This window comes from Zingiber officinale, chromosome 9B, assembly GCF_018446385.1.
Source record: "Zingiber officinale cultivar Zhangliang chromosome 9B, Zo_v1.1, whole genome shotgun sequence".
In the NCBI taxonomy this organism is placed as follows: Eukaryota; Viridiplantae; Streptophyta; class Magnoliopsida; order Zingiberales; family Zingiberaceae; genus Zingiber; species Zingiber officinale.
Window position 1 is genome coordinate 11,508,209 of NC_056003.1, and position 72,089 is coordinate 11,580,297.

The window sequence follows — 72,089 nt, forward strand, 5'->3', positions numbered from 1 at the left end:
ATTCCAGGGCCTAGCGGATAGGCCACTCGACAGGTATATCACTTCTGCATCGGTCATATGCTCGGATGAGACTGCTCCTGCCTATGTTGCCTTGTGCACCGGCCGAACGGACAGTCCGCTCGACCCTTGAAGCCTTTTTACCTCGAGCATCGGAAACCCGACCCCTAGTCGGGTTGTCTTTCATTCGGTTCGGGGGGGATTCTTGGCCGGTCGGCCTGTGGTGACCGGTTGTCGGCCTGCTTCGTCCGGTCAGCGGGTTTCCTGGTTGAATCCCTTGACCTTTGACCTCCACGTGCCGCTGACCCTCCACCGACGAGGATCCCCCGTCCTTATCACCGGATCACATGCCTCCCCTTCAAGTTATCTAGTCGAAGGAGGCGTTAAGTCCGACTGACTGGACTGCCAGTCGGCTTGAATGACATCGCCCTGCCACTCTGGAATGTTCCTCAAGCGGTCGTTCGGCCCATTCCGAGCGCTGGCTTTGCTGCCGCGTCGACGGTCCTTGCTGACGCCTTCGGATCTTTTCGGGATTCGTGCAAATCTTCTCCATTAAGACCGAGCACGCGCGCTGCGTGCCGTAATGACGCTTATTAAATGCACCCTTATGACATGATGCCACGTGGCGCCTCTGCTGGCGTCATCGTACGGCTCGGCGGTGTGTCCGATGGGACATCGGCGGTTTGAAATGAACGGCCCGATAGGGACCTCGGTTCCTGTGACCTGCATCGGGCGGTCGAGGTCGATCGGGCCCGACCTTATAAAGCCGTCGCCTCCTTCCTCCGCCGCATTTCTGCCTTCGTGTTCCTCCGTCTCTCTTCGGTGCTTCGGTGTTCCGGCGACCCCGCTTCTCCATTTTCTGACGATTCTCCGCCGCCTTTCTCCGATCCCCAGCTTCTTCGTAAGGTTCCTCCTCTTCTCCTCTCTATTTTCCTCATCTTCTTTGTCAGGTTCCCGTCTTCTGGTCATTGTTTCTCCCATCTTCTCCCTGCCTTGTGTCATTTTCTATTCCCTTGGCTTTTGCTTTTTGCCCGATCGGATAATGGCCAGTTCATCCCGACCTGTAGAACCCACTTTAGGTCCCTGGTATACTACCATGGAATCTCGCTTCGATCGGCGTGACGCCGAAGCCTTACTTGACGGTTTTGACATTCCATTTGACTTCGAACTTCTTCTACCCTCTCTAATCGCTCGGCCTCACAAACCGCCGAGAGGAGCCGTTTGTTTTTTCCGCGACCAATTCACAGCCGGTCTGCGATTTCCTCTTCATCCCTTCTTCGCCGACGTTTGCAACTTCTTTGGTCTTCCGCTCGCCCAATTAGCTCCCAATACTTTTCGACTTTTGTGTGGAGTGGTGGTACTGTTCAAGATACACCGCATCCCTCTCCGACCGAAGATTTTTTACTATTTTTATTATCCCAAGCAGTCCGAGCTGGGCACCTATCTATTTCAGGCTTGGCCCGGCCTTATTTTTTTTGATAAACTCCCCTCCTCCAATAAACACTGGAAGGAGTATTACTTTTATCTTCGTTTCCCCGAGCGGGCTCCCTTCCAAACCAAGTGGCAGGTTGGATCGCCTACTTCTCCCGAGCTGAAAAGATTTAAGACCTGACCGGACTATCTCGAGGTCGCGAACCTGCTGGCCGGTCTGAAGTTAGATATCAACAAGCTTCTGCCCGAAGGCGTGTTGTACATATTCGGCCTGAGTCCGAGTCGCACTCCACTTCCGAGCAGCTTCGGTAAGAATTTCACTTGTACATGTGCTTTGAGTGCTAACTGATTTTCTTCTTTTTCCTTTGCAGCAAACATCGTCATGGAGTCCTTGATGCAAGGGATCTTGGAAAGGAAAGCCGAGGCACTCGAGGCAGCCGCCACCAAAGAGATGGAGCGACTGGGCATCGCTCCGGTCGGCTCTCACGAGGGTGAGAGCGACACACATGCAGAAGAGTCAGCCGCTCAGGCTTCCCCCGTGGAGGTGACGGGAGGCAACACTTCAAACAGGGAGCCAGCCATGCAAGAGGAAGGCTCCAGTCAGGAAGACGAGCAGCCACTCAGGCAAAAGAGGCGCCGGACGGATACACCGTTGCGATCGGCTACTTCTGCTGTTCGCGTGCCCGAGCGGGCGGGGTCCGATTCTCGTGGGAAGACTCCAATGGTGGAGGCATTATCCTCCGATCGGACTCCATCTCTACTAAACATGCCTGCCGTCCCTATTGAGGCTGTGTCGGTAAGCACTCTTCCACCTGCCCCCCGCCGGGTCCAGCGCTCGGCTATTTTGTCCAAGTCCACCGCCCCGGCTTCCGCTCCTTCCGCGTCAGCTCACACGTCTCCCGGCCAGAGCCGCACCATCAGGGCCACTTTGCACCTTCCTACCGAGGAGCTTTTGCCTGAGTCAGATCGGCTGACCGCACCAGAGCACATGATCACCATGAAGGGGCCCCTCGCCGAGATGTGGGCCGATGCTCGGGCTCGTGTCACGATGATTCTGCTCGGTAACCTGGCCAACAGTCATATGCAGCAGGCCACTGGGGTAAGTGTGTTTTCTTTGAAGTCCTCTACGCAATCTCTCCGATCGGCTATTAATAATCTTGTTTATGTCAGAGGTGGGTGGAGGAGATCGCTGTCTCCAATCGTCTGGTCATGGTGGACGCGGAGCTAAAGACGCTAAAGAGCTCGGGTGGCGCGCCCTCCCAGGGTCCCTCATACCCCGAACTGCAGAAGAGCTCAAGAAGACCCAAGACTTGTTGGAGGTTGAGCGAAAGAAGACGACCGACCAGACCCATACTTTAGCCGAACTCGAACGACAAGTCAAGTCACTGGACCGGAAAATCAGCATAGCCACCGATCGGAAGAAAACGGCTGTCGCCGATCTGGAGAAGAAAAACGTCGAGGCCTGGGGCCTAGAGCAACGGGTCAAAGAGCTGATGGAGGAGCTGGACGGCGAGAAGGCGAGCCGCTTGACCGAGGCGATTAAACATAAGGATGAACTAAAGACTTTGCAGGAGTCTCTCGAAGCTTCCCAAGCTGCCTTCAAGGAATATCAAGAGGCTGAGCGGAGCCGGTTCATCGTGCTGAGGCAAAATTACATCCGCTCAGACGAGTTCGCTGAGAAGGTTTGCAACCGGATGGCCAAGGCCTTTGAACTGGCCATCACTGCCACGTCGAATTACTTGAAGGCCAAGGGTCTCCTCCCAACTTCAGCGGAAATTCCCGCCCGGGAACATGCGGCGCTTCTTACAACCATTCCCAAGCATATCTTTAATTATTTGAGTGAATATGTTTTCAGGAATGCTTCCGATCGGCGTGTCTGTCACGTGGCATCTATAACCCTCAAACGCTAATATTAAATGAATGCCCACTCTTGCTGCGTTATCCTCTTATTTTGTGTTCTTTTTTATTATGCCGAGCGGTTACTAGACCTTTTACCCGCAGGGAATTTCTTAACCTCTTTGCTCTGTAGATCGATCAAACGCCCATCCATCTTGCCTGAGGTTTCTATGAGCTTTTCTCTCTAAGTGTTTTTCTTTGCCTCGCCGATCGGCCAAACGACCATCCACCCCACCGTGGACTTTCATGAGTTTTTCGGTGTTTTCCTTTACCGCGCCGATTGGTCGACGAATCTTCATTCTTTCATGGATTCTCTGCCAATGCGTCGTTGAAGTAATTCGACGCGACGCTGCCTCATCTGGGGAGTTTATAGTCGCTCGTCCGACTCTAGAGTTTAACGTCGCCGCTCGACAGTCTTCAAGCCGGGGGTTTATAGTCGCCGGTCCGACTCTAAAGTTTAACGTCGCCGCTCGACGGTCTTCAAGCCGGGGGTTTATAGTCGCCGGTCCGACTCTAGAGTTTAACGTCGCCGCTCGACGGTCTTCAAGCCGGGGGGTTTATAGTCGCCGGTCCAACTCTAGAGTTTAACGTCGCCGCTCGACGGTCTTCAGGAATGAGCTTTTAGTTCAGATAATATACGTCCGGCCGAACGGCACGGGGTCTTCGCCATCGAGCCTATGGCTCGGATAATATACCTCCGGCCGAACGACCCGGGGTCTTCACCATCGAGCACTGGGCTCGGGTAATATACCTCCGGCCGAACGGCACGGGGTCTCTGCCACGACATCATTCTGCTACCCGCTTTGTGCGCCCAAATCATGCCTTTGCTTTGTTCTCATAGATTTCATTCCTGCAACCAAATAATACATCCGAACAAAATATTCAAAATATATTACATCAGCGCACCTTTCATCCAGCCCGATAGGGCTGGAGGTGGTTTGCGCTCCACGGCCTCTCTAGCCTTCGTCCATCCTCATCTTCCAAGTAGTAGGCTCCCGATCGGAGCTTCTCGATGACTTTGAACGGTCCCGCCCAGGGAGCCTCCAACTTGCCTACGTCCCCGACCGACTTGACTTTCTTCCAGACCAAGTCGCCCACCTGGAATGCTCGAGGAACCATGCGGTGGTTGTAGTTCTGCTTCATTCTTTGCCTATAGGCCATTAGCCGAACGGACACTTTGGCTCGCTCCTCGTCGATCAAGTCCAATTCTAGCTGCCTCCGCTCGGTATTATCTTCGTCGTAGTTCTGGATCCGGACGGACTCTACGCCGACTTTGACTGGGACGACTGCCTCGCCTCCATACACCAGATGGAAAGGTATTACTCCCGTTCCTTCTTTAGGGGTCATGCGGATCGCCCATAAGACCCCCGGCAGCTCGTCCACCCAGCTTCCTCCCATGTGGTTGAGCAGAGCCCGAAGAATTCGGAGTATCTCCCGATTGGCTACTTCGGCTTGACCATTTCTTTGGGGATACGCCACGGACGTGAAGTGCTGCTCGATGCCATATCCCTTGCACCATTCCTCGAGCTGATTTCCGACGAACTGTCGTCCGTTGTCTGACACGAGCCGACGCGGAATGCCTAACTGACAGATGATGTTTTGCCAGATGAATTTCTTAACCATGTGCTCAGTTATCTTAGCCAATGGCTCACCCTCCACTCAATTGGAGAAGTAATCTACTGCCACCAATAGAAACTTCCGTTGTCCGGTCGCCATAGGGAAGGGTCCTACGATGTCCATGCCCCACTGGTCGAACGGGCAAGATACGGTGGACGCTTTCATTTCCTCCGTCGGCTTATGCGAGAAATTATGGTACTTCTGACAGAAGAGACACGTTGCGATGGTCCGAGCGGCGTCCTCATGTAACGTTGGCTAGAAGTATCCGGCTAGCAGGATCTTCCTAGCCAAAGATCGGCCGCCCGGATGACCTCTACAAGATCCTTGGTGTACCTCCTGGAGAATGTACCCTGCGTCTTCTAAGCTGACGCATTTTAGCAGCGGTCGGGAGAAAGCCTTTTTATAAAGCTGATCTCCGATGAGAGTGAACCGGCCGACCCTCCTCCTTAGTAGCTGAGCTTCATCCCGATCGGACGGTGAGGCCCCTGAGCGCAGAAACTCCATGATAGCTGCTCTCCAATTGCTTGGGAATGTGAGGCCTTCCATCCGGTCTATATGCGCTACCAAGGATACATGCTCAATTGGTTGCTGGATGAAGACCGGCGACATCGAGCTTGCGAGCTTGGCTAATTCATCTGCCGCCTGGTTCTTCGCTCGGGGTATCTTCTGGACCACTACCTCGGTGAAGCCGGTCTTGAGCTTCTCAAAGGCCTCCACGTACAATCTGAGTCTTGCGTTGTTTATCTCAAAAGCGCTCATGAGTTGTTGAGCGGCAAGCTGTGAATCCGAGTGGATCACGACCCGACTGGCTCCAACATGCCATGCGGCTTGCAATCCGGCTATGAGGGCTTCGTATTCCGTCTCATTATTGGTTGCTCGATAATCTAGCCGGACGGATAAATGCATCCGCTATCCCTGAGGCGACAGTAGCATGATCCCAATCTCACTTCCGAGCCGAGTGGACGATCCGTCCACATATATTTTCCATGTAGCATCGGGCTCGGGCTTTTGTACTTCGGTCACAAAATCTGCCAAGGACTGCGCTTTGATCGCCGAGCGGGGTTGGTATTAGATGTCAAATTCGCTCAGCTCCGTCGTCCACTTGATGAGTCGTCCGGATGCTTCAGGGTTCAGAAGTACCCTTGCGAGCGGGCTATTTGTCATCACAATAATGGTGTGCGCCAAAAAGTACGGACGTAACTTCCGAGCGACGAGTACCAAGGCGAAAGCCAACTTCTCAAGACCGGTGTAACGAGACTCAGCATCTTTTAAGATATGACTTAAAAAGTACACTGACTGTTCCTCACCGCTCGGTCTTACTAATGCTGAGCTCACAGCATGCTCAGTTGAAGATAAATATATGCGGAGCGGCTCACCTTCGGCTGGTTTCGCCAATACGGGTAAGGAATTCAGATAAGTCTTCAATTCCTCGAATGCCCGATCGCACTCCTCGTCCCATTGGAACTTGGTGGCTTTACGGAGAATCTTGAAAAATGGCAAGCTCCGGTCGGCGGTCTTAGAAATGAACCTTGACAGCGCCGTTATCCGACCGGTGAGACGCTGTACCTCTCGGAGATTCCTGGGAGGCGGCATGTCCTGCAATGCCTTTATCTTGCCGGGGTTCGCCTCTATACCCCACTCGGTCACAATGTAGCCCAGGAAGCGCCCACCTTTTGCCCCGAACAGGCACTTCTGAGGGTTAAGTTTGACGCCATACCTTCTCAACGTTTGGAAGGTCTCCTCCATGTCCGCGTAGAGATCGGCCTCCCGGAAGGACTTGATAAGTATGTCGTCCACGTACACTTCCAAGTTGTGTCCGATCTGCTCCCTGAAGACCTTGTTCATCAGACGCTGGTAGGTGGCTCCCGCGTTCTTCAGCCCGAACGACATTACATTGTAGCAGTAGGTGTCGTCCGCCGTGATGAAGCTGACCTTCTCTTGGTCTTCTCGGGCGAGCGGCACTTGATGGTAGCCTTGGTATGCATCCAGCATACATATCAGCTCGCACCCGACCGTAGAGTCCACCAGCTGATCGATCCGGGGAAGAGGGTAGAAGTCCTTCGGGCACGCCTTGTTCAAGTCCCGGAAGTCGATGCAGACTCTCCACTTGTTGCCCGGCTTGGAAACCAGGACCACATTTGCAAGTCAACTCGGGAATTGTACTTCCTTTATGTGGCCGGCCTCCAGGAGCTTTTCTACCTCCGCCCGGATGATTACATTTTGCTCCGCGCTGAAGTCCCTCTTCCTTTGCTTCACCAGACGAGCGTCCGGCCGGACATGAAGTTCATGTTGCGCTACGCTCGGCGAGACCCCAGGCAGCTCATGGGTCGACCAGGCGAAGACGTCGCAGTTTCGCCGCAAGCATTTGATCAACTTCTCCTTCTGCTTCTCCTCCAGATCGGATGCTATGAAGGTGGTGGCCTCCGGTCGGGAAGGTTCAATCTGCACTTCCTCCTTTTCTTCATAAATTAATGAAGGTGGCTTTTCAGTAATAGCATGTACCTCGACCCACGGCACTTTCCGAGCGGACTTTGCTTCGACTCGGACCATCTCCACGTAGCATCTTCGAGCGGCCAGCTGGTCTCCTCGCACCTCCCATACTTGATCCTCCACCGGGAATTTGATCTTCTGGCAGAAGGTAGAGACGACCGCCCGGAACTCGTTGAGAGCTGGACGCCCCAGGATGATGTTGTATGCAGAAGGAGTATCAACCACGATGAAGGTGGTGGTCCTCGTCCTTCTGAGCGGCTCCTCGCCCAACGAGATAGCTAGTCGGACTTGGCCGTCCGACAAGACTTCGTTCCCCGTGAATCCGTAGAGGGGGGTCGTCATTGGCAGTAATTCGGCTCGGTCAATTTGCAGTTGGTCGAAGGTCTTCTTGAAGATTATGTTGACCGAGCTGCCTGTGTCAATGAAAATGCAGTGAATAGTATAATTGGCTATTACCGCTCGGATGATCAGGGTGTCATCGTGAGGGACTTCGACTCCTTGAAGGTCCCTGGGCCCGAAGTTGATCTCGGGTCCGCTCGCCCTTTCCTGGCTGCAGCCGACCACGTGGATCCTCAGCTGCCTCACGTGCGCCTTTCTGGCTCTATTAGAATCTCCGCCGGTCGGGCCCCCGGCGATGATGTTGATCTCTCCCCGAGATGCGTTTCCCCTATTCTCCTCCTCCCGAGCGGAAGGTCGAGGCCGTTCATTTGACGCTCGGTGGTGGGCTCCGTGCTGCTGACGATGATGCCGCTCGGGGGATCTCCGTTCTATCCTTTGAACGGGGCTCCGCTGTCGATGTTGCCGGTCTTCCCCTTGTGCTTGGGCTGATCAGCCGCGACTTGCTGGACGGCGTGCGACCGAGTATGCTGATAAGGACGGGCGGCTTCGGCTCGCGGTCCTCTGGGTGGTTGGTGACTGATGGGCTGCTTCCGCTCGGCGGGAGCTGGTTGGTCGCTCTGGGCTTCTTTTCTTCTCGCCGCCTGAGCTTCCTCCACATTGATGTATTCGTTGGCTTTATGCAGCATGTGGTCATAGTCCCGGGGCGGCTTCCGGATGAGCGAGCGGAAGAAGTCACCGTCCACGAGCCCTTGCATGAACGCGTTCACCATTGTTTCCGAGGTGACCGATGGAATGTCCATGGCCACTTGGTTGAAGCACTGAATGTACGCTCGGAGCAGCTCCCTCGTGCCTTGCTTGATGGCAAACAAGCTGACGCTCGTCTTCTGGTGGCGCCTACTGCTTGCAAAATGATGGAGGAACGCCGTTCGGAATTCCTTGAAACTTGTGATGGAGCCGTTCGGCAGTCTTCGAAACCACCGATGCGCCGATCCCGAAAGCATGGTGAGGAATACTCGGCATTTCACACCATCTGTGTACTGATGCAGAGTGGCGGTGCTGTCGAATTTACCCAGGTGGTCGTCCGGGTCGGTTGTCCCGTTGTACTCCCCGATCGCAGGGGCACATAATGCCTTGGCAGTGGATCGCGAAGGATGACATCTGAGAACTGCCGGTTGGTCCGCTCGGGATACGCATCCGACCGGGGCGCCTTTCCTTTTCTGACATCCCGGATGGGTGCTTCGTCCGATGAAGATCTCTTGTCTTGGTTAGCCTGTGCTACCTCCGAGGGCGTCTGGAACAGAGCCCGATGAAAAGGTATTGGGGCGGGTGGCGCCCCCATCTGAGTGCCGGCCGGCCCCTTGTTCTGCCCCCATATTGAGAGATGTTCTTGCCTATCTTTGGGCGGCGCTCGGCCCCCCGAGGCTGATGTCGCCTGCTGCGCTGCCCGCTCGGCTTGAGCTTTCTGCTGCTGCTCCACGATTTTTGCTGCTCCCGCTTGGACTAGTACTTCGAGCTCCTCGGGCGAGAGCGTTACCAGAAGTTGGCGTCCAGCTTTTTCCATCTTCTAGGCTCGGATTCAGGTGTGTTCCCACAGACGGCGCCAATTTGATCCTGTCCGAGCGCTGAGTCGACGGACGCTGGGGACGTGACACGCTCCGCTATCTCCAACTGGTGGTGTAGCTCTCCGACGAACCTGCAAGGAAGCCGAGCCGGGAGGGGTTTCCCGGCGACGGCCCTCCGACGCTCAAGTCAGGCAACGAGAGAGGCAGCGTAACGAGGCTACAGTAGAGATGTGTGCATACTTTCGTCGACGTTTGGGGGTCTTTATATAGGACCCCGGGGGAACGCGGGCACGCTTCCCGATGCGTGCACGCTTTCCCAAACATGCCTTAACGAGCCTGTGTCAGAAAAGTATCTCTGGCGTCATTCCGCAATCGTCCGAGCATATCCCGGATGTGACGGTGGAAGCTTCCACCGTATGATTCTGTGTACGGCCCGGCCGCCAACTCTGCTGCTTGTCGGTGGCAGGCGTCTCGAGGATGATGTTATCCCCTGTCTCCTTTGTCCTCTTGCGTTCCCTGTCTGTTCCAGGGCCGAGTGGATAGGCCGCTCGGTAGGCATATCACTTCTGCATCGGTCATATGCTCGGATGAGACTGCTCCTGCCTGTGTTGCCTTGTGCACCGGCCGAATGGACAGCCCGCTCGACCCTTGAAGCCTTTTTACCTCAAGCATCGGAAACCCGACCCCTAGTCGGGTTGTCTTTCATTCGGTTCGGGGGGTATTCTTGGTCGGTCGGCCTGCGGTGACCGGTCGTCGGCCTGCTTCGTCCGGTTGGCGAGTTTCCTGGTTGAATCCCTTGGCCTTTGACCTCCACGTGTCGCTGACCCTCCACCGACGAGGATCCCCCGTCCTTATCACCGGATCAGATATAATTTTCATACTCAATAATATGGAATGAGAAAGATTACAATGAATAGTATAATTTATCTTCAATCATCCAATGAACTTATAGATGCAAGCAATGATTTTTATAGTTTGCTGGATAAAATTATAAAGGTAGAATATCTTGGCCCAGAATTGCGAGTGATTATATTTATGTGTCACTAGTTTAACCCTATTAGAGAGATGAAGGTGAATCCGTGGTATAATTTGGTTGAAATTAATCATAAGAGATTGTATAAGAGATATGAACTACTTGTATTAGCACAACAAGTAATTCAAGTATTCTATGCTTCATATTTTATTTTGAAACGTGACAAAATTGATTGATGGGTTGTTTGTAAAATGAAAGAACGGAAAAAATTGAGGAAAGTTGGGATGGCATTGCATATCAATAAGAAGAAGTTGCAAATACATTTTAGAACCGAGAAATATAATATTTCAATGTTACGAGATCCCAGCGGAGTAGTGATAAATGTAGATATAAGTGAAATTCATGAAAATGATGATGGTAATGATGATGATAAGGAGGAGGAGAAGGAGGAGGATGAGGATGAGGATGATGATGAGAATGAGAATGACAATGAGAACTTTAATTTTTGATGATAGGTAAGTTTTGTTATCTTAATATTATAAAAATTATGATATTTTATTTTCATATGGTAATGCTTTTTTTACAAGTAAATTTAGTTTTAATATGTAAAGTTACAAAACTCGTAACTCAATTAGTTGTCTATATACTGTCTCATTCTTAAATTTATATATTTTATTTGTTAATGCTCTATATTTTTTCTTATAGGTTATTAGAGATGATATCTTGTCATCGTAGGTTTCACACACCCTTTCATCTCTTAACAAATATGGTAAGTTTTCTCATGTTCTTCATCTCTTTACTTTATCTTATTTTTGAATTTTGGTTGACAGTTTCAATGGGGTGGTCATAGACGGAGTTCTTAGGCCATTCTGATATACCCCACTAATCAGGTAGGATTTTTCCATGCACATTTACCAATATCTCCCCATTCACCTTCGCCAGTACCTTCACCACTCTAGTCGCTAGTACCTATGCAAATTCCTTCTACCAAACACTCGGTTGCTGAGAAGCAAGACACTCAAGAATCTATAGTCCCTTACGGAGATTCGTTAGTGCTAAAAAATATTTTATTGTTCAACTATGTTAATTATTTAACATTGTTTGTTTGTAACTTTATGATATATTTGAAAATTCTGTACATGTTATTCATGAGAATAATAGAATCATGAATAATCATTAAAGAGAAGATTCAATGACATATACAAGCACTTATCACTCACAAAAGAGTTCTGGTGGAGCAAGTTTAAGTTATATCCCCTTCATTTTATATACGAAATAAAAGTGAATATATAATCAATTATTTTTTCCATTACAGTAGTCATTCATTTGTGACCCTAATGAAGAGTTGGAAACAAAGAGAGTTTTCAAGAAAAAAATGTGGAGATCACATCCGGCATGTACTTAATCATGCTAAGACTAGGGGAAAAAGTCATCTTGTATCACCAAGGAAAATTGGACTAGGTTCTTTAAATTTTGGAAAATCTAGGAGAGCAAATAAAGGAGTCAATAGAATAGAACAAATCAAACTTATAATTCTGGCGACTCGTTTGCGACATATGCAGGAGGCTCTATCAATATCGATGAGCATGCACACAGATTGATAATTTTTTAATTTTTCCTCTAATATTTTTATCTATTTCAGATAATTTCATTATTTCTAACAGTATTTTTTTAGACCAAGAAAATGAGGAATAAGTCAGCGTTCATAGACACTTTCACCTATACATTTAAAAAAAAAACAGGACTTGGAGCAGGGAGAGAGCTAAAGCAATTAAGGTTTCAATTAATCTTAGATCTTAATTTATTACTTAGATTATATTAGTTATGTATATATTCTAACTTTATATTATATGCATCTATATTATATCTAATTAAGATTATATGTGTTTCTAAAATATTATTATTGTAAATTTATTTTAATTTTTCTGATACACTACAAGAGAAATATAATGAGCTAGAGCTAGCACACACAAATTTAGGTGTTAGTGATGATAATAAGGCATCTGAGCCTTCTATTGATAATAATTTGGATTATGGCTAGAGGCAAGTAGAGGATCAAAAGGGAGAAGGATATTGAAAATGAGTTCCTTGAGCATAACTCATAGAGTTGCTCATACATCTTTTTCCACTCCACCACTAGTAATGGCACAAATACATAACTTGACTGAAGATGTTACCCATTTGAGGAGGATAATAGAACAAAACAAACATGAAATGAAGGAAAGAGATCAAATAATTTATTATTTGCACCTACAACAAAATTTCATAATGCAACATCTTCAATTAAATTCTACTCCAAGTCAGATTGCTTCTGATTTTGGTGTTGATGGTGATGACGACAATAATGATGGTTCTTTATGATTTTGTTGTGTGAATGCTATTTGTAATTAGTATTTTTGAAATTTATTATTTGATTAAATTTGTCAATCCTTCGTTTTCGTATTTTTGATTAATATTGTCATTTTTGTTTTAAACAAGGTTGGTGAGGCCAAGAAATATGTTGGTTGGAAATCCACGTGGAAAGAAGTGAGTCTTTACCTATTTATTTTTGTGTTAGTATATAGAATTTTCTTTTTGTTAAAAATAATACTTTTTGTTTGCTTATTTTTTGATACAGGAAAAGAAGTTTCGAAGGAGAATGAAGTGTTTGCAGAGGAATTTTTTTTTTGTTTTGTTTTGTATCTTTCCGACTTTTTGAGACATTTTGATATGAGATATTGACATTTCGATATTATGACTTAGAATAATGTTTAGAATGTTGGATATTATGACTTATTTGAAAAGATTTAAGTTGGTTTGTTTGGTATGTATTTGTATTTGTATTGTTACGTGCTGTGTGTTGTATGGATATGGATATGATGTGGCGAAAACTTATTTGTTGTATGAATATAATGTATTGTTGTATTCATTTGTGTATTTATCTAGAATAAATAGGTTGTGGTATATTTATATACACGATAAAATACATAAATGGATAGATTTTGTGAAAAATAATTTCGTTTTGTGACAGATAAATTTTCATCATAATCTTATCATAAATCACTGTTTATCACAAATCTGTGATGAAATCGGATATTCATCGTAGATTTGTGGTGAATCTGGCATTTGTCGTAATTTTACAACGAAACCAAGTATTCGTCACAGATTTGTGATGAATCTAGGTATTCGTCGCAGATTGGCCATGAATAATTCTTTGCAAATCGACGACAAATATAGTATTCATCATCAATCTGTGTTAAATCCTGATTCATCAAAAATACGCGACGAATATCAAAATTCCTCGTAGATTGGCGACAAATACCAAGATTCATCATAGATCGGCAATGAATACGAGGATTCATCGCAAATATGAGATTATTAAATTATGCGATGATGAATTTTATTTCGTCACAGATTTGCAACTATTTTGGTAACGAAAATCACATTCAACACAGATTTGGGGATGAATTTATAGTATTTCATCGTAGAATTTGACGACAGCTTATTCAGGTTGAAAAACTTTTTCGTCGTAGATTTCGTTGCAAATTCATTTTGTGACGAATTTGTTTTAAAAATTCATTGCAAAATTCGTCCCAAATTGCGCTTTTTTATAGTTTATCTGATCAATCTTGACCTATTTTAACTTCTTGTGTCAACTCTATGTTGGATTCTGACATCGTCAAGTATCCAATTAATCTCGACTTATTTGACTTCCTTACCATCAAGTATCTGGTCAACCTTAACTTACTCGATTCTTCTGGTGTCAATTCTCTATTGGACATCTGATATTGTTAAGTATCTGGTTAGGTCTATAAATGAGTCGAGTCGAGTCAAGCTCGAGCCAACCTAGGCTCGAGCTCGCTCAAGGTTGTAGAGTTGAGCTTGAGCTTGGTATTTAATTATGGGCTCAAGCTCGAGCGAGAATTTTATTATTTTTTAATAAATAAATTAATATATTATATATTATATATTATAAAAAAAATGTAGATCCGCTACATTAACGACCCCTAGTATCAGCCTCACGAATATGGAGGGAGATGCATGCAAGTACACAAGCATCAGAAGCATGGTGGGGTAAACCCCAGGTCGTCAGTTCCTGAGAATCGACCCCTGGTCATTACGCCGGAAATATCATGCATCCACCGTCTGTGCTATGGCCTGGGGGCATATTATTACTAGCTCGTTTGGATCAACGAGCAATCGAGCCCATAATAGTTAGGCTCAAGCTCGACTTGAGCTCGGTCAACTTTGAGCTTGAGTTGAGTTTTAACTGAGTCGTTTGCGAGTGGCTCACGAGCTGCTTGGGTCATTTACACACCTATATCCGATCAATCTTGATCTATATAACATCTTATTAATATATTGATCAAACACCGAAACTTAAACTGAGGCAACTGTAAGTACCCCGTGTAAGTTTCAATGTGATCAACCGAGTTAAATTAGGTCATGTGGTGTTCTGACCCTTGTGTCTAAGTGTTCAAGAACTTAGAAATACAAAAAGTCGAGCAAAAGATATGGTGGATGAGAAGGATGGCACGGGAATCAAGTCGACGAGCTTGGTGCATCCGAGGGATGAGAAGCTGCAGAAGAGTACATCGATGGAGTGAGAAGGATGCATGCGGTGCTTTCGACGGACTAGAAGCCGGAGCAGAAGACTGCTCGAGGAGAGAAGACCGGAGTTGGGTTTAGGTGAGCTCAACTCTGGATGGCCATGAATACCACCCAAGCGGCTGGAGCGGAAGACCGGACAAAGTCAACCTGAGTTGACTTTTTTGAGTGCCTGGACCAAGTCCAGGCGCCCGGAACTAGTCTGGGCGTCCAGACTACTTTGGTGCCAAAGAGGCGTCTGTTGTTGTAGATCATCGTTGGGTCCATGTCAGTAGCGGTTCGGGTGCCCGAAGCGTGTCCGGGTGCCTGGGAGTGGACAAATGCTTATCCCTTTACCGTTGCGAAGCACATCGAGGCAACTAGCTGGGGCGGTTAGATCGGATTCGAGCACCCGGAGCATGCCACATCATCAAACAGTCCTTCGACCAGTGAGTCTATAAAAGGAGGCATGGTGCTCGAGATTTAGAGCAACACTTTCTGTACTTTGATTTTCTACTCTGTTGTCAAGTTCTGTACTTTCAACATTTTGTACGAAGCTTCTCTGCCTCCGACCTGTGTAGAAGGAGTCTACTACTTGAGCTTAATTAGCCTTGGATTAGCAACCTCCTTGGTTGTAAACCAAGTAAACCCTTTTTGTCTCGTACTATTTTTACACTATTTAGTTTTGTTTTTTAAAGTGTTTATCTTATCTAAAGTTGAAAGTTTCGAGAAAGAGTATTTTTATCATTTCAGATAATTCACTCTCCTGTTGTCGGCCGCACCAGGACTAACATCAACCAATCAACCTGGACAAATCGATTGCACCAACATTTTATTCACATACTAAGGACTACAATTCTTCTATGAGTCTGTTCATTATCTTTCTCGAAGATTGGGTAACCTTTAAATGTTCATAACATTTAGATGTTGAAAAATCGTTTAGGGTAACGATTTTATAATTGGAGTTTAGAGATTGGGTTACAAAGAATATAAGAGTAAATTTTGTAGGTTCGAAAGCGCTAGATGGGGAGGTGAATAGCGCTCATGATTTTTTTTTTTCATGTTTTTCGAAAAACACAATGCCATACAGAGTAAGTACAGCAAAAATAAAGAAATAAAGAAAGGAAAATAGAAAGTCAAACTAACACTTTTGGTTTTACTTGGTTCGGAGCCTTGTGACAATTTCTACTCTAAGGCTCATACTCGTTGAGTATTTACTTTGGACAATTTACTAATAAATTGGAGAATTACAAGTACAATAATTTAACTGCAATAATTAAAATTATACTGACAACTAAGGATTAGAAGTTCCGGACTTTCAATTGTCGAAGTCGCATCACAGATTCATAGGATCGTCTTTGAAGCAGTGCACAAGTGAAGAATCGCGAGAATGAGTTGTGTCTTGTTTGTTGTTCGAATCAGTCTTTTATAGACTACTGAAGGCACCTTCAACACCATGGATGGCGCCTCTAACTGTAAAAGTTATCCCCTCATCCTCGGACTCAATAATCTTTGTAGCCTGCGCTATTTATCCATTTGAAGGAGCTTTCAAGGCGTTCGAAGGTCCTTCAAGCTAGTTTCTAGGGCGCCTTTAGCCGCATGGAGGCGCCTCCGCCCCCTTTCTGCACAGGACTTCGGCCAAGGTGTCCAAGGCGCCTTCAACACCATGGAAGACGCCTCGAGCACTGTTCACCCGAAGTAATCCTTTGTACATTTCATTCTTGCAAGACATATTAGTCCAAATACAAAGACGCCCTGCAAAACAAAATTAGCATAATCAAATATGATTAATAAACTATTTAATGGTCTCCGGATTATCTAGTTCTGATTTTCAGATTTTTCGGAAATCCTAAATTGAACCGACGTCTACTGTTTCCTCAACGGGGAACATGTCCTCACCTACTCCTCTCAAAAAAGTTTATTTTTTGTCAAACCGGTCTTCCAGACCATTTGGACTTTTGCTCAGCGTCAGAGACATCAGGACTTTCCGATGGATGTCCGTCCCGACCCGTCCAGTCTTCCACCTAGTGTCCACGACTCCAGTACTTTCACCTAGTATCCTCAACACTAGGATTTCGTCGAACACCCTCGACCCGTCAAGACTTGTCCATTCCCCGGACCAAAACTTCATTGTCTAACCGTAGCTAGGACTTTCCACCTGCCTAATATTCATTAGAATTTTTTTACCTTGTCTCAACTAGGATTTTCACCTTTCCTAAGATCACTTAGGACTTTCTTGCACACTCAGTCATGTTAGAGCAACAAGAAACCTTAATATTAAATCTTCTGCCATAATCAAAATTTAAATTCGATCATCCGGTGCTTTCTTCACCAACAAATTTAAATAATCAATATTTTGTTACCCTCCCATCTTCATCAACATTTATCTATTGTTTTACTGTTCTGTTTTATTGCTAATCATTCAAGTGGATCAATTATTAACCATTTATTTTCTGAATGGATTTTATCATTAACAGTTACTTTAGTCTATTGAAATTCACTATCAAATGACTTGTCTATTGTAGTCTTTAGATCATCGACCATTACAATTTCATTATATCAACATGCCAAATCAATGACTAGTCTAGCTTTCCTAATGCAGTATCAATCGACTTAAATCCAATATTACTCTATTGACTTATTGAAGCTGATCAACTAGATTACAAACCATCTCTCAATTTTCATAGCTCGTACAAGAGTTTATCTTTCTTGTACACAATTCCTCTTCTTCCAACGATCGTTAATAATATAATGTTGCGTCTCATCCGAAAATACTTTCTCAAATGTCTTATACAATTCTTTTTGGATCTTCAATAAATTTCAATCCATCGAGTTAACCAACTTGATTGCCCTCAATTAAGCTCCATAAGTTGCTCCAATTATTTAGTTAAAATTATTGAATATTATTTATAATAATTTTAGCAGTTCTTTATGGTTTCTCCAGCGAATTACACCCTTGGTTAGACTACTCAAGCTTACAAGGCCGATCAAATGAACTTACTCCAATGGAATTCAAGGGGACTCTACCCAATCCATTGATCATGCATTGATTTAACCAAATTGCGAAAGAGTTGACAATCATAAACACCATATCATACATACATACATAGATTGATTGATTAATCCTTGTAGGGTAACGGAATGCCTCCCCTCTCTCCAAACCGTACACACTCGTCGAATCGGAAGCAATGAACAAGATGATCGTTGGCTAATCCGGCGGCTTGCATGAAGGAGTAGACGATGACGGGACCCACCAATCGAAACCCTCTCCGAACTAGATCTTTGCTCATCGCCTCAGATTTCGGCGTCCTCAATGGCACACTCCGAGAGCACTTGTATTTATTCACCATCGGTTTGTGGTTCACTTGGCTCCAAACGTACTTACAAAAGGATCCAAATTCTTCACTCACCTTCATCATCATCATCATCAACATCAACATCATCATCATCATAAATAAATAAATCAAATCAATAAATTTTAGATTTTGACTAGCTATAAAGAATCACTACCTTTTGAATGCACTTGGCATTATCCACTATGCATCGCACTCTACACTCCGCAAGCATGAGCTCCTTGTCGAAGGTTATGTCCATGATGTCTTTCTCTTCCATCTTCGCAACTAAATGATGATCAAATTCCAAAAACACTTTCCTAAAAGAAAGTGATAAATAAATAAATTTATATTGGAACAATATTTTAAAAAACATTGATTCATATATATATACCAACCTGTATATCTCTCTTCTCCTCAATATCTCAGTCCAATTGTGATCAATCAGCATTCCACACAATGCAAGAAGCTCAAAGAGTCGACTACAAATCAATCGATCGATAAATAAAATTGAATTGTTTTTTTTTAATTAAAAAAATGATGTTTGTACTTGTCATTGTAAATGGGTACCCCCCAATACTCATCGTGGAATGAAATATACGCTTCATCTACGATACAAAAAATTCGTTAAGATTCGATCTCAAATAGTTAATGAAAGTATATAGTAAATGCACATCTTACCGCTAAATTCCGTAATCCAATTGCACCTCTTCCCGCTTCCTAACTCATCACTCAGAATTCCACTAGCTGGATCTTCGCCGCCACGAAGAGACCTCAAGTCATCGACTCCGAACCCTGTCTCGGTGCCCTCCCAGGACCCGAAAAGCTTTCGCAACGACACTGAATTCTTGGGGTCCCAACTCGAGAAGGAGCTATTGAGGGACGATGCATTTGAATTCTGAGATAGAGAGAGGGATGAGAGACTGAGCAATGAGCAGCTTTTCTTGATGCTGAGAGGGTAAACTCTTTGTAAGTGGCGCGATAGCGCGCTCTTCGCTTGCGATGATCGCCTTTCGACTTCGCGAGCGCTAGGAATCCTCTCTACCACATGCCTCCCCATGGCTGGGACAATTCGAGTGTGTGAGATCTTTGAATGCACTCGGAGTGTCTGAAATAAGTGTTGGGATGATTTGGTGGCATGTCTTAGGGTCGTGTGGTAGGACATGAGTTTCATGGTAGATCAATGAAAGCTTCTTTGGCTCTTCAAAAGGAATTGAAGAGGAGTTGCTTCACTTTACTAATTCATATATAGTTGACATGTTAGCCAATTTGATGGGGATTTTGCATCTCTTCATTTTTATTTTTTTTAAAATTATTTCTGTTAAAAAATGATGAGCTTTTTACATCGACAAGAATAATAATAATAATAATATATGTTAAATCTAAAATATTTAAGGATAAAAGATTCTAAATTATATATATAATATTTCAATATTATCATTAATTATAACTTATAAGGACTACATTTTTTTTATATTGGGCTGAAGCCAGCCCATGATAAACATCAACCGATTGAGATTGAACCGCTTCGGTCCGTTTCCCAGCGAAGCACTCACCGTTTCCCGCTTTCAATCTCGTTTTCCAACAAACCAAACGCCACGGCGTTGAGCGAACACATGCGACGAGCAGCCGCCCTCGGGACTATTTTGGTTTCGGATTCCCTCAATGAATTTGAAATTACGACATATTTAAGGAAAAATCTAGCGTTAAATTTTAGATGTCTATTCCATCTGACGGTCAGCAGTGGAAAGTAACTTTTCATATGTTATTCTACTTGGAGCGGATCGTTGATTGTTGACGGATCCCTCGAGGTCGACGATCGGTTTGCGTTGCTATAAATTCCATCGTCTCTTCGCGATCTCCGTCTAGCCGCCGGCGATCGGGAAGCGAAGAGCTCGAACCCTAGAAAATGGCTCTTACCCAGTCCAACCTCCAACCGGCACCCGCCTCCTTCGCTGCCGCCCTCTCCTCCTCCCGATCCCTATCCTTATCACCAGACCTCTCCTTCCCCTCCTCCTGGCACCGCACCCGGCGCAGCCTCGCGATCCGGGCCTCCGCCGTCGCCGCGCCCACCTCGACCCCCTCTGCGGCCGCCCAGAAGTCTGCCGTCCAGTCGGTCAAGGCCCGCCAGATCGTCGACAGCAGGGGTAATCCCACCATCGAGGTCGACCTCGTCACGGGCGACGGCGCCCTCTTCAGATCCGCTGTACCGAGCGGCGCATCTACCGGTATCTACGAGGCTCTCGAGCTAAGAGACGGCGACAAGAAGGTATATGGCGGCAAAGGTGTGCTCAATGCCGTCAGGAACATCAATGAGATTCTCGGCCCCAAGCTTATCGGCGTCGATGTCAGGTTCGTCTACTCGCAAACAAAAACATGTTTTCAAAGATTTGCACCAGACTAATGAATCTTTCCAACTTGTTTTTTTTAAAAAAAAAGGGGATTATCTTAACTATCCGCCCGTGCGTCTGTAGTTCTGGTACGTATTAATCGTTGATCTTGACAGGAGTCAAGCGGATGTGGATGCGATCATGCTCGATATGGATGGAACGCCTAATAAATCAAAGTTCGGAGCCAACGCTATCCTTGGAGTTTCGCTTAGTGTTTGTCGGGCGGGTGCGGGAGCAAAAGGAGTGCCATTGTACAAGCATATCCAGGAACTATCAGGAACGAAGGAGCTCGTTATGCCAGTTCCTGCCTTTAATGTGATCAATGGAGGTAGCCACGCAGGAAATAATCTTGCGATGCAAGAGTTCATGATATTGCCCGTTGGCGCAGCTTCATTTGCCGAGGCTCTCCGTATGGGTAGTGAAGGTAATACTCATCTTCTTCTTATGGTGCATATGCTTGTTATGTTACCTGAGAACTGATTGTGTCATATATCTGTTATGGCAGTATATCACGTCCTTAAGGGTATTATCAAGGCAAAATACGGTCAAGATGCATGCAACGTTGGAGATGAAGGTGGCTTTGCTCCAAATGTTCAAGACAATAGGGAAGGATTGGTTCTACTTATGGATGCTATTGATAAGGCTGGTTATACTGGAAAGGTAGCGGCATTGTATTTTTCCTGTCATGTATAGCCTTTTCACTAATGTTTTACCTAACTATTCTTGTCTTTGTGCAGATCAAAATTGGTATGGATGTGGCTGCTTCTGAGTTTTTCACAAAGGATGGAAGATATGATCTAGACTTTAAGAACCAGCCAAATGATGGAAGTTATGTCTATGCTGCTCAAAGCCTTTGCGACATATACAAAGACTTCGTCAAAGATTTCCCTATTGTTTCAATTGAAGATCCCTTTGACCAGGATGATTGGTCCTCATGGGCATCACTTGTGTCTTCAGTTGACATCCAGCTTGTTGGCGATGATTTATTGGTCACAAATCCAAAGAGGATTGCTGAGGCTATTGAAAAGAAGGCCTGCAATGCTTTGTTACTAAAGGTAAGATGCTATATTGATTGGAATAGTATAAATGAAAGTTCAGGGTAGTTCAGATAGGACTACGGTAATTTGACCACAGTATGCTTAGTACTATTTAGAGAAGAAGAATATTTAGGGATATATGTTTTCCACCTGAGGTTCTCCATGCTAGTTATTCTCCATGTAACTGAGATCAAATTAAAAGGTGTGAGCAATTGTGGGCATGTTTTGGTTAAGGCTCAACCTCTGTACAAGGGCTCCACAAACAATCATGCATAGGCCAATTGCAGTTGCTTTGCAGAGCTTCTGTGCATGGGGTTGCAAGCATGCAGATAACGGTGACAGACACATCTAGTTTATTGCTAAGTAGCAAGGTGCAAGTTGTACATGAGTAGAGATGGCAGTGTGCAGGGGACAGGAAGAGAGGAGAACTTGATGCCATAACTACACAACTTCCTTGTCAGTAGCTGAATAAAAACACGTAGGAGACTTTACCTCTAGTCAGGAGTGTTTCCTTAATCACTAACCTTCATATGTGACAGAACCACACACAAGAAGTTCCCTTCTATGATTATGTATAATTGGAAGCTACCAAGCATAGTAAACTCTACAAAACAACCATGATGTTTCAGGTCCAAGGGTCAACTTATGCTATAGTTTCGTGGGATTCCCTATTCGATCACAACCATGTAATGTTCAGGACAAGTTTGTTTGATAAATCTCTTCATATATATATATATATATATATATCTATAATGTGATCTGCATTAGCAATGTGTTCTCAAATCATTTCCATAATACAGCTTTATTCAATTCCTGCTTCAGTTAGATTATTATTTTCATTTGATAGATTGTGAGCTCATTTGGTGGCTCAATGTTGTATTCATTTAGAATAAGTGCTGTTATGGTACGAAACTACTCAAAAAACAAAGACTACGATGACTACTTAGGTCATTCATGTAATGGAGGAATCATGGATTTTTCTCAGTATCCTTGTTATGCCTAATAAGAATGTGTTATCTTAGTATTACGAGACTTGGATTTGAAAATTGATGCTTTGTGACTATTGTAGGTTAACCAGATTGGCACCGTTACTGAATCCATTAAAGCGGCGTTGGACTCGAAAGCTGCTGGGTGGGGTGTAATGGTTAGTCACCGAAGTGGTGAGACAGAAGACAATTTTATTGCTGATCTATCTGTCGGGCTGGCTAGTGGGCAGGCATGATCTCTCGAATTGCATGCTAGTTATAGAGTTAATATATGAATATTATTTTGCATTTTTTGACGAATCTTGACCTAATTTTGTTTAACTGATTAACAGATAAAAACAGGGGCTCCATGCCGCAGTGAGCGTCTAGCCAAATATAATCAGGTATCAAACAGCTTTCTATCCTTTCTTTCGCTGAGCATATCTTGGCTATCGCCTTCCAAATATTTCTCTAGTCTAGAGTTGACCATATCTTGGCTATCGCCTTCCAAATATTTCTCTAGTCTAGAGTTGGCTCTATGCTCTTAAGATTCGTTCTGTTGTTTGAATTCATTTTACAGTCCAAGCTTACTATTGGTAAATCTCAAAAACAATTTTTTTCCTCTTAATTCAATTTTCTCAGACAACCAAATATTCAAATATTGATATTTTAGGCCTTCTGCAGTTATATACCATTGCCTCTCTGGTGACATTGAAACGAAGTTCGCCTATTGATAGATTATCGTGAACATATCTAGGAGTTTTTCCCTTGATTCCACGTTTTAGAGAATTGATTTTGACTAACCAAGAAATGAAGGTTATGCCTACAATTTAACACCGGGATGATTTACAATACTAGAAACATTAGGAGCGCATACCCACGGATAAGTTTATTGAACCTGGTTGTCAACCGCGTTAGACTTGACTGATGTTTGCTATTGGTTCTAGATGTAAAATGAAGCATTTGGGTGGGTAATGTTGCTCATTTGCCCATTACTTACTAAAATAGTAGATGAGAAGTAGAAGGAAACGAAGTTCGCCTATTGATAGATTATCGTGAACATATCTAGGAGTTTTTCCCTTGATTCCACGTTTTAGAGAATTGATTTTGACTAACCAAGAAATGATGGTTATGCCTACAATTTAACACCGGGATGATTTACAATACTAGAAACATTAGGAGCGCATATAGGGCTGTAAACAAGCCGAGCCGAGTCGAGCTTTGGGGTGTTCAAGCTTGTTTGATAAAATAATCGAGCCGAGCTTAAAATGAACCAAGCTTTTGAAATGAGTGTTCAAGCTTGGCTTGGTTTATTTTTTATGAGCTTGAGCTTGTTTGAAGCTTGGCTTGAGCTTGGTTCGTTTAGATGTTATCAAGCTCTCAATTCAAGCTTGGCTTGAGCTTGGTTCTAGCTTGGATTGAGTTTGGTTTGAGCTTGGTTTGTTTACATGTTATCAAGTTCTCAATTCAAGCTTGTTTGATTGTTTGAAACTTTTAATTGTTTGATTAGTTATTAAGATTGATAATTTAAATTTATTTATTTATTTTATTTTATTTTATTATTTATTTAGCATATTAAAAAGAATTTTATTAATAAATATTGTTCGTGAATATTGTTCACGAACGTTGTTCACGAACATTGTTCACGAACGTTGTTTACAAACGTTAACGAGCTAAACACATATGTGTTCAAGCTTGTTTGTTTAGCTTAACGAGCTGTTCAAGCTTGTTTGTTTAATTAATCTAATGTATATTGAACGAACATAAACAAGTTCTTACCAAGCCGAACACCAAGCTTGTTCATGAACGCTTGGTTCATTTACAGCCCTAAGTGCATACCCACGGATAAGTTTATTGAACCTGGTTGTCAACCGCGTTAGACTTGACTGATGTTTGCTATTGGTTCTAGATGTAAAATGAAGCATTTGGGTGGGTAATGTTGCTCATTTGCCCATTACTTACTAAAATTGTAGATGAGAAGTAGAAGGAAATTTATTGGGATAGAAGTACTAGATGAAAGCTAATATAGTTCGCTCCAAATGGATGTGAGGATGAGGTCATTATGAACAAAGCCTATTCTCTGAGAACGTATTTGGGAAGTTACCATGGGCAAATCCAATTGTGTAGCCATGAGATGCGATCAAATTGATATCGATTTAAATCTAATATATCTTGAAACAAGTGCCCCCTTATGGACCATGGACCGCACCATTTTTTGTATTGTGGTTACGGCACCCTGAACCACAGAAGAAAAGTTATTGCGTCCAAGAAACCAGGTTAACATGGCATGAAGTACTTGCATCATCATCTATTCAATGTTCATTCCAATATGCCTAATTCTGACAATGTTTTTGGTTCCCAGCTCCTGCGCATCGAAGAAGAGCTTGGGGATGTCCGTTACGCTGGTGAATCTTTCAGATCTCCGTTATGAGAAATACCACAAGGCTCCTACTCCAGCAGAAATAATCGAGGTCACTAGGAGTAGGAATTCAAGTCTAGGAGTCCACAAAGATTTTACGTACATGAGCACCTTCGATACACTTGTAAGGTGTGGCCTTCTACAGCTCTTCTGTTTCATTGGCGTGATTTTTTCTTCCGGAAAATAATATATTACGGCATTGTATTCTTATACTTCAGTAACTAGTTTTATTTCCTGAATAGGTCCAAATGATGGCTGTTCTTTTTAGTCTTGCAATTTTTTTTCTCCCTTTAGTATTTCATATGATGGCTGCTCTTTGCAAGAAATGTCTAAATCCTTGAGTTGTTAATGGCATTACAAAGGAAGATATTGTGCAAGGATTCTCATAAACAAGGTTTAAAATGGCATTTGAAGTTGAGGTTTCAATCCTCAGCCAGATTTACAAGTGTGCAGGTCTCATCGCAAAACAAACAAATATGCTGCAGAATCCCAACAGTCACAGAGGCTTAGAAGTTTCATTGTGAAAGCCTAGGCCTCATGCTAGTTCATGATCATCAAAAAATTTGATGATTAGCATAAACCTTAACTTCATAGTGGCACATGGAAAGAAAAGCTCCGAGCTCTCAGATTGTATTAATGATCTCAAACTTGGTCAATATAGCTTGATAAATCATACCCATCCTGACAAACACATAAAGATGTTAAATGGAATAAGAACAAGTATTCTTCCTTGTGATTCATTCCTTATGAATATTGTTGTAAACACAATATCGCATAGTAGATTAGTAGCTACCCAAATTTGTAAAGCTTAATCAGACACTGAAATGAGGAGGTAGAACTTGATAGACTTTGAAGTTTTACTCGAGCAGCCAAATTCTATTAGAGCGTGCAACTGCATCCATTTTAAACCCAGTTGACCACGATCAGGATCGACAAGAAAATTGATGGATTCACTTAAATACGATGATCTGAAGAGTGGAGCTAGTAAGAAAATAGATCAATCACACATGTATGGGAGATTTAGTGGGCAAGTTACAAACTGTATATATGGAATGAATTCTGCACACCAGAAGCTTCAAGTTTTAAGTTTTGAATGAACACATAAAATCAATCTAAAAGCAGATAAAAGAGAACAAACTGTTTCATTATGTAAGCAAAATAGTCCTTTTGTACCGAACAAATTTATCTAATCATCTCAAGTGATGACTTGTATGCCTCAACTCATGATCAGTGTACACTAAAAAACCAAGAGCAGACTATTAGTATGCCTCAACTCATGATCAGTGTACACTAAAAAACCAAGAGCAGACTATCAGGAAGAACCAACATAGATATGGTGGCACATGAAGTAGACCGTTATTTTTTATTAAAAGCACATGGGTGAACTAAAATATATAGAGGATCTATGATTTTCAGAAAAACGTCATAAATCTAATCAATATTTTGAAAGAAAAAAAAAAGCACAATCCTTGTAAAAAGGATTCTCAATCTATTTGATCGACAAAAGGAAGGAAGACATCCAAATACTGACAACTGATACATAAATGACAGTAGGATGGAAATTCAAAGAACAACGTGGCTATGAAATCGATCCAATCAGATATAATTGGGAACGCATGGAATAATAATAACAGGAAATAAATTTTTAAAATGCATAACTTCATTAATCACTTGCTCAGAAAGCTTGTTGACAGTGACAACCCGCCCGAAAAATTTGCCACCAATTGTCCTTTGTGAACAAAAAAGAATACATAAGGATTCATCTCAAGTGTACCTTTTCACATATATAAAATAGATGTACTACAGGAACCATCTCGCCTAATAAAACATGAATACTACGTGAGCTACATCCATGTACTACAGGTACCTTCTCTTCTAATAAAACATGAATAGTACGTGAGCTGGACAAAAGTTGGAAATAATATCAGAGCAGAAAAGGTAGTACTATGTTTCCTATTTCATAAACTAACTCCACTCGTGTGACCTTGGGAATCATCTCTATCTCTATGGTTAAGAGAGCATCAAAGAAGACCATGATGACAAGCACTTGCTATCAAAAATATTGAAACCTTTTCAATTCTTCCTCCGAGTTAATTTGCATTCACTGGTCACAATACACAAGCAGTCCATACTTTAGTTAATAAACTTGGGTGCAAAAATTTAAGCTTGGATTAACAAAAACATATTGTATGCCACAACTATGCTAAGAAGGGCGTCATACATACTCCTGGTCAACTTTATGTTTTCCATTAATTGTAGGGATGATGCAGCATGTTTCTATTGACTTGCACAGTGCTCTCAATTGTTTGGACTATAATCTGTCTATTACTCCAACACTTCTATCCCCATTTGTTCACTGATTTTTCCATATTAGATTATGAGGTCGAAACTCGATGTATTCGAGTATGTCTTCCTCCATACTTTGGTCACTGCACGAATGACTAGTAGTCAATAGTTTAATATTTAACCAATCCACGTTACAATAAATCACATGAGAGAATTTATCCCCCGTTCTCAATCCATTACATAAGGTAACACAATAGTTAAATTTAGAGGATCGTGGAGCCTAATCAAATTAGAAATTTCGTTAATCATCACATGATTATATTTAACCAATCGGATCAAGGTTGTAATAAATTTAGAAAAAAAAAGTAATTTAAATAAGATATCTGACTAGACGTTTATATAATAGCAGATTTTGACCTAGTGAATCATCTTCTTATTGCAAACATGATAGCCAAAATAATTTATTTGATTTGTATAGTTTAGAATATGACCTAAGATGAAATCTTGAAACAACATTGTTGTCTTTAAGTTGCTTTGAATAGGACAAAGCTTTAATCTACTTCAGAAAAGATGATGTAAACAATAACCATTTTACCATGAAAAAGAAGGTAGATCTTTGTTATACATGCAGAGAATGATGCTTATCTAGTAAAACGGTTAATAGTGAAGGTAGAGTATGATCCTTGTAGAGTATCATAAGCGACAATATCTATTAGTTGAGATCAAATAACATGACCAAATAGAAGAATTAATTCATTTTAGTTCCATGTGAGGCTAAACTTGACGTCATAAACTCCCTACTTAAAACTTGGCATCCTTGTCGAAGCACAAGTTAAATTACCACTCTAACACCATAAGTGCATTTAAATTTAACATGTATATCTGGCAACAACTCTATATATTAAAAAGAGAAAATTAACTCATTAACTTTTCCAAAATATTTAATTCCCATAATTCCGACATCTAAGCCTTAACAACCCCTCGTTATTCCTTAATTTTTCATATGCATCACCTTCATATAATATAATAGACTAAATGTAAGACACAAATTAATGTTACTTTTTATCGGTATTTTACTTAACTGCATATTCAGGTTTCGGGATTTATCATTTCACGTATCTAACTTTCATAATATCAAAATCATGCAATGCATTCTCATTATACCCTCCTTGAAATAATTACATAGGTTTGCGTGTTTATATTTTTTTTCTCTATCTATTTAAAAATTTATCACTCTCAATTTATGAAGTACCTGAAATTAACACAATTCAAAATTAATATACTCCTGAAAATTTCCTTAATGTATCTATGCCCTCAAATTTGAATTAGATGATGTAAATTGAGAGTAGTTAAATTTTAAATTGGTAAAAGCTTGATAAAATTTATCACAACAAGCTTATTAGAAGACGTAAAATAATGATACTTACTAACTAACATCACCAATGGATTCCTAGGACTACTCATTCAAAAAATATTAAACTTTTAAATTTTCAAATAGCGTAGGTCCATCAACAAATTTCATACCTATAGAACCTTGAATCACTTCAAACCAAAATCTACTATAAGTTTTCTTAATGTATCTATGCCCTTAGATTTAAATTAGACCGCATAAATTGAGAGCGGATAATTTTTAAACTTGTAAACGCTTAATAAAATTTGTCATGAGCTTATTATATGGTGTAAAACAATGATACTTACTAAACAACACCATCAATTGGTTCCTAGGACTCTCTTGATTCAAAAAATATCAAACTTTTGAATTTTCGAATAGTGTAGGTCCAACAATAGTTTTATTCAAAATTGGCCGATAAGCTTAGAGAACTCCAAATCACTTTAAACCAAAACCAATGTACTCTTGGAAGCCTCCTTAATGTATATGTGTCCTCGAATCTAGGTCCTCCCTCATGCGCCAGTCACTATTCCAAAGGCTAGTAGTCACCCGTGATTTACCTCATTCGTGTTGGCCTTGAGACGGATGGCGGGGGCACCGAGGACGAGTGTAATCGCCTTTTTGCCACCATGTGTCCTCGAATCTAAATTTGACAGCATAATTTGAGAGCAATAAATTTTTGAATGGATAGAATAAAAATTTAGAGACTTGCATAATTATTTCATGAAAGAATAAAGGGTATAATGGGAATGGGCTACATGATTTTGGTATTATGAAAGTTAGATATGCGAAATGAGAAATATCAAAACCTGCATGCATGATGAAGGTATTGGTATTCTCACAATTTTATTCATAATACCAGAAAGTAGAAATGCATAACAATAGCATTTTATTGATTAGTGATTATTAAATAATATGATATAATTACATTATAGCAATATATTAGTTAATATTTAGTTCGTTGAGATAGATTCTTTCCTAAGATAGGTTCTTAATTTGTATATAAATATATCTTAGTCTTCAATAAAGTATACATATTCTCTTTATCTCAAATAACATGGTATCAAAGCTACTTCGAAATTAAGCATTTGATATTAGGGTTCCATTTCCGCCTCTTCTTCCTCTCATGTACGTGCAATGACGCTCCTTCTCACGTACGTACGAAGACACTGCTTCTCACCACAGCGCCTTCGACCCCGATGTCGGCTGAATCCCGACCCCTATGACCTAGCCTTCTTCGAGTTCATCCTTGACCCCCTCGATTCTAACAAGGCGCGCTAAGTGATCCAACCCTAAACGTCTTTCTTGTCCTCTTCGTCAATCTCAGCCTCTCCACCACCTCCTCTAGCTCTTCTTTCTCTTCCTCATCTGTCACCCTACTTTCCTCAACATGAGCAGCACCTACACACGACTGCAGATCACGTCATCCTGTGCGTCGGGCAACCACCGCCATATTGGTTTCCTAGATGCAGTTTCCTAGACATGGTTTCCTGCCCCACTTTTGACTTTTTTTTTCTGAGCCTCCGCGTGCTAGCAACCAATGCTGATATTAGTTCGGTCTTCCTTCTTGCGCGTGTGGGTTTGTCTGTACTTGTCATATTCTTCTCTTATTTGACTTCCTTTAGAATAAGATTTTATGATTGAAAATAAGTCTTCTATTGTGACAGATGTGGTGACTGTGATGTCTAAAATCACAGACTGTAAGTTAAATGGTTAGAACTATTTTGATTGGAGTAAGATTGTTTGTCTTTATCTACGAAGTATTGACAAAGATGGTCATTTAACTAATGATCCTCCTCAAGACGATTTGAAGCAGACATGGCTTAGAGAAGATGCTCACTTGTTCCTTCAAATTCAAAATTGTATTGATACTGAGGTGGTAATTGGTTTGATCAATTACTGTGAATTTGTTAAAAAAAACTGGTGGATTATTTAAAATTTTTGTCCTTTGGAAAAGGGAATCTCTTATGCATGTATGAGATTTGTAAAGCATTTTACAGTGTAGAAAAACAAGATTAGCCTCTGATTAATTATTTTATAACGTTCAAGAAGACACGAGGAACTTAATATGATGCTACCCTTTAACCTTGATGTGAAGGTTCAACAACGTTAACGAGAGAAAATGACTATCACAACTTCCTCGCTAGTTTATCTCTTGACTTTGTGTCTGCTAAGTCACAAGTTCTCTTAGGTTCTGAGGTCTCCTCTTTACAAGATGTATTAAGTCATGTTCTCTGTACATAAAGTAATGCACTCGTTCCGTTTAGTGGTGGTTTGGTAAGTCACAATACTAATTATGTGCTTGGAAGATAAGATCAACTAGTTGGAAACAAAGGAGATGACTCACAGGACTTTGAAACTCGAACGCCCAATTTGGTTGGTATTATGTACAACTACTGTCATAAGCCAGGTCATACAAAGTTTGAGTGTAAAAAGCTTCAGTACAAAAATAAAAAAAAACACTTAGCTCATATTACGTCCACTAATGATGTCTCTGATAAATCAATCCTTATCTTTGTAGATAAATTTGCCAAGTTCTCAAAATATCAGGAATCACTCAAGTCTTCATCTCCCTTTGTCATCGATGTTGCTGATTTAGGTAAACAAAACAAATGTCTTCTTTCATCATCCTCCAAATGAGTCATGGATTCTGGTGCTACGGATCATATAACAGGTAATACTAATTTCTTTTCTATTTTTCAGTCCAAAGCTGACACTCCTATCGTTACTTTAGTTGATGGTTCTTCATCTTGTGTTTGTTGATATGACACCTAATTTATCCTTTAATTTGCTCTATGTCAGTCAACTAACTCATAATCTTAACGGTTGCATCTCATTTTTTTCTAATCATTGCTTATTTTAGAATCTTTTGATGAAGAAAAAAATTGGTAAAGGATATAAGTCTAGAGGCCTCTACATTCTTAACATACCGCTTTAAAATTCTTTTGCTTGCTCGAGTGCCACATCTCCTTTCGAAGCTCATTGTAGGTTTGGGCATGCATCTTTCCCTTTGCTCAAAAAGCTTTGTCCATAATATGGTAAGGTGTCTTCATTAGATTGAGAGTCTTATCAGTTTACAAAACATCACCGTTTTAGTTTAAGTCCTAAAATAAATAAATGTGCTACTATTCCTTTTGAATTAGTCTTCCTTTTGAATTAGTTTAAAACTAGGACATTTGGTAGCACCTGTGTTGTTCAGGATGTTCGCCCGCATGTCACTAAATTAGATTCTAAGTCTTTAAAATGCATCTTCCTTGTTTATTCTCGTCTTCAGAAAAGTTTATGTTATTATCCCAGTATTAACAAATATCTTGTTTCAATTGATCTTACCTTCTTAGAAGACACCTTATTTCCCATCCTCACATACTTTGACTCATCAAAGAGAGGATGATGATTTGTTGATGTATTCTATCACAACCTCCTCACTCGTCCCGGAATCGGCTCCTGTAAAGCTAGAGATAACAATTTTCCCCGAGGGTTCAGGGCCCCCCGGGGAAAACCTGCAACGGGGACGGGGATCCCCGATTTAATTGGGGATGGGGACGGGTTCGGGGATTTTTTTGAGGATGGGGCGAGTTCGGGGCGAGTATGGAGATATTGTCCCCAACCCCGAAAATAATAATAATAATAATAATAATAATATTATTATTATTATTATTATTATTATTATTATTATTATTATTATTATTGATATTAATTTTTTAAAAAAAATATTAATAATAAATTTATTATTAATAATATAAAATTAATTTGGGGATGGAAGCAGAGATGAGGGCGGGGATGGGGATTTGATCCCAGTGGTTCGGTTTAGAGACTCCCCAAATCCGAAAAAGTGAGGATGGGGGTAGGGATGAAATTCAGGGGAGGGGATGGAGATGTCAAACTAGTCCCCGTCCCACCCCCGCCCCATTGCCATCCCTAGTCAAGCCTCCTATTATTCAAATCTACTCCAAACGTCAACCTCTTGATTCATATTCTGCACCTACTACTTCATCATCAGATGCAGTCCCAATCAATGATCTTCATATTACGTTATGCAAAGGTAAACGCTGATGTATTTATCTTACTTCTTTTGTTTTTTTATAATGGCTTATCACCTTTCTCTTATTCTTTTATTGTTTCACTTGATGGAGACTCTATCTCTATTTATAAAATTGTCCATGAGGTCATATCTCATCCTAATTAGAAAGATGCAATGATAAAGGAGATGTAAAGTCAATTCGGATGGGTCATTTGTTAGATAAAAGCTCGTCTTATTGTTAAGGGTTATACTCAGACCTATGGTGTGAATTATTCTGACACTTTTTCTCTCGTTGCAAAGTTAACATCTACTTGATTATTTATGTCAATGGTCACTACTCATCATTAGCCTTTATATCAACTTGATATCAAGAATATATGAAGACTTTGTATATCAAGAGTATACAAAGTTAGCATCTGTTTGTATTATTTGGAACAAAGTTTACGTGCTTGGTTTAAAAAGTTTAGTCAGGTTATTAGAAATTTTGGTATGATGAGCAGAAACTGGTATCATTCTGTTAGTTGTGTATGTTGATGATATTGTTATCACTGAAAGTGATAATATAGGAATCTCATCTCTTAAATCTTTCATTCATACTCAGTTTCACATGAAAGACTTGGGGTGCTAAAGTATTTCTTGGGTGTTAAAGTTACGAGAAGTAAAAAAGATATATTTCTATCTCAGAGAAAATATATCCTCGACGAAAAAATTGGGTGCAAAGCCTTGTAGTACTCCAATGACTCAAAACATGCGCCTCACAGGAGATAGAACACTATTTAAACATCCTGAGAGATATCGAAGGTTAGTTGAGAAATGAATTATCTTACCATGGCTTATCTAAATATTACATATTTAATTAGTATTGTCAATCAATTTATGTCATCTCCAACAGTTCATCATTGGATAACATTAGAGTAAATTTTATATTTTTTTAATGAAGCACCCAGACGGGGTATCGTATATGCAAATCATAGGCACACTCATATTGAATGTTTTTCAAATACAGATTGTGCATGTTCTTAAATGGATAGAAGATCTACTTCAGTTTATTGCATCTTTGTTGGAGGAAATTTAGTCTCCTGGAAGAGTAAGAAGCAAAATATTATGTCATGATCTAGTGTAGAGTTAAAATGTAGGACTATGGCATAGTCTGTGTATGAGATAATATGGATATATCTATTATAGAGCGAAATAAGACTAAAATTTTAGTACTAGCAAAACTGTAGGGTGATAGCCAAACTGCCCTTCATATTGAATCAAATTCTGTGTGTTCCATGAGCGAACTAAACATATTAAAATTGATTGTCATTTTGTTCGTGAGAAAATTCAATAAGGCTTGATCTTTACAGGATATGTGAACATTGGAGAACAACTAAGGGACATCTTCATAAAAGTTTTAAATGAGGTTCAGGTTGATTATCTTTGTAGCAAATTATGCATGATTAATGTCTATGATCCTAACTTGAAGGGAAGTATTATATATATATATATATATATATATATATATATATATATATATATATATATATATATATATATATTAATTAATATATATGTCAATTATTAAGTTATCAATTAGCCTAATTATAGTTTCCTAAGATAGATTCTTTTCTAAGATATATTTCTAATTTATATATAAATATGCCTCACTCTTCAATAAAATATACCTATTCTTTTTATCACAAATAACAATAACAATTATAAAATACCAGTTATATCAATACTCTGCCATTTTTTATATGAATTTACCTGACCTTTCTCCTTCCCCTTATTATTCACAAAAGACCAATCAAATTTAAAATAACAGATATTATCTAGCATTCCACATAGATTAGAATTACAATAGGTATTTTTTGTATCCTGCCCACATAGTTCATATTCTTGATTTTTTGTTATCAATCTCTAAGTTTGATCTTCCTCCCCAATTTGGCATTATCTATTGTACACATAAATTTTGTAGCAACGTGTAGTTAAAAACAATACCATCTGAACTCATTAAGTACCAGGTAATATTTGTTTCACATTTATATTTTACACAAAATAAAAGTGTGACAACTAAAAGTAAACAAGCAACACCATTTTGATACTTGGTTAAATAAGAAAAAGGACTGAAAGCTGAAGTGGAGGCTAGCAAGGATAAAAGAGAAACTAATCATTGTACAAGGGGTGATGATATATAAACCAGTGTCAACATTGACTCCTGTGCATCATTAGCCACAATAACACTACTAGATACTTATACAGCAATTTTAATGTTTTTATATATAGATACATGTGTGAGTGTGATTACAAACCAATGGGCGATGATATATAAACCAATGTAAAAATGAGTTCATGTATGTGTTATCATATCCTTGATATTCATTATAATTGAAGGAAATGAAGCCTCTCCTACCCAAAATACATGATAGCTATATATATTGCTATTTATCAATTAACTTATCATTCACATGAGCGTCATTAGTTCCTTTTGTTTCCAGATTATGTTAAGTATTATAGCCTTGCACATGAGAAAAATAAAATAAAAATCAATGTATCTACTCAGCATATTGGTTTTATGTTATGCAAAATGGAATAATTAGAGATAGGATAACTAAATAGAAAAGATGGAAAGTATTCCCAGCATTACGGCACATGAAAAAGGTACCTAATTATGAATTGAAGAATAGAAACTCTGTGATACTCTTTTTTATAAAGTTATTGATTTGTTTTAAGCTCTTCAATAATGTTGTCCAGTAACTAACTTGGTTTTTTTCCCCTCTTCCTAATTCAGATTCATTTTTGTGTCCTTGATTGAAGGTAGAATTATATATAGCCTTCTGGAAATGCCAAGAAGCCTAAACAAACATCACAAGGATTCAAAATAATAATAAAGCAATAATAGAGAAGGAATAACTGTTCAGGTTAAAAATAAATATGGGAGAAGATTTTATCCTCAACATCAGATAAATTTAGTAGCTGCATTCCTACTAATAAACCAAAACCAAATTAATATATCCTGTGACTGAAGAAGTTAAGATAACCATAAAATTAACAATGATTTTATCATTGTCTCATTCTACTATTTCCAATTGCCCATAAACGATATCCCCACACTCAGTAAGGCATATATGACTAACTGAATAAATCCGGCAATGATTTTTCAAGGTATAAATCCCCCTCTAACCTCTTCAAATGTCTTTCTATAATGGTGTTAGCATTAGCAGAATAATTTTTTTTTTTTTTAAAAAAAAAGCTTTACTAGCTATATGAATCTCATTGTATGTATAATTAAACTTATTGTTCTATAATTATTTCCATACACCTTCCATCTTACTATGACCATATAAGCAATTTTCTTATCTAATAAATCATTCATCATTGTACTGGACTTTCGTGAAGCATAAGAGGGACTCAAGCCAATAAGGGTCCTCTAAAGACTACTTGCAGTTTGATTAATTAACGAATATTTCTACCTTAATCATGTTCCATATTTAGGTCCGAAACACAGTTCTTGGATCTTCCATATAAACCATTCAAAGAGACTCTACCTAGTTAGCTCACTTTTTTCATCATAATTATCTTGTTATATATACATACATTCTCAACAAAAAGCCACAAATTTCAATCTTAAAGTCAAACCTGGAAGATCTAGTAAAATACAACAAACGGTATCACGACATAAAAAAGGACAAGTAGTTACCTTAAGCGACAGAAGCTTTCCACCAAACTTGTTCTGGGAGAATGATCACAGCCCAAGCTGCCGTGCACTTGCTCTCGCCAGATCTCACTCAACTTGACTGCAGAAACCATCAATTTTAGGAAAGATAACCGGGCCTAAATCAAGAAAAAACATCGAATCCAGTAACAAAGCACTGGAAAAAATAAACAGGAAAAAAAAATCATTTTGATGGAAGATAACTGAACAAAAATCAAGAAATAACATCAGAAGCAGGCAACAAAGCACTGGAAATAAAAAAGAAATGTGATTTTGATGGAAAGAGAAAGACGATGAAAGAGGGAAAATCGCGCAATACACTTTTAGTGAACAGAAGAGGAAGAAACCTCAAGGAAAGAAGACGAAGAAAGCTTGAGGAAATAAGAGGAAGAAAGAGGGAGAAGAAAACTAATCCAAATAAACAGTGACACCTGTTAAATCCGGACAATGTACAGGAGGAGGATACAGAGAGCTGACTCAGATAGGTAGGCGTACCTCCCCGTCTTCTACCATCCAATTCCGTTCCCCAACGCAAAGTACCTTCGTCTCAAAAGTCACGTACGCGTCCAACTCCAATCCATGAGAAATATTCTGTTTTTCATTTTTATTCTTCAGTTTAACTCGTCAAGATTACTATTTTGTACGAAGTTTTGTTTTAAAAATGGAAGAAAAATAAAACAAATTGATCCACTGCCCTACCTCGGAAACCCATCCAGAGACCAGCCTCCTCTCCAGATCAACAGTGGCCGACATGAGATAAGCACAACCGCACGCATTTCCATCGCATCGAGATGATGCCCTGCACCCTGCTCTTTCCCACTTCTCCCCGCTGCTTCACCGATCCGAAGAGGGGGAAACAAAGACGCATCCTTGATTAGTTTCTGCGGCCCGCACAGGGAGATGGAGATGACAGAGAGAGGAGTGAGCACGCCACAGCGACGGCACCGCCGCCGATGCCCTCCCCGCCGTGTGCTCACTCTCTTCTGTCAACCCTAATCTCGTCCCCGGCCGACCGCCTCGATCCCCCAACAACAAACACAACCACAACAGATCGAATCAAACGATGAGCACAGAGAAGGAGTACAGGAAGAGTAAGGGAAGAATCCATGACCGTGAGAGAGAAATCCACCGCCTCGTACTGGCTGCTTCGGATTCTAGGGCAAGGCTAAACGCATTCTCTCCTCGTCCTTTTATCGGCGAGCGAATAATTTTTTGTAAAATAAATATATAAACTTAATTTCGGGAAAATAATATAAATAATAATAATAATCATAATAATCATAATTCTTATTCGTCCTTGTTCGTTATAATTACGTGGAAGAAGACGACGACGAGAGAAGAGGGACGAAGAAGTAAAAAAAAAAAAGAGTAAGGATTGCTGACGCTGTCGACCGTCCGTTGGCCGGGATTCGCATGGCGTACGTCTCCGAACCGTACGATCAGGATGCCCCCACCTTGGAACTGGCGACGCGCGCCTTCGCTGTGTACCCGCATGTCTATCTCCAAGCTCTACGTCCGGGCCCCGTTGTTTGTAAGGTTGGTTAAGGCCGCCAGACGACTGTACCCGTTATCGTACCTCGCAATTACAAATAACCCCTCTACATCCTCCCGTCGTCTGTAAGGCTTTCTCATGCGATGGAGCATTTAACATTGGATTCCCAAAGGTATAATTCAGAATATTTTATTAGTGTTACAAAAATCTCTAATATTTTAGTTTATTTCAAAAAATATTTGATGATAATTTACAAGAATAAAATAGTTATTTTGATATTAGAGAAAGAGAACTAAAAAAATTAAGTGCATTTTAACATTAGTAAAACTTGGAAGTGCATTTTAAACAACTGTTAATTAAAATTTTGATTTTAAAATACATATTAATTATGAATATTTATATAGAAGTATTTTTTTTCAATGTAATTTTTTATATAAAAAAAATTAGAAAAAATTATCAATAAATCTTAAAATTATTTTTAATGTGAAAGAAAAAAAAGATATTGACGTAATTCTATTTTAGATTTTACCATAATTAGTTAGTAAAAGATTTATATTCTTAATAAATTAGTAATAATCTAAATAATTGAAAATAGATGAAGTATGTGAAACAAAATTAAAAAAATTCTGGTGGTTTAGTCAATTTAAATGGCTTGATTTTGACACTTGCCCTATTAATTTGTTAAATGATCATTTTGCCTAACTGTTGGAAGGGCAATGTGTTGATTGTACACTTCAAAGTTAACAAGAAATTAATGTGATGGTAGAAAATATTTAACAAAAAAAAACTCATTGTAGGCACTTAATGATGATGTAAATATTCAAGAAGAAAAATTAAAATAAAAACGGGTTTCTCCTAACATATTTCTCATGTTTTTTTCTAATGGGAATGTCTAGCTCAAAGCAACCACCAAAAGGCGCACCATCTACAAGCAAGCAATCTTCCCCGCATATTGACATATCAATTTTTAACGGATACAAAATATTTTATTAAATACTTAACTATTTTACTATAGGACCCATAATACTAAATCATTAGGATGAATAATATCATCTTTTCAGCAATCAGGTAGCATCATCGAGGACATATAGCTCACACTAGTTTATTTCTGAAACTTGACCAGCCCGGCATGCATATTTTCTTTTGTTTAGTTGAGTGGATAAGGAACCAAACTGACACACTTGAAGATTAAGTGGATGCCTCCTGGACTGCAAAGAGCTTTTAAAATAGACACTTTACCTTACCTTTCATTCTCATAAGCCATGAGAAGAGAATAAAATTCTGCTAGCTTATCTAATATTATTATTTTAATGACAACATTTAAAAGTTAAGAATATGCACGCAATTCACAACCAAAGCCACTAATTAAATACAAAAAGAAAATCGAACTCAAAATCAATAGAATATAAAAAAGCAAGGGTATGAACAGATCTTATAAACCTTGTGACAAGAATATATAGATATATACATTAATGCTGCTTACAAGACATTATTAAGATATATAATTCAAGAAGTTTAGCTAGCTAGCAACATTACACTGCCTTATCTGATTAAAAAAGAAAAATAGTTTGATCTATTAGAAGAAGAAGAAGAAAGTGGACTTGGTTTCACAAAATAGGTAGTGCGAATGCTTCAGGGTTGGTTGAGTAGCTTCTAACACCATGAAGACTTCTTTGAGCAAGAAAAAGACAGTTGGCTTATTTAGAAAGCACTAAGAATTGCTATTAGAAAGAGGAAAAGTTTAACTTGCGCTGTCCTGCTCTTACCCCCCAAAAAAAACAAATTCTAATACCAGAACCAACCTTTTAATTGAAATCCAAAAGAACCAATCATAAGTGGAAAATGTTGAATGGAAGGTGAATTGGATGCTATAATTGAGCTAAAACATCTGCAACAATAGGATGTGAAGAAAAGAAAGAGCTTTCCATTTCTTGACCTGAACAATGAGTTAGCAAGTAGTCCTCCCCTGCCAGTGCCAACTCCTATTCAAGACTCAGAGATCATTGGAAGTCAGGTTTGATTTTGATTTCCCAGGAAAGTCAAACAATTTCTCTCATCATCATTGAAGCCATTGCAACCAGAGAAACTTGAGCCAAGCATCGCTAAGAAAAAGAAATGCAAGCAATTCTTCGTAGTGGCCACAATAGAAGAAATCAAAATGGTACAATCAGTTCAGCTGTAATATTTCAACAGGCCGCCCAGTGTCAATTGTTGCCGCAGAGCAATTGCCTAAACTTTGTTAAACTCCATTTTCCATGTTAAATTTCAGCAACTGAGGAAATAATTAACTAGTCATGACGTGATAGCAGCTCGGGTATATTACTTGAAAAGATTGAATGAAATTTCACTCTTGTAGTTGCACAATCTATATATGCTTGGTAATGTTCAGCTGGTTGGCACGATGAAATCATGGATCTTGTATCATGAGAGTTCAATGCCAAAAAATTGGTACTAGTAGTAAATTTCTTCTTCCTAAACTGGTTCCCAATCATCAATTCAATGGCATAACACCCCTCGGGATAGAAAGGACTGCTATCATTGTGAGTATATATGTAGATCATTATAAACGCTTCTTCCAGGCTGAATCTCTGAACATGAACAGAGAAATGCCCCCTACACGATCTGATCAGATATACATAAGCACTCAGTGTTGGATCGTGAGCACGTGGGGAGGGTGAATCACATTTTATTTTATTTTTTAACTTTTCTTTTTTATTTTAAAAAGTGAGTACCCGGCAGAATTAAAATATAAAAGCAAAAGGTCAAAACGCATGTATGCAAACGATTTATTTAGTTCGGAGCCTTCGACGATTTCTACTTTAAGATCTAGATAGGTCCTCGATCTATCGATGGATAATTTACTAAAGACCTCTTCCGAAACCGCCGGAAGAGGCAATTAGTACAAAAGAAATAGGACAAATGTAATACGCTACACTTTATTTTTCAACAAAAAATTAATTACAGAATTTAAATTACCGTTACCCAACACTTTTTGAGGATGATCGGCTTAGGTTCAGTGTTGGTTGGCTCCTCAGCAGTAGTCGGACGCAACAACATCGTAGCAGATCAACAGCAGGAAGTCAGAGCAGAGGGAATTTCAATCGGACACGTAGAAGCTTGTAGAATAGTTGATACTGAAGCCTTGGTTGAGCAGCTCCTTTATAGAGTGTGGAAGGCGTCTTCCATAGCGTTGAAAGCGCCTTCAATGCGTAAAATATGATCCCGAATGCTCTCCTTTTATCATCGACGAAGTCTAATTTTATTCGATGGAAGACGTCTTCCATGAACAATACTCAAGGCACCTTCAAAGCTCTTGAAGGTGCCTCGGGTACAGTTCACCTGAGGCACTTTGTGTTCCTTTTACCCTGCAAAATGTGTTACTCTAACACTAAAATATCAAACCTGTAAAACAAAGTTAACACAATAATAATTAATTCATGTCATTCCAGGACCAGAAACTAGTCAAGGTTCAGTTTAAGAATCCAAAATGAACCTAAACTGAACCAACGCCTAAAGTCCAAACTTGGATTTGTCCTCACCGGAACTCTCTCCTGTAGTGACTTACCTTCACTTATCAACTTACAGTCTTTTGACTAGTCTCTTGACCCACTAGATCTTCATGCCAGTTGTCAGGTCCGTAGACCCAACTGGATTTCGGCCAATTGTCAGGTCCCGCAGACCCAACCGGACTTCTCACCAGATATCAGGTCATCCCTTTGACCTATCTGAACTTCGTACCAACTATTGGGTTCTCAGACCTAGTTGGGTTTTATCCTGGTGTCAGGCTCCCTAGACCAGTTAATCCCTGCACGCTCGGTAAAATCATTAGATTACAAAAACACCTAACTTAACTCACTTGTCATTCATCAAAATCTGAGTTAGACCGTCTATACAAATTGCACTAACAATCCCCCCCCCCTTTTTATACAATAATAATCTGGGTTAAAGTTAAGAAAACAAGTACATAAAAATATAGTTAGAGAAAAACAATGCATAGAATAACTTGATCTACATAAGTCTATAATTATTCTTTTTCTAACTTAATCCCCTACTCTCTCCCTTTGACATTCATAAAAAAAAATAGAATGCATAAACAAAGCAAGTAAGAAAATTTTCTAAGTGTGTAAAAAACAAACTTACTGGTTTATTATAGGGAGAAGTTAAGAAAAAATTCCAATATATTTTGAAAAAGATTTCAAAATTTTTAGATAGATTCAAAACTTTGAAAATTGAATTTTACAAAACTAAATTATGAAAGAAGTTTAGAAACCAGTTTTCAAGATAGTTTTCAAAACATGTTTTTTTAAAAAATTGTTGCAAGAATTTTGTAAAACATTTTAAAGTGTTTTCAAAGTGAGGGAATAATTTTTGCAAGAGTTTTCTATAATTTTTAAAAACTTTTCAAAGTGTTTTCAAAAATATTTTTCAAAATATTTTGAAACAATTTCAAGATACTTGCATTTGATTTTTTAAAATAGATATTTAAAAAATGTAGGAATTTATGCAAAGCAAGTTTTGAAAGTATTTTGTAAAATATTTTTCATAAACATTAAGTAAAGTTTATTTTTTCAATGTAACTTTTGAAAATAAATTTTCCAACGCAAATTTTGAAATATCTAGCCAAAATATTTTTTAAAAAAATGAGTAAGTTTCAAAATCCTCTTTGTTTATTTTTCAAAAAATAGTAAGAAAGGAAATAATTAAATCATTTTGAAAATAATTTTCAAATATCCTCCCCCTGAACTTGACAAAAAAAAAATTATTTAAAAGTCATCCTTAAATGTCTAACCATTAGTTACTAACTTGCTATCAGAAAACAGCAATGTTCACTTGATTAGTCAAGTTAAATACTAATGTCTAGTTAAAATTTGTTAAAAAATGACTACTTAACTTGATCAATGTACTGTTGTATTTATTGCTCAGACTTATGTTGATGCACTAATAAAAGCATCTGAAGTTCAGGCAAAAGGCCTACCCATCTCACGATATTCTAATTTTTTGAATACACAATCAAGTTAGACCTAATGTGTTTGTAAGATGCTCATTACCTATATCTATAGAATCATGCTTTCTAAGGGATTGTTCTATACTAAGGCTAAAATAAATTTTTAAATACTAGGGAAATAGGATTTTTTAGAAAACATAAGTACAAAATTTTCCTAGAATTTGCAAACAATTTGAAAATTATTTTGAGGAAAAAAACATATCTTACTCTAAAAAGAAATTTCCTAGATTATCCAAATAAAGTGGTTAAAAAAATAGCTGAATATATAGATCAAGTCAACCGGATACACAATATATATATGTAAGTGCGCCGAATACAATCAAGTCTCGTCATCATCAGCACATGGAGGTGGGGGTTGATCAGGCACTCGTAAAGCCCAAAGTATTGACTGCATCTGTAGGTTTAGCTGCCAAAATTCGATGGTCATCTCCTCCCAGAGAGACGTAAATCCGGTGGACATCTCCCCTTGGAGAGAAGTGAACTCCTCCGAGATTGACTGCTGGACCTATGCAGAAGACTCCTCAAGTCTAGCAAGCCGGTCCTCTACGGACAGCGAAGTCGAGGGCTAGGTCGAGGTCGGAAGAGGTCCAACGAGCTCCTCCATCATAAATGCTAGCATCTTCTCCCCCTCAGCCGGAATGATAGGTGACATATGTGTTGGAACCCCAAGGTTATTTTGGTATGATCAACAAGTTAAGTTAGGTCCTGTGTATTTTTAACCTTGTGTCTAAGTGTGCAGGAGCTTAGGAGCACAGGTAGTCGAGTGGAAAACACAGCTAGTGAGAAGGACGGCACGCGGTGCGTCTGAGGGACGAGGCACTGCGGAAGAGTACACCGGCGGACGAGAAGGAAGCGTGCAGTGGTTCCGAGGGACGAAAGCGGAGCGGAAGACTGCTCGAGGAGCAAGAGACGCAGCTAGCGAGAAGGGCGGCATGCGGTGCGTCCGAGGGACGAAGACTACGGATGAGTACACCGACGAACGAGAAGGAAACACGCGGCGATTCCGAGGGACGAGAAGTCGGAGCGGAAGCCCACTCGAGAAGACCGGAAGTTGAGTTCGGGTGAGCCCTTTTCCGGATGGCTGAGATCACCCAAGCGAACGGATCCGGAGTTGAAGACCCAGACCGAGGTGACCAGAGTCGGAGCAGAGGACCCGGACAAAAAAAGTCAACTTTTAGTTGACTTTTGGGTCCGGGGCGCCTGGAGCTGACCGGGGCACCCGGACCCCTCCGGGGTGCCCGGAATGTACCGGGGCGCCTGGAGTTGACTTTTTCTCAAGATCGAGCTTTGATTGGATCTGAACGTTGGAGGATAAAATTTATCCCCCCCAGGGTGCCCGGAACCCTTAGGGCGCCCCGACCAAGGCTATAAATATAGTCTTGGTCCAGAAGCTTTTCAACAACTCAGAGCAATTCATTTCCAACGCTTGTACGCTTCAGTTTTAGATTAGCTTCTTTGTTTTCCGCTTTCACTGCTATAAGAGGCTTCTCCGCTCGAAGGAGATACTAGTGCGACATTCCTTGGATTAACAACCTCCTTGGTTGTAACCAAGTAAAAATATCTTGTGCCTCTTTCTTTAGTTTCTGTTCAATTTATTTTATGCAAGTGTTTTGTCGAAAGTTCGAGAAGGGTGTTTTTTTTTTTAATTTTAGGGCTATTCAACCCCTCTTCTAGCCGGCCCAACGGTCCTACAAGTGGTGTCAGAGCCAAGGCGCTTCAGGAGGACTAACCGCCAATCAAAGCAAACATAATGGTCGGACCAAGCATCCACCCGTTGAAATACGAAGGGATTTCGCTACCTGGAAAAAACTGATGCAGGTATTTTTCACAACAGATTTTGAATTAATTTTAACAATGGAACTTGGCTTTGTAGCTCTAGAGGGCAAGGAAAAAAGTCAATGGATAAAAAAGGAGCAGGCTGAATACGTGGCGAATGACAAAGTAAAATATCATCTGCTAAGCGTTCTTCCGCCTCAAGAAGTCAACGGGATCGGGAACTACGACTCGGCAAAGGAACTTTGGGAGAAGTTCCTCGAGTTGCACGAAGGAACGTCTGAAGCCAAACTCGCCAGAAGAGATCTACTTCGCAATCAGCTCACCAGTCTGCGACTTGGGGAAGACGAGACAGTTGCGCATCTGCACTCAAGAATCAAAGAGATCATCACCGGACTGTCGAATCTCGGAGAAAAGGTATGTAATCAAGATTCACTAAGATACGTGTTAAATTCATTTCCGAAAAATTCAAAATGGGTATCACTAGTAGATGCCTTTTACATTTCAAAAGGCTTAGAAAAAATTTCATTAGAAGAATTTTTCTCGACTTTTGAAGTGCACGAATCAAGATGTGCAAGTTCGAAGGAGCCCAAGAACAACGTCGCCCTCAAAGCTTCAAGAGACGAACCTGAGTCGGAATCTTCTCTCGATGATGAGGAAATGGTAATGATGGTAAGAAGATTCAATAAACTTTGTAAATCTAGATCTACTAACCATCCGTAGGGGAAAAAGAAAAGGACGATCCGCTACTACCACTGCGACGAAGAAGGGCACGTCAAGGACAACTGCCCCAAGCTGAAGAATAAGGACAAGGAGAAGGGTAAGAAGTCTATCTAAAAGCGAAAGACCCTAAAAGCGACGTGGGACGATACGTCGTCGGAGTCGGAAGTCGAGGCATTCTCCGGACTTGCTCTAATGGCAAGTCATCAAGACGACGACTGCGAGTCAAGCTCTTCTGAAATGAGTATCGGGAGCATCGATGAAGGGGGAGCCACGTCGGAAGAAAGCAACAGTTCAGGGGGAGAAACGGACAACGAGATCGATAAGGTAAGTGAGATACGATCACTTCCTCCTGATAAACTCTTTAAGTTTATTAAACTATTAACAAAAGACTGTTGCAAATTATTAAAGGAGATTAAAATTTTAAAAATAATTTTGGCTAAATCTTGTCCCTTAGAAGAATTAGACAAATCAAAATTAGAAAATGAGAAATTGAAATCAGAAAATAAAGATCTGAAAATTCAAGTAGATAATTTGAAAAATCATGCATGCTCATCTAATTTTAGAAAATTTAAAAATTTAAATTGATATTATAGATATCACCAGGGACAAATTAGGTATATTTCAAGAAAATATGTACCTAAGAAATATTTAGTTAATCTAGTAGGCTGGAACCTATATTGGGTTCTTAAATCTTGCTTACTCTAAATTTTAAACGAAATTAGCGCTTTCAGTGAGAAAATTAGACATTGAATTTCTTTATAAGGCTTTGTCTAAGGAAGTGGTTGTTGCTCCAATAACCAAGAAGGCCTAGTGCCTCGCCACGACCTGGAAGCCAAAATAATGAAATAAATATTTAATTAACTTTCTCTCAAAGCATTAAAATTAGAATTAATTAATACTTTTAAAGTTTTTCAAACATTTTTTTTTTCCAAAATATTTTTTCCTTAGAAAAATTCTCTTTTATACTTAGAAAAATTTTCAGAAGATTTTTTTTTTGCCTAAGTTAAAAGTTGTTCTGAAATTAAAAATTTCTGCTTAAGTTTTTTTATTTTTAAAAAAAAATTTAAAAAAATGTTTTTGCAAAGCTGTTTAAGTTAGAATTTTTTCTTATAATTTCATTTAGAAAATTTACTTAAAATTTTTTTTACATAGACTTTTTATTATTGCAAAAATTTTTAAGGATCTCAAAATTTTCTAAGTTTTTACCCTTAGATTTTTTCTTAGAACCTCATTTTTTATGTGATCAAAGGGGAAGAAGGATGTCTAGAGGGAGGTAGGTCAAAATTTAACTTGTTTTATTTTTTCACTTAATTGCAAATTTAGGTAAGTTTATTTTATGTCTATTTTTACCCTAACTTAACTTGGGTTGCTCACACCAAAAAGGGGGAGATTGTCGGAACCCCAAGGTTGTTTTGATATGATCAACAAGTTAAGTTAGGTGCTGTATGTTTCTAACCTTGTGTCTAAGTGTGCAGGAGCTTAGGAGCACAAGTAGTCAAGTGGAAGATGCAGCTAGCGAGAAGGATGACACACGGTGCGTCCGAGGGACGAGGTGCTGCGGAAGAGTATACCGGCGGACGAAAAGGAACCGTGCGGTGGTTCCGAGGGACGAAAGCGGAGCAGAAGACTACTCGAGGAGCAAGAGACGCAGCTAGTGAGAAGGACGGCACGCAGTGCGTCTGAGGGGCGAAGACTGCGGATGAGTATGCCAGCGGATGAGAAGGAAACACGCGGCGATTCCGAGGGACGAGAAGTCGGAGCGGAAGCCCACTCGAGAAGACCGGAAGTTGGGTTCGGGTGAGCCCTTTTCCGGATGGTCAAGATCACCCAAGCGAGTGGATTCGGAGTTGAAGACCCGGACCGAGGCGACCAGAGCCGGAGCAGAGGACCCAGACTGACTTTTGGGCCGGGGGTGCCTGGAGCTGACCGGGGCGGGCGCCCGGACCCCTCCGGGGCGTTCGGAATGTACCGGGGTGCCCGGAGTTGACTTTTTCCCAAGATCGAGCTTTGACTCGATCTGAACGTTGGGGGATAAAATTTATCCCCCCCAGGGCGCCCCGACCAAGACTATAAATATAGCCTTGGTCCAGAAGCTTTTCAACAACTCAGAGCAATTCATTTCCAACGCTTGTACACTTCAGTTTTAGATTAGCTTCTTTATTTTGCGCTTTCACTGCTGTAAGAGGCTTCTCCGCCCGAAGGAGATACTAGTGCGACATTCCTTGGATTAACAACCTCCTTGGTTGTAACCAAGTAAAAATATCTTGTGCCTCTTTCTTTAGTTTCTGTTCAATTTATTTTATGCAAGTGTTTTGTTGAAAGTTAGAGAAGGGTGTTTTTTTTTTTAATTTTAGGGCTATTCAACCCCCCTTCTAGCCGACCCAACGGTCCTACAATATGTTGGGATATTCCCGATGCGGTATGTACTAAAACACATTTCGTAAACATGCGCAATGAAAAATAAAATAATAATAATTCCTAAATTATTACATCACATGCATACAAGGATACAATATGTCAAACATGATCGCGTAATTAAATTTTTACGAAAAATAAATTTCTGCTAGGTGTACCTTACAGATGACCTGTAACGAGAAGGGCATCAACCGTAGCAACGTTGTTGAACCTCGCCTCTATTTGTATCCACACCGAGCTCCTCAAGACAACTCCTTGAGTACAAACCTCTCTTTCGGAAGTTACTAGCCACGAGTAAAGAAGAGGGATTAAGAGGAAGAGAAGCACACAAGGGAGAGTTTTCTCCCTTGTGGTGGTCACAGCAACAAGGGGAAAGGCGGCGACAAAGAGAGAGGGGAGAGGGAGAGCAGAAGAGAAATTGGTTTAAGATTTTCTAAAAACCTTACAAGTCAATTAATGATCTTATGTGTATAATTTTCTCTCAATCATATCAATATATAGCCCTCATTAATGAGTTAGATTAGAAAGCTCAAATCCAACTCATTATCCCTTAACAAAAAATTAGTCCATTAACCCCTTGGTTTGGTTCACAACTAAATTGAGTTAATTCATGACTAATTCATAATTAAACCAAATATGCTCCAACTCTTCTATAAGAGATGTGACTCATCCGTGCTTCCATTATGATAAATATTCTCATATTTATTTTTTGGATGGTCCAACCAAAAATTTATCTCTTAATCTAAGAATCATTTTCTTTAACTTATTTTACGTCTTTTAGAGACTCGTCAGTGTGTGTGACTCAATAGATTCGCAGTTTATCTTGGTCGTCCATAATTAACTACTTAATTATAGAAAGATCATGAGTAGCACCTAATAGTACATCATGAACCCCAATTAGTCGAAAAATTATAGTTGATCTTAGAATTAATTCTAAACCCTTCAGTAGATATAGTGAGTCGTGTTTTGTTCCTTTCACTCGTCTTATACTCACTTAGTTCAGGATATGGTCTATATGTCTTATCCCCACTAGGCTGACTACGTCACACTTAGCCCAAGTAATACTTCCTCATTCTGCATATTCAAATTACTCATACATGTGTACAAGAGTCTTGCACTCTTAACATGTGATGCTTTGGCCAAAGACTTTGAGTAATAATCCTAACGAGTGGTCATAGGGAATACATCTCCTCACAAGGAGCGGTGAATCCTCTGTGGGTTATCCAAATACCTTCGGTACTTCAACTTATACCCAATAATTTTGGATCCACATCTCAATGAGATGCTTACTTAAGATATCAAAGTATAAGTCTTCATGACCAAGATAACTTGTATATATACCTCAAGTCGAAGGAAACTTGCACTCGTGCTGCAGTAAGAACTTTACAGACATATCTATATATATGTAGAGAACCATATGAAGGCTTACAGCGAGTCACTCCAATGAACTAGTTACCATAACCAGCATCCACGTTTAACTCTCGACATCCCAATATCTCTAGCTAGTGAGAAAACATCTGCTTGGCCGAACCAAGGAGTATAACCGTGCTAGTCTTACAGAATTGATGGTGTCCGAATGCATCAATTCGACAACTAGGAAAATTTTAATATATTCATAATTGTACATGTAGAGATAATCACTAGTTGCGATCCAATCACAAATTCTCTCATGTTATGAATTATATTACAGATATTCAGTAAATTAGTTTAAGACAATCAAACATATAATATGCACTCAAATAGTGAATATATACTTATCAAATAAATAGAAAAATCGTAAGATGATTGCCTTAGGACATCCCTCAAATTCTAATAGCATATCCTCGGCCTTGTCTGGAATGTCTAGCTGCGGTCCCACTCTCCAAGACAGTCACCCTGAGTGGTGACATCTATATACACTAATGCAAGCTGATGCTGACTAATCTCATCATATGGGTTAAGGAAAGTGGACATACCCTGAGTCATATCTACCCCTATGGTCGAAAATATGAAAGTCAGAATGTGATAGTAGGGCATATGAACTTGTCGCCTAGTGATGAGACTGGATGCATGGATGACATTCTGAAACATGTGTAATGCAATGTTGATGTCTATACGCTGACATAGTGCATAAAAGAAGAAAGAGTGGGAGGGTGATAACCATGATTTTGTTACATTATTTTAATTCATAATGCATGTTTTTAATGATTTAATCATAGCTTAAACTTATGTTTACTCTACATTTCATAAATTACATGTGATCTTGGACCTAATTACAAATTAGCCTATTATCATGGTATTTGATGATAATATTTGATTATTATTTTGTAGACATCAAAAGGGTCATGGACCCGATCAGATCAGACCACATTTGGGCTCAAATCCAGGGCTAAACAAGTCGATCAAGCTTTGGATTGATTTGGACCGTTCATTGAAGATCAGAGAGATCTGAGTCATCCATCAAGAATCTAGTCCATCCGACCTAATGAGGAGCAGATCTCGTCCGTTGATGAAGATCCAGAGGTTTTGATCCAGATCTGAGTTCATCCAACCGTTGATCAAGCCCCGAGCAATCTGAACCGTCTGATCAGTTTTGAGGAGGATTTAAACCCGCGAGAAGCTACAGTGCACTTGGGCTCGGCATGTTCGCAATTTTTGCTACAATTCTTCTTCTTCTTCGTCGCGACGCCGAAGCTCTCATTCCACTTCCAGATCTGAAAACCTAATTCCTTCGTCGTCGGCGAGCTGTCTATGATCCAGCCACCAGCAATTCAAGGGACAGAGCGCGATGCAGTGGGCGTTCCCTGATCATCATTTTGTTGTCCGTGAGCTTCATCCTGGCTAAGATTTGTGGGTGTTCCCCGATCTGAGCTGTTGTCATGCTCACTGGAGGATTTGAGGGTGTTCCCTGGTTCTTCAGAGTGCATCCGTCTTCATTTCCACCTCGCGTCTCTAGATTCAGCAAGATGTGTTATGTTCTTCGACGGCTGGTGATTTCAGGTGAATCTAAGCTAACTAGGGTGTTCTCTATAGCTTTGGACTTCTCCTGAATGTGCTGGGGATTCAGTGGTTAGCCGATGATTGCCGGAAGGGTGTTCCCAGAGGCAGATCTGTGTTTTGGCAAAGAGGAGGAGTTTGTTTCGGGTTTGGATTATGAAATGTCATTAGGTTTTGTTTTCCTTGTTTTTTATCTTTGAATTATGCTTGAACTTGCTCAGATCTGATGATCTGATTACCGAGTTTTGCAATTCAGATTTTGTTTCAGTTTTGATACTTGTTTTCTTTGATTGTTTGCAATTCAAATCATGTTTAGCTACTAACCTAGTTTACAATTACAGTCATATTTTCTGCAATTCCTTTATATTTAAGTCTTTAATTCAGATCTTTGTTCTATGCATCAGATTTGTTGTGACTGTGATGAAGTTTAAATGAGAATGTTTCATTAGAGATTTTCCTTGTATACCTCTATTAAACATTGTTGAATAGGTTGAGATTAAAGATTTGTTGGTTTAGATTGATTGTTCAAGTTGATTACAATTATGAATTGGATGCTTCATCTGTTCAATATTATTGTGTTTATGCTTTTGAGATTGATTGTTGATTGTAATTGAGAATAGAAGATGTGGTGATTGAGTTTAGGTTGGAACTTGATTGTGATGGTGATTAAATGTTAGGTTCGGTTCTTGAAATTATGATGAGATTTTGAATGTAATGGTTACTGTATTATGAATTGTAGAGATAGGGATTAAATCATTTGGATCAATGATGCATTAGAGGTATAATTCAATGTAAGAATTTAATTTGAATCGAATCTAGAGTATTCACACAACTCACTAGTTAACCTTGGAAAACTATGACTTGGGACTCCTTACTACACGGGTTATTTTAGTTTATGTGAGTTTTAATCTTTATCAATTTGGGGTGTCTTATGATATGCAAAAAGGTTAACACCAGAGGATCACATTATCGCAACATCGCGAGATGTGATCGACAAAATACACGTGGTCAAAACTCTATACAGGACATAGTCTAGGACCTTAAGAGAGAGACCTGAAGTCAGTCACAGTAGTAACTCTCTCCTCCTAAAAAAAGTACATATAAAGAGTATCCAATGTAATATGGAAGTAGGGCTCGCGAAATGACAAACCCCTACTAAGATAACACAAAAAGGGCATGCAGATCTCCTAAATCCTAAACTATCATACAATCGAGTGGGTGAGAACCTAAAGTCCTTACCACCTACTCTGGTGGAATATATCATGTCATCGATCTTAATTAGGTTATTATAAAATTGGGCACATAAGTCTAAATTTACTGAATGACTACAGTAAACTAACATATCTAACTAATAATAGTTTATAACTTCCATAATAGGGGCACAGTATCGAGTAAAGAACGACCTACTGAGAAACCTAGATTTTAATGCAATATATGGTCGCTCTAGGAAATCAAACCTAAGTCACTCAGTAAGAAATCTAGTATAGGTAGAGGGGGCATTGCTCAAACTAGGCTAGGATGGAATAATGTTCCGTCGTTTCCTAAAATAGTTTATATATATATACAAATATTCAAGAAAAAGCATGAAAAATAAGAAGAACAACTAGATAGATTGAGTTAGAGGGTACCTAGGAGATATTATTGGTGTTGGCGCAGCGGGGCCGACAATAGGAGGTGAATTGCTTGTAAAATGAGATGCATTTCTCGATCTTTCAACTTAGATTAGTGGCAACAATATAATTATAAAAATTAAATTAAACAACTATAAAATGAAAGAAGAGACACAATATTTACTTGGTTACAACCTAGGTGGTTGTTAATCTAAGACAAATGAAAAGCTCTTAAAAGTCTCCTTCGATGAAGGCGAAGAAGCCTCTTACACTCATTGAATGCTCAGATAGTTGCTAGGAAATGAATACAAGAGTTGATCATTAATTCCTAGGTCCAGGAATCTTTTTATAATCCTTGGAAAAACTTATCCGAGGCTGGAAGGCGCCTCCAACAAGCTGGAAGGCGCCTCCAGCAAGGTCAGAAAGGATAAAACTTTATCCTTCGCCAACGATAGTTTTTGCCCAGTCGAAGGCGCCTTCAAGTGATTGAAAGCGCCTTCCATAAAAGGTTGAAGGCACCTTCAATAGCTTAAAGGCGCCTTCCACCAGAAAGGTGCAAGGGTGTCTTCAATCCACTTGAAGGCGCCTTCAGCAGCTGCTACCGAGTTCCAAGTCTTCTCCTTTGGCTCTTCCGCTGCTCTGCTCGCTTGGGTGATTTCAGCTAACCGGAATAGGGCTCACCCGAATTTATTTTCCAGCCTTCTCCTCGAGCAGTCTTCCTCCCGGCTTCTCGTACCTCGGACCGCCGTGCACGTTCTTCTCGTCTGCCGGTGTACTTTTTCGCAGCACCTCGTCCCTCAGATGCACCGAGCCTGTTGACTCTCTTCCCGTGACATCATTCTCACTAACTGCGTCTACCGCTCTACTTCTTGTGTTCCTAAGCTCCTGCACGCATAGACACAAGGATCAAATACACAGGATCTAACTTAACTTTGTTGATCACATTAAAACTATCACTGGATACCAGCAATCTCTCCCTTTTTGATGTGCATCAACCCAAGTTTAAGTTAGGGATTTTTAATATATATATATATAGCATAATAGCATGATGAATGTATAAGTATAAAGTTGCAATAAATTTAAACAAATTAGTTGCAAGATTCAAAATTAAAAAAAAAAATCCTAACTACCCCTTAATCTCCCTCAACTTTTATTTATCTCCCCCTTGGATCACATAAAAAAATAGAAAACAAATACAATAAAGTGTTACTAAATTTGGGGGGAAAAATTTAGCTAAACATTCATTAAGAATTTTAAAAAAAATATTTAAAAATAATTTTATAACAGTTAACCTTTTAGACAATTAAACATTCATTTCAGTACTTGACTTCCAGGCTGTGGCGAGGCACTAGACCTTCTTGGATATTAGAACAACAACCACTTCTAGACAAAGGCTCTTAAAAAAATGATTTTTTTTTTTTGAGTATGTTGAATAGATTATGACAATTTAATCTAAGTATGATTTTGAGACCCAGTATAGGTTTCGTCCTACTAGATTTACTAAAAATTTGGGGGGTATATAATTTCTGAGAATTTTTCTAATTTGACCCCTATGGTTTCTGATATACCAATTTAGCTATCTGTAATTTAAATTTTGAAATCCTTTTTGAGTTGAGCATGCATAGTCATTTTCTAGTTTTTCTATTTGAATCTTTAATTTTTCATTTTTTTATTTTTAAGCAATCATACATTTCTAGGGGATATGACTTTGTTAAGTTTAATTTTAACTTAGCATTTTATTTTTGTAGATTTACTAGATCTTTAGAAAGAACTTTAATAAATTGAAATAATTTTTCAGGATGTAAGGCACGTATCTCACTTACCTTGTCTTCTGATGCTCCCCCTTCATTATTGCTTTCTTCAAAGGATCCTCCCCCTTCATCGATACTCATCTCTGAGAAACTTTCAATGTCCTTCTAGTGATCTGCCATTAGAGCTAGTCCGGCGTTGGCCTCGATCTCGGACTCAAAGGACGACGATTCATCCCATGTTGCCTTCAGTTTATTGTGCTTCGATCTTGTCGATCTTTTGCCCTTATCTTTCTCTCTTTTCTTTAGTTCGGGCAGTCGTCTTTGATATGCCCTTCTCTTTAGCAGTTGTAGCATCGTACCTTCCTTTTGCTTCTGAAGTACTTTTTTTTCTGCGACTTGAATTTATTAGATTTAATAAATCTATTGAATTTCCTTACCAATAATGTTGCTTCATCTGCATCGATTGAATTCTCGGAGTCTTGATCTGATTCATCCTTTTGGTTGGCTTTTAGTGCTATGTTATGGGCTATCTTTTTTCCTTTGTTTAACAAGACTGCACATCTTGATTCGTGAAGTTCAAAAGTGGAAAAAAAATCTAATGAACAAACTTCAAGGTCTTTAGATATGTAAAATGAGTCGAGTATAGATGTCCACTCAAGTGTCCTAGGAAATGCATTTAATGCATACCTTAACGAATCTTGCTTCGTTACCTTTTCTCTGAGATTCATGAGTCCGGTGATGAGTTTTTTGATCCTTGAGTGCAGATGTGCAACTGTTTCACTTTCTTCCATCTGGAGTTCGTCAGTTCGTTCCGGAGCAGGTCTCGTCTCGCGAGCTTTGCTTCGGAAGTTCCTTCATGCAGCTTCAGGAACTTCTCCCAAAGTTCTTTTGCTAATTCGTAATCTCCGATCCTATTTACTTCCTAGGGTGGAAGTACGCTGAGTAGGTGGAACTCGACCCGTCCGTTCGTTACGAAGTCTGCTTGTTCCTTCTTAGTCCATTGGTGTTCTTCCTTTTCATTTCCTTGGGAGTCTTTGGGAGCTACAAAATCATATTTAATTATTAACAGAATTTCAAAATCAGTTTTGAAAAATACCTCCATGCGTTTCTTCCAAGACGCAAATTCTCCCTCAAACTACGGTGGAAAGATTGTCAGTCTGACCATCGTTTCGGTACTTCAGTCGGCAGTTAGTTCTTTTGAAGCGGTTTGGCTCTAATACCAATGTTAGCGCAGCAAGACCGACAATAGGAGATGAATTGCCTGTAAAACGAAATGTCTTTCTCGATCTTTCAACTCAGATTATTAGCAAAGGTATAATTATAAAAATTAAATTAAACAACTATAAAATAAAAGAAGAGGCACAAGATTTACTTGGTTACAACTTAGGTGGTTGTTAATCCAAGACAAATGAAAAGCTCTTAAAAGTCTCCTTCAACGAAGGCGGAAAAGCCTCTTACACTCATTGAATACTCAGACAGTTGCTAAGAAATGAATACAAGAGTCGATCATTAATTCCTAGGTCCAGGAGTCTTTTTATAGCCCCTGAAAAATCTTATTTGGGGTTGAAAGACGCCTCCAACAAGATGGAAGGCGCCTCCAACAAGATGGAAGGCGCCTCCAGCAAGGCAAGAAAGGATTAAACTTTATCCTTCGCCAATGGCAATTTTTGTCCAGTTGAAGGCGCCTTCAAGTGAGGGTTGAAGGTGCCTTCCATGAAGGGTTGAAGGCGCCTTCCACTAGAAATGCGCGAGAGCGTCTTCAATCCACTTGAAGGCGCCTTCAGCAGCTATTACCGAGCTCCAAATCTTCTCCTTTGGCTCTTCCGCTGCTCCGCTCACTTGGGTGATTTCGGCCAACCATAATAGGGCTCATCCGAACCTATTTTGCGGCCTTCTCCTCGAGCAGTCTTCCTCCTCGGCTTCTCATCCCTCGGACCGCCGCGCGCGTCCTTCTCGTCTGCCGGTGTACTCTTCCGCAACACCTCATCCCTCGAATACACCGAGCCCATTGACTATCTTCCCATGTCATCCTTCTCGCTAGCTATGTCTTTCGCTCGACTTCTTGTCTTCCTAAGTTCCTGCACACTTAGACACAAGGATCAAATGCACATGACCTAACTTAACTTGGTTGATCACATCAAAACTTCCACGAGGTACCAACAATTGGGATCTTGGAGGAAAAAGTGGAGAAAAGGGGGAAAAAATATGTTGGAAGGCGCCTTGCTATGAAGAAAATATGAATAGAGCATGCCGCTGTTCGCTATAAAAATTCAGGTTAGAGGCTCCTTTAGCCTGGTGGAAGGCACTTTTCATGTGTTATAAAGGGCGCTTTCAAACACATTGAAAGTGTCTTTAGTTGGTTGGGTGAAAATTTTGCTGCCCTTTCGACGGCGCCTCCGACTGTATCGGAGGCGCATTCAATACTAACCCTATTTTTTAAATTTTAAGTTTTAATTTTTAAGTTAAGTGAAATTTTAATTTTATGTTCAGTTAATTTAATTTAAGTTTTAAATTTATTTTTAATTTTTAAGTTTAAATTTGATTTTAATTTTTTAGTTTTAAATTAATTTTTAAATTAGGTTTAAATTTAATTTTAAGTTTGAATTTGATTTTAATTTAATTTAATTCGTATTCATCTCACCTTATCTATATTTTTAATCAGATAATTCTATAATTTTGTGAGATTAATTAAGTTAAATTTCAAATTTTGATTTAACTTGGGTTAGATTCAAATTTATGTTTAGGTTCAACAAGTAAATATTTTTTGGATAAACGTCTTAACTGTCGTGAGTCACTTGGATATCACTAAAGTAACCACGCATTCGAAATTCTCCAAATAGCCCTGTCCATTGAACTTAGCATAAAAGTTTGATCTAACCAGTTAGGATTAGTAAGGGGTAGTGTTCGAAAACACGGCCTAGGCGGCCATCTAGGCGCCACCTAGGCGTTGTGCGACGGCAAGCCGCGTCGAAAACCCCCTTGGCGGCTTTCGGCGTTGAGGCGCAGATATGTTAGTTTTAATATGTTTGTACCTAATTTCTCATTTGCATGTTTACATGAAGAGGCTCTTCGTCTTCTCTCATCACTGCTCCGTCTTCTCTCATCTTCGCTGCTTAAGGCTTCGTCACTCCGGTAAGTTTTTACGGTTTTTTTTTATTTCTGACTTTCTGTTAATTTTTTTTGTTTCTCCTGTTGAGTCGTCATCGCGGCACATCTTCGGCGGTGCCGGACGCGTCTGCAGTCGCCAGAAGCATCGCAGGACGCTTTCAGCGGCATCTCGTGATGTTTCCGACGACACCAAAAGCTTTCTACAACGCTTCCAGCGCTACTGGAAGCAACACCGGACTTCGCCGGATGCCTCCCGCGAGGCGTCCAATCGCTGTCGTGTCGTTGCTTGTTTTAGGGTATTGTGAATACTTTATTTTTAAATTTTAATAAAATAAAACAACTCCTAACTAAGATAATATCAATAATAGGATTTTATAAAGCATAATTTAATTATCCCAATTAAATATATTTAAAATAAATATTATTAATTTATATAAACATATTTAAATATATAAATATTATATTTAAAATTCTAATAAACACAATTAATTTGTATAATCAGATTTAAATATATAAAAAATTTATTTTTCTAAAAAATATTATTAATTTATATAAAACAAATTTAAATATATAAAAATTATATTTAAAATTCTAATACACATAATTAATTTATATAATCAGATTTAAATATATAAATAATATAAATAATATAAATATATAATTTAATTTTTTTAAAAAATATTATTAATTTATATAACAGATATAAATATTATATTTAAAATTTAAAAAATTATAATAAATATAATTAATTTAGATAAAATAGATTTAAAAATATAAGAATTATATTTAAAAATTAAAAATTCTAATAAGTATTATTAGTTTATATAAATCAGATTTATAAATTTTCTATATTATTAATTTTTATTAATCAGATTTTAAAATATTAAAATTATATTAAAATTTAAAAAATATTAAAATTTAAAAAATTCCAATAAATATTATTAATTTATATAAATCAGATTTAAAAATATTAAAAATATATTTAAAATTAATTTCTTTGATAAATATCTAATAAATTTTTTAAATTAGATTAAGATATATATAAAAAATATTATAAGACTGGTTAATACTATATTTTGTATAGTATAATTAAATTTTATTATATTATATATAATTTTTTCAAGTTATCATAATGGCAAGCAATCCATCTTCGACAGCATCCGTCACTCAACCTGAATCCAGGATTCTTAAAAGAAAGTCAAATGACATCAGATGGGAGTTTGAAATGTTGATTGATCCTAAGAATCTCAATAAAATTAAATGTAAGTTATATGGAAAAACTATGTCAGAGGGAGTCTATAAGATCAAGGAGCGTATTGGAAATATATCTGATTGTCGAAAAGCATCTTAAGAAGACAAAAATAAGTGCAAACATGTTATTTTAGAAGGGAGGAACAGAAAGAAGAATAAAATAATGGAAGAGAAAAGTTGTAGAGCAGAGGTGACTATTTCTCTAGACGAAGAAGAAGGTCTTGAAATTGAAAAGATGGCTAGAATTAAAAAACCTCTTCCACTTGACCCCATGGATAGATATGAGTAAAGTGCTTCATCAAAAAAATATAAATGAGGCTCTTTTCAAAGAGAGAACTCAACAAGTTCAACAATATTTTGGGAGATGGATTTATGAAAATGGAATCTCATTCAATGCTGTTGATAATGATATCTTCAAGCAACTAATGGAGACAATGGGTCAATTTGGACCAAGATTCAAGCCTCAAACTCAATATCAACTTAGGGAGCCACTGTTGAAAGCAGAAGTTGAAAGAACAAAACAATTGGCGAAGAAACATGAAGAAGAATGGGTGCTCGATCATGATAGATGCATGGAGTGATAAAAAAAGAAGCATATTAAATTTGTGTGTTAATTGCAAGGAGGGTACTACATTTTTAGAGTCTAAGGAGTCTTCAGACGAGACACATATAATTGAACTTATTTTTGAGTATGTTGACAGGTGTGTTGAACAAGTAGGAGCTCAGAATATTGTTCAGATTGTAACAAACAATGCCACCAATAATATGACTGCAGCTAAATTGATGAGAGAAAAATGACCTGAGATCTTTTAGAGTTCTTGTGCAATTCACACTGTTAATCTCATGCTTAAAAGTATTGACAAACTTCCACGATATAAAAAGGTGATTGAGCAATCCAAGGCTTTTACCATTTTCATCTATACTTACCATAAGACTTTGTCATTAATGAGAAGTTTCATGAAGAAGAGAGACATAGTCCAATCAGGAGTTACCAGGTTGGCATTAATTTCTTCACATTACAAAGTTTGATTAAAAAAAAACTAGTTTAAGGGCTATGTTTACAAGTGATATGTGAGAGAAATGTAAATAGTCAAAAACAAACAAAGGAAAATTGGCTTACTCTACAGTGATGAGCATGAGTTTTTGGAATGGTGTGACACTTTGTTTAAATATATTTACTCCTTTGATAAGAGTTCTTCAATTGGTAGTTTGAGATAGAAAGTCATTGATGAAGTTTCTATATGGGGAGCTTCTTCAAGCTAAAGAAGATATCAAGGTGGCCCTAGACAACTTGGAATCAAATTATCAGCCCATCATAGTCATTATTGAGTCAAAAATGAAGTATAGACTTAATACATTATTACATACCACTACCTTTTTATTAAATCCCTATTTTTACTATAAAGATAGTTCTATTTCTCTTTATAAGGAGGTCGCGATGGAGATTTTTGAATGCATGGAGATTTTGTATACCAATGAGTTAGATCTACAAGATACAATTATTAACAAGGAATTTACAAAATATAGAGATAAGACTGAGTTATTTGGAAAAATATTAGCAGCAAAAGCATGTGAAAAAATGATGATACATTTCATCCATGTGCATGGTGGAGTACATATGGTGCTCACACACCCAACTTGCTAAGGGTGGAATTGAGGATACTTTCATTAACTACAAGTTCATCTGAATGTAAAAAAAATTGGAGCATATTTGAAGAAGTAAGTTTTAAACTTTCAGTCTTCAATTAAAGTAGCTATAATTTTTAATATTTATATTCATGTAGTAATTATAATATTTACTCTCTTTTTTTAAGATTCATACAAAGAAAAGAAACAGGTTGGATGCCAATAGGTTGAACAATCTAGTATTTATCCAATTTAATGCTAGATTGTTGAACAAAAAAAAAAAAAGAATGTCAATGTCCTTGCAAAAGATGCTCCAAATGGACAAGGTTGGATTGTGGATGGTGGGGAAGATGATAAAGTTGAACTATGTTCCAAACTCACTTGGCAAATGGTTGATGAAGCAAGTGGAGCAGATGAAAATCTACAACCCCGAAGAAGCTCTAGAGTGAGAGAACTTCATGAAGATCATTTTGCATCCGAAGAAGAAGAGGAGGATCACAATAATGATATTGAGTTTGTGTCCAATGAAGAACAAGTTATTAAAAATTATGGAGAAGAAGAAGTAGAATAAATATGAGTCTATGAGATATTATTAGTTGTGTAATTTTAAACTCATTTTGTTAAGGCATGACTTATGTTATTCAACAATTATATTTTGCTTAGTAGTTTACAATGATGTAATCTTGAATTGAACTCTTGCTACTATTTCCTAATGTTTTCCACCACTAAAGTTGTTTTAGCTTATAGCAAGGTTTTAAAATTCGAGTTGGATTTATGTTCTACTATTTACTACATGATTATGATGACTTACTGCATGTTCAACTGTTTCTTTTGCTCGTATTTACTGAGTCTATTATATTTTCTTTGCAAAAAATGTTAGTTTTCTTTTCTAATTTTTCATTTTTTGGTATTGGAAAGTATGCATTTATTTCAGCATACATAGTTAGATCTCGATTACTATGAAATTGTTTAAGACAACATTCAGATTTGCATATGACATTGTCCACAATCCCCATAAATTAAGGGATACCGAAGAATCCGCCTAGCATCGCCTAGTCCCCGCCTAGGCAGCCTAAGCGCTAGGCACTGGTTTGCCGCCCAACTAACACCTAGCGAATTTTAAAATCTTAGTAAGAGGTAGGTTCAGTTAGTTCCACTAAACCAAATGCACCAGGTCAAAGTCATATCTTCTTAGATATGCATAGACAGAGCTTCCCTAACCTACTAGCCGGGTAAATTATTATTTTGGAGGTGTCAACTAATTTGGAGTCTCCCCTTGAATCATTTAACTTTGGATTTTAAGTTTTAGGTTTATGTCGATTTGCTTTATAGTAATAATAGACTTTATTATAGTTTAAGTTTAGATTAATTTCATATTTATTTAGTTTAAGATTAAATTTTGATTTATTTGAATTCTTTTTAATTTTTAGGTTTGAATTTAGTTTTAAAGGTTTAATTTTTTAGATTAAGGTTGAGTTATTTGATTTATTCTGATTTGGTTTTAGGTAGTGTATTTTATTTTTAGGTACATAATATTGATTTGGTCCCACTTGCATGGTTATGCATGCTTTCAGAATCCAAGCTTTGGTTTGCTTTTATTTTGGGTGATTAGAGATATAAAGGTTTGTTAGTCAAACTGAGTTTGTATTCGAGTCTGGACTTATTATACATAGCTCTTTGTGATCCAAGTATCATATCAAGATACTTAGATCTAATTGTGAATTTTTCTAGAAGTTGTTTTAGTTCAATTACTTCACCTTTTAATCTGGAACTATCTTCCTCAAGTTTTGTAACTTGAGTTGGAATTTCATCTTGAATCAGCTCAGTTGTTATTGTTAATTTTAGTTGTTCGTTAAGTATTTTATTTTCTATACATAGTTCATTTATTTAATTTTCAGAAATAGTCAATTTCTATGTAAACATGCAATTATTTTTAAAAACATTTTGCTTAAAATAGATTGTACCTCGTCGAAATCTTCAAAAATGAGTACGAACTCATGGCTTGATTTAGGTTTAGACCCGTCTTCCGATTCACTTTCCGATTATGGTCTGTATGCCATCAGCACGAGTTAGTTGATGTGCTTCGATTTGTCGCTGTATGATTCTTCCTCAGACGATTCGTCCCAAGTCACCTTGAGATCTTTCTTCTTTTTAAGATTCGGACAATCGTGCTTGTAGTAGTGTCCCTTCTTGTTGTATCCAAAGCATATGACATTTGCCTTATTCTTAGGAGTGAACTTGATCTTCTGCATATCATTTTTAGTGAAGTCTTTCTTTCTCCTAGTGAACATTTTTCTTACCAGATTTACTAGGTATTTTTCATCGTCTGCGTCTGGGTTGGACTCATCTTTTGGTTCTGGTTTGGTTTTAGACTTTTCTTTGGATGATCCTGCAATGAGAGCAATACCCTTCATGGCTGGTTTGGCGTTAGTCTGTGTTGGATCGAAAGCGCTAGAGGGGGTGAATAGCGCTCGCGGCTTTCACTTTCGTTTCGGAAAACTCAAAGTAAAATGCAGCGGAAATAATAAACAAACAAACACATGAATTCCAAGATTTACTTAGTTTGGAGCCTGGGGCGCCTCCTACTACAAGGCTCATGCTCGTTCAGTGTTTACTTTGGGCAATCACTATAAGCACGAGAATATTACAGTTTGAAATACAATTAATGCAGTAATCAAGTATATATCGACAATAGAAAATAATAAGTTTGAAGCTCCTGGTCATCGGGGTCTTGCTATAGCTTTTCTGGATCGTCTTTTGAGTAACATGGAGAAGACATATTGTGATTTCATTGTTCTTTCTTGCTACTGCTCAAAGATGTCTTATAAAGCTCATTGAGGGCACCTCCAACACCATGGAGGGCGCCCTGATCCGCACCGAATCCGCAACGTGGATGAGCTCTGACCACTTCGCAGCTTATCCACCTGAAGGCGGCTCCAACCGCATGGAGGGCGCCCTCCACCTACGTCCAGGGCGCTCTCAAGCTCCATGAGGGTGCCCTCTGCCCTGCTGCGCGGAGGTCATCAACCAGTGACCTGAGGGGCTTCCAAACTCCATGGAGGGCGCCTCAATACTGTTCCTCCGAGGCTTTTGCTACTTTTTCACCCCCTGCAAGATGGGTTAGTCCAACATACAAAACACATCCTATAAAGCAGAGTTTAGCACAACAAAGTAAGTTAAACATAATAATTTGACAATCACCGGACTGTCCGATTCTGACTTCAGATTTCCAACCGGAAACCCTAGGTCGAACCGACGCCTACAGTTCTCTCACTGGGGAACGCGTCCTCACCTACTCCACTCCGAAGAGTTTACCTGTTGTCGGTTGGTCCTCTAAACCAACTGGACTTTTGCTCAACGCCTGAGGCTTCAGAACTTTCCGCTGGGCGTCCACTCCACGACCAGCGCAGTCTTTCACCTGGTTCGCGACACCAGGACTTTCCACCTAGAGTCCTCGACTCTTGGACTTTTGCCTGAAGTCCTCGACCCACCAAGACTTTCCGCCTAGGGTTACCACCCCCTAAGACCTAGGGTTACCACCCCCTAGGGTTTTCCACCTTCCTAATCACAAATAGGACTTTTGCCTAAGTACACTTAGGACTTTCCTGCAATCTCATCGAACTTGCTAGATAACAAAATAACTTATCTTTGGACCCTTTGATATAATCAAAACGCATGTTCTACTATCGGATGCTTCGCGCACCAACAATCTGTTCTTGCAGTTCTAATTCACAAAAAAGTTCATCTAATTTTCATTTAGATAGATTCCTCAAAATTTTGTAGACATCCACGATAGATGCCCACAGTGCATTTCGAGAAAATGTATTTAGAGCATACCTTATTAGATCTCGGTTCTTCATCTGGTGGTCGATTCTGTAGAGTCCGTTGAGGATGTCTTTGATCCTTGCGTGTAACTGACTTGTAATCTCTCTTTCCTGTATTTTGATATTAAATAACATATTTAAAAATAGGTCTCTTTTAGTTACCTTTAGGTTATTGGTCCCTTCAAGTAGTTCTATGAGGTTGTCTCACAAGTCCTTTACGTTCTGGTGTGGTCTGACACAGTTCAGCTCCTCCTTTGTTAGACCGCATTGAATTATGTTGAGAGCCTTGAAGTCGATCTGGGCCTTCTTCTTCATCCCCGAATTCCAATTTTCTGGATCAATTGGAGTTCCGGTGTTGTGGTCGACTGGCGCCTTGTATCCTTTGGTGACATTGAACCCATTGGTCGAAATCGGTCTTCAGGTATACTTCTATTTGTCTCTTCTAGTTAAGGAAGTCATCTCCTTTGAATAACAGGGAACGAACAGTGCTAGATCCCTCTATTTGGGCCATTAATTTTCTGACAGGAGAACTTAAGACAGATACCAAGACTTAGTCTTGGGATAAGTAATGTGGAAAAAGACAAAGATTACAATTATAATTAAGCGATAGTAACCGAAAAATCAAAAAAGCAATGATCTCCTTCCTCGATCGGTGGTTCCACCAATTCAAAAGTAGCTAGGCTCTCCTGTTGACTGTGCGAAGACTCTGAGCGAAGCGGATCTGCAACCACAACCATGTCAGTGCTGAATTAGGGAAGGGTTCCCGGCGTTGGCCCTCCGACGCTCAAGTCAGTCACCGGCGATGTGGAAGCAGTAGAACGAATAAGTAGAAGAATAGTAGCAACAGTAATATGTGTGTACCTCCGACAAAACTTGAACCCCTTTATATAGGGCTCCTGTAGCACGTATGTACGCTTCCCAAGATGTGCACACTTCTCGAGGCTTTCCCTGAAAAGATGTATCAGTAAAGTGTCCCTGACACAATACCTCAATGAGTTGAGCACGTCTCTGACGTGATAGTGGAAGCTTCCGTCGTACGATCCTCTGCCTGACCATGCCGCCAACCATGTCGTCTGTCGGGGGCACAGGCTCCTAGAAGGATATCACCAGATCCTCCTTTTGTTCGTTACTAGGTCGAGCAGGTAAGCCGTTTGACCAACCATCGACCGTCCGGACGCTATCGTTCTCGGGCCGAGCGAGATGGCCGCTCGACCGACCTTCCACTGTCCGAGCTCCGCTGTTGTGCCGAGTGGAGCTATGTCTGAATGTAGCCTACTTGGTCGCGTCCCCGCTTTGCTGGTTCTGAGGCTTGATGTAAATCCGAGCGGGTTGGCCGCTTGGCGTGTGTCTAACCGACACATGCTTTTCTGAGCGTCAGAAGCTCGGTTCGTGGCCGAGCTATGATGATGTCGAACCGGACACTCTTTATCCCGGTCAGGCAAAGGGGGTTGCCCAACCAGTCAATGATGTAGGGGAGTTGACTACACCTTGATTGACTTCCACCGTGGCCTTACCCCTCCTTGGGGTGGGTCCCTTATCCCCGCATCATATAGAATTTAAATTATCATTACCCAACACTTTTTGAGGATGATCGGCTTAGGCTCGGTGTTGGATAGCTCCTCGGCAATAATCGGACGTAGCAATGTCGTAGCGGAGCAACAGCAAGAAGCCAGAGCAATCAGAAATTCAATCGGACGCATACAAACTTGTAGGAGAGTTGATATTAAAGTCTTGGTCGAACAACTCCTTTATAGAATGTGGAAGGTGTCTTCCATAGCGCTAAAGGCACCTTCAATGTGTAAAATCTGATCCCCAACAGTTCGCCCTTTATCATCGATGAAATCTGATTTTATCTGATGGAAGTCGTCTTCCATGAACAGTACTCAAGGCGCCTTCAAAGCTCCCAAAGATGTCTCGGGTATTGTTCACCTAAGACACTTTGTACTCCTTTTATTCTGTAAAATGTGTTAGTCTAATACTAAAATATCTAACCTGTAAAACAAAGTTAGCACAATACTAATTGTAAGATCGTTACACTAGAGGGGGTGAATAGCGCTCGTGGCTTTCACGTTTGTATAAAAACGTTCGAGTTAAGACACGGCGAAATAAGAAAGAAAAGAAAGAAAGTAACAAAGCAATCGTGAACACCAAAAGTTACTTGGTTCAGACGTGAGAGTACTTTTGATGGACAATCCACTAATTAATCGAAAGTTACAAAGAGATTTTCAATTTTAATACAAGTAACTATTAAATAAAACAATACCGCCGACTTGGAGAAATAGATCTTCAACGTAGTAGTCATCTAAGCAGCTTCGGGCGTCGAGAGACCTTATCGAAATAGCTCGCAAGTACAAAAGTCATTCTGAATATTGCTGTTAAGCTTCTGATCGAATGCTGCTTATATAGGTTATTACAGACGCCTAGAACCTCTCCAAGCGCCTGGACCACATGTCCCACCCAATCGACGCGCTCCATGTAAACTTATGGATGATTTTTCGAGTCTGGGAGCCTGGACCGAGTCCGGGCGAGCGCCTAGACTGAGTCCGGGCGCTCGAACCGCCTGGGCACCTCCCGCCTGCCCGGGGCGAGCCTGATCCGAACGCCTGGACCAAGTTTTTCATCCAATTGATTTTCTGCAAAACAAAATTAGTCCAGATAATAAACAATATATATATAATGTGAATTTGACAGCCTTTAACTGTCCGATTCTGACTTAGGTCAAACCGACACTTACTATTCCCTCTTCGGGGGAATGCGTCCTCACCTACTCCTCTCAAGAAAGTTTACCTTTTGCCAGATCGATCCTTCAAGCCATTTGGACTTCTGCTTAGCATCCGAAATTGATCGTCCGCTTCACGACCCGTCCAGACTTCCACCTGGTCCGCAACCACCAAGATTTTCACCTAGAGTCCCCGACTCTAGGATTTCATCCAAGGTGCTCGACCCGCCAAGACTTCTACTTGCCTAACCACGGTTAGGACTTTCCATCACATAGGGTTACCTCCTCCTATGACCTAGGATTACCTCTCCCTAGGATTTTCCACCTATCTAGAATCCACTATAACTTTTACCTAAGAACACTTAAGGCATCCAAGTTTATTCAACTTTGTTAGATAACAAATAACTTTAACTTTATACCCTTTACCATAATCAAAATTTAAATTCGATCGTCTAGTACTCTCTGCACCAAGACTAATAAGCAATAATAATTAGTTCATGTCCTTCCATAACCAGGAACTAATTAATGTCTCAATTTAAAGATTTAAAATGAAATTAAACTGGACCAACGCCTAAAGTCCAAACTTGGACTCGTCCTTACCCAAACCCTCTCCTCCAATAACCCACCTTCAGTTATCAATTGACAATATTTTGACTAACCTCTTGACCCACTAAATCTTTGCACTAATTGTCAGGTCCGCAGACTCAATTAGATTTCGACCAACTGCCAAGCCCGATGAACCCAACTAGACTTCGAGTCATATATCAAATCGACCCTTTGATCTATTTAAACTTCGCACCAACTATTAGGTACTCAAAACTAGTTAGGTTTCATCCTAATGTTAGGTCCCCTAAACATGTCAATCTTTACACGTTCAATAAATGCATTAGATTATAAAAATATCTAACTTAACTCATTTATCATTCATTAACATCTGAATTATACCGTGAGTTAGACCGTTAATGCATCTTACTCCAACACTTATTCCTACATATCTATCTTGGAGTCAAGGGCCATAGGAAAATTTTGGTAAATTCCAAAGCAATTCAAGAGCAATTAGGAACATACTATCACTGTGAATTATCAATGTAGATTTGAGTGGGTGGGGGTGGTTCAGTTATCTCCTCAACAGAAACAAAAGGCAGAGAGGCATCAGCAAGTGCTGAAAGTGTGTTTAAGACATCATTTGTGTCGTCCAAGTAATACCGTGCCTTGCTTGGTTTTTGGCCAACAGTGCAACCGAATATTGCCTTATTTGAAGCTACCATGTTCTTTGCTACTACGCCAGCAATGCCTTCAAACATGTCCTCATCAGACCTGTCATCACCAATACACAGCACAAAATCAGCTGGTCTTCCCTTTGCAGACATTGATGACAGAGTTTTATCTGCTACTATGCCTTTGCTAACTCCCTGTAAAAGAAACAGCAACACAATAAAATGTAGTAAAGATAACAAGGCAAGAATTTGCAAAATTGTAAAGTCAAATAGTAAGTTCCAATGGTAGATAACAGTAGGAATATAACCATGAAGCCCTAGGGATGCAGCATTTCAGAGTAAATGACCTAGCATAGAGCATATTTGAGATTTGTCATTTTGACATGCAACTAGTACACTAGGAAAAAGCATACCTGAGGTTTCACTTCAACGATAAACTTGCCACTCTTCACGGTGACTGGTTCATTTGCAAGTACACTCTCTAAATGATCAAGCATCTCCTTCGCCTGGGAAGACCCAAAGCCAGGATCAGCATCCCTATGGTGCCAAACTAAAGCACTTTCTTTGGGTTCAATAGAAGATCCATCAGTAGACTCCGTATACAATTTCATCACTGGTTCAGCAATCTGCATCCATGCAAAATCAGTGGTTTGGTTATGGGTTTCCCATTCTTCATCCTGAGTCCACCTGCATATATTGAGATGGCACAAGCATATTAATAATACTACATGAGTGTATTTTTTTTTCTTCCACTTTTTAAATGGCATACATACAAGCAATGTAGAGCATCAGAAACCATGTTTTTTGAAATTACGAAATATTTGCTGTAGCATATAGTGGAAAGGAATAGATTCCTCTGGGTGGTTACTGGTGATTATAAATGTTTTGACTATGTAACACAGCATTCGAAGACATCAAATAATTGTTCATTACTTTGTTGGAGAACTTAAATGTAGCTCAGCTTCAAATTGATGGGTGTACTGTTTGAATTATAAAGCATGGCTTGTTGTACCATGTATCTCAACTATCATGAACTAACAAGTCTTTCTACGAATGTCTTATATACCTAGCATAGAACTTTCTATGCATTGTTTGAACCTGTAAAGTACCATGTTGCATGTAATTCTTTCTTTTCATGCCAACACTACCTTTTCCTCTCTTCTCAAGTGTCATATTTGCCAATGATCTCTTTTCAAATGCACTGTATAAATAGCAGATAACTGTGTACTTCATGGTGAATGATCCATTATCATAAACACCACGAATAACAAAAGAATGAATAACAAAAGAAATAACCAAATTTATTAGGCTATTTATGCAGTCATACGCCCAATGATGTAATTCCTAGATTTGTTAGGTCAGTCTTTCAAATGGAATGTTCTTAAACACTTTTAAAAAGTTAAGAATAGCAATAATTGGAATGTTGAATAGCATAAGAGAAGAAGAGAGTACCTAATGAAGTATCCATGTTCAGCTGCAATTCCAAGTTTCTCGCATGGTGAAAACCAAGCATCTAGACTCTGTCGGCCTCTTCCACTAACAATAAAAACAATATTGTTCTTATCTGCACAAAGGGTATTGACTATCCTAATAACTTCTTGATTAGGCTTTTTGTTAATGGATGTTTGCGACACTAATGTTCCATCATAATCCAACAAGATAGCCCTACTCTTAGCATTTGTATAAGCTGAGACCAATAGTTCAGCATCAAGCTTTCTAAAGTTGGGATCCACCGCAATGACCCTGAATCCAAAACCGAGACCTATTCCCCAACAGTTCCTCCTGAAATTGTCCTTGCAGGTTCTCTCCAAGTCCTGCATGAAGCTCTTTGACCAATAAGCAACATCGTGAGTGTTAACATAGCGGTAGTGTTTCTCATGCCGCAATTGCTTCTCGCCATCAGAAAGAGAGATAGCTTCATTCATCGCTTCCCCTGTGGTCTCTATATTCCATGGATTGACTCGAATTGCACCACTAAGAGACGGAGAGCAACCAATGAATTCCGAGACAACCAGCATGCTCTTCTTTGGCTCATTTGGCACTGAATCTCTGGCGTCAAATATCCCTTGTCTGCAAACAATGTATTCATAGGGAGTTAAGTTCATTCCGTCCCTAACTGCAGTGACTACCACGCACTCAGCAATTGTATAGTAAGCAATCTTCTCAATGGCCGACATGGGCCGCTCAATGAGAACCACTGGCCTGTACCCTTCGTGACCAAAGGTTGTATTGATCCTTTGACAGCTCTCCTCAATCTCGACCAGGATCTCCTTCAGATCCTTTCCTTGTGCCCTTGCCGGATTGACAATTTGGACAAGAACTGCTCTACCCTGCCACTTGGGGTGAAGCTTTAGCATGTGCTCAAAAGCAAGCAGCTTGAGGTTGATCCCTTTGAATATGTCCATGTCATCAACGCCGAGGAGGACAGTTTTTCCGTCGTACTGTTGGCGAAGTTCGTTGACCCGCCACTCCCTGTCGGGGAGGCGGAGCATGGACTGGAGTTGGCCCATGTGGATGCCGACGGGTAAGATCTTGATCCCGATGGTACGGCCGAAGTAATCAAGGCCAATGTAACCGCGCTTGGACTGGTACTCGATGCCCAGCATGCGGCTGCAGCAGGAGAGGAAGTGGCGGGCGTAGTCAAAGGTGTGAAAACCGATGAGGTCGCAGTTGAGGAGAGCCTTGAGGATTTCCTCGCGGAAAGGGAGGGTGCGGTAGATCTCCGAGGAAGGGAAGGGGACGTGGAGGAAGAAGCCCATCCGGAGGCGGTTGAAGAGGCGGCGGAGAAAAGTGGGGAGGGCCATGAGGTGGTAGTCGTGGATCCACACGTAGTCCTCCTCCGGATTGATCACCTCGATCACTTTCTCGGAGAAGAGCTTGTTGGCGAGGACGTAGGCCTCCCAGAGGGAGCGATCGTAGCGGCCGCCGCGGGAGGAGGAGGCGGCGGAAAAAGGGAGCAGGTAGTGGAAGAGCTGCCATAAGCGGCGCTTGCAGAACCCATGGTAGAAGCGGTCGTGGAGATCCGGGGGAAAGAAGACCGGCACGCATTTGAACCGCTCAAGCAGCGTCTGGGCGACGTCGTCCTGCTCGTGAACTTCGACGTCGACGCGAAGGGTGCCGACGTAGAGAACCTCCATGTCTTCCGGGAGCCCGTCCTTGAGCTGGAGGAGGAGAGAGTCCTCGTCCCAGGCGAAGATCCACCCGCGTCCGTCCAGCCGGCGGCGGGCGAGCACAGGGAGCTGGTTGGCGACGATGATGATCCGCTCCTGCGCTTGCGAGGACTGCACGTCGGAGGCCACGCTGCTGGCCCGCTCCTCCTCCTCCTGCAGCTCCATAAGCGTCCCCGGCACCGTCATCACCCGCGGCATCCGCCGCAACCCTCGCCCCCCTCCGCTTCCGCCCAGACTCAGCGCCCCAAAGTTCCCCGCGGCCAGATCGAGAAGGTTAGTATACGATCTGGACATCATCTTGCCCTTCCACCGCTTCTTTCCCTCCACCGAGCTCGGATCGGGAGCGAGAAGCCCTAGAAGCGAGTGAAGGAGGAAGCAAAGGCCGGGATGGATGCCCGTGACGGTCGATGGGATTGGATAAAGAGAGGGAAGAGATTTGGGTCAAAAAGGCAACGCGAGAGAAAATATTTTATATACTGAAACTTTTTTATTTTACCCCTCGGTTCTACTACATTTACAAAATAATATTTTCTAAAATTTCAAAATCAGTACAATCTCGATTAACAAAAGGTAGGCTTCAATATGTCATTTTGCAAATTTAAAATTTTAAATATTTAAGGGTTTATTTTTGCACTTTCACCCACAAATTTGTTAAAGTTTAGTTATAATCACATTATAAATAACATAACAGTACGCCTAATGATTAAATTTATTTTATGTAATTAGCCACCAGAAATATAGCTTGAGAAAACAACCCCATCTAAAATTTTAATTTAAAATTTATTTGTTAAAAAAGGAAAAAAGAAAAATCTTCTATAGGTAGTTCATAGTTTGGTGGTAAGTTGATGTCGTAGACAATTTAAATCACGTGCTAAAAATGTCAACTGACCGGAGAGTAGGCCCAAGCTTTATTGGACCACTGGATTATTTCTTTTAAGTTATCATTGTTTAAATGGGACGGATTTACAGTCTTGTGATTAAATTTCAATGAGCGTAAAATGTTTTGTTGGTCGTTTGATCT

The 72,089-nt window shown here is 39.9% G+C and overlaps 3 protein-coding genes and 1 long non-coding RNA gene across 6 annotated transcripts; 1 reads left to right on the top strand and 3 right to left on the bottom strand.

Annotated features, from left to right (window-relative positions):
* Nucleotides 1-17,863: 17,863 nt before the first annotated feature.
* Nucleotides 17,864-19,279, bottom strand: LOC122024633 (DNA-3-methyladenine glycosylase 1-like). Its single transcript, XM_042583289.1, has 5 exons — nt 18,885-19,279; nt 18,754-18,811; nt 18,602-18,685; nt 18,382-18,523; nt 17,864-18,281 (listed from the first exon to the last, which is right to left on the bottom strand). The coding sequence occupies exons 1-5, from the start codon at nt 19,261-19,263 to the stop codon at nt 17,991-17,993; spliced, it is 954 nt and encodes a 317-aa protein (XP_042439223.1). The 5' UTR covers nt 19,264-19,279; the 3' UTR covers nt 17,864-17,990.
* Nucleotides 19,280-20,055: 776 nt separating this feature from the next.
* Nucleotides 20,056-25,281, top strand: LOC122023635 (enolase 1, chloroplastic-like). The gene is made up of 7 exons (XM_042581864.1): nt 20,056-20,555; nt 20,710-21,017; nt 21,099-21,253; nt 21,331-21,648; nt 22,700-22,846; nt 22,949-22,999; nt 24,958-25,281. The coding sequence occupies exons 1-7, from the start codon at nt 20,113-20,115 to the stop codon at nt 25,024-25,026; spliced, it is 1,491 nt and encodes a 496-aa protein (XP_042437798.1). The 5' UTR covers nt 20,056-20,112; the 3' UTR covers nt 25,027-25,281.
* Nucleotides 25,282-25,698: 417 nt separating this feature from the next.
* Nucleotides 25,699-37,600, bottom strand: LOC122023636. 3 transcript variants are annotated; one of them, XR_006123172.1, is made up of 5 exons: nt 37,108-37,600; nt 36,904-36,999; nt 36,394-36,490; nt 27,240-27,443; nt 25,699-27,118 (listed from the first exon to the last, which is right to left on the bottom strand). It is a non-coding gene; the product is annotated as an uncharacterized LOC122023636 (long non-coding RNA). The 3 variants fall into 3 exon arrangements; XR_006123171.1 differs by having other exon boundaries at nt 27,240-29,333; XR_006123173.1 differs by lacking the exon at nt 27,240-27,443.
* A 30,097-nt stretch (nt 37,601-67,697) lies between these two features.
* Nucleotides 67,698-71,501, bottom strand: LOC122023436 (probable alpha,alpha-trehalose-phosphate synthase [UDP-forming] 7). Its single transcript, XM_042581545.1, has 3 exons — nt 69,351-71,501; nt 68,312-68,585; nt 67,698-68,093 (listed from the first exon to the last, which is right to left on the bottom strand). The coding sequence occupies exons 1-3, from the start codon at nt 71,363-71,365 to the stop codon at nt 67,752-67,754; spliced, it is 2,631 nt and encodes an 876-aa protein (XP_042437479.1). The 5' UTR covers nt 71,366-71,501; the 3' UTR covers nt 67,698-67,751.
* Between the last annotated feature and the right edge of the window lie 588 nt (nt 71,502-72,089).

Excerpts from the sequence above, each read along its gene's own strand:
- LOC122024633 (XM_042583289.1), bottom strand. The coding sequence starts at position 19,263 with ATGGGGAGGCATGTGGTAGAGAGGATTCCTAGCGCTCGCGAAGTCGAA. Across the intron at positions 18,686-18,753 it reads GTACCCATTTACAATGACAA|TCGACTCTTTGAGCTTCTTG; the intron begins GTACAAACATCA and ends ATTGATTTGTAG. Across the intron at positions 18,524-18,601 it reads AGGAGAAGAGAGATATACAG|GAAAGTGTTTTTGGAATTTG; the intron begins GTTGGTATATAT and ends ACTTTCTTTTAG.
- LOC122023635 (XM_042581864.1), top strand. The coding sequence starts at position 20,113 with ATGGCTCTTACCCAGTCCAACCTCCAACCGGCACCCGCCTCCTTCGCT. Across the intron at positions 20,556-20,709 it reads CTTATCGGCGTCGATGTCAG|GAGTCAAGCGGATGTGGATG; the intron begins GTTCGTCTACTC and ends TGATCTTGACAG. Across the intron at positions 21,254-21,330 it reads AGGCTGGTTATACTGGAAAG|ATCAAAATTGGTATGGATGT; the intron begins GTAGCGGCATTG and ends GTCTTTGTGCAG.
- LOC122023436 (XM_042581545.1), bottom strand. The coding sequence starts at position 71,365 with ATGATGTCCAGATCGTATACTAACCTTCTCGATCTGGCCGCGGGGAAC. Across the intron at positions 68,586-69,350 it reads GAACATGGATACTTCATTAG|GTGGACTCAGGATGAAGAAT; the intron begins GTACTCTCTTCT and ends CAATATATGCAG. Across the intron at positions 68,094-68,311 it reads TCGTTGAAGTGAAACCTCAG|GGAGTTAGCAAAGGCATAGT; the intron begins GTATGCTTTTTC and ends TTTCTTTTACAG.